Below are 72,089 nucleotides of genomic sequence, written 5' to 3'. Positions count from 1 at the left end.
CCAAGGTCTCCTAGATACATATCTCACCATCAAGGGGGATACGTACCCCGAATTGGTGAAAGAATTCTATCAACATCTTATAGCCACCAAACGGGGTGACAAACTAGAAATCACCACCAAAGTCCGCGGCAAGGAAATTGTGCTTTCCAAAGGCCGACTGGTAAAGCTCTTGAAATTGACCACCACGGGTGTGTCTAACTACGACCGAAAGGGGTGGATAGATACCCAAAACACGGGGTACAAGGACTATCTCGGGTACCTACTCGGGAGAGAAGACGGGTTCACCTCGGCCACGCGACCGAACCGAAAGTGGCTATCGGCGGAGCAAAAGATATTGGTTATGATTGTGGCCGATAGCCTCTTGCCCACCAATAACAAGAGCAAGGACGTGGAGAGCTTAGAATGCACTTTTGCCTATCTCCTGAAACATAAAATCAAGTTCAACCTGCCGGCACTCATGCTAAAACACATGGAGTTTTGCAAGATAAACAACCGGCTTAGCCTACCCTACGGGATGATCCTAAGTTGGATCATGGAGAAAAAGGGGGTGGACCTAAGCCACACCGAGGTCAAGACAGCAAATGGCATGGTCTTTAACGCCCAGAACCTACGCCGCAACGACATCTACTACACCGAGGGAGGACATTACCTCACCCTCGAAGAAATTTGCCAAAAACCCGAGGATGAACAAAGAGAATTGGTCGACCATTTAGACATCTCCAACAAGAAGCTCAAATGGGCAATGCAAGATTGTGGAATTCTGGAGGGAAATGCGGACCAGGAGGAGGATGACGAATCCAACCCGTCGGTGCAACCACAATCAGGAGGGAACCCAAGGGAGCAAAACGAGGGCTCAATCAATTAACGCATACTCGCGCAGCTCAACCGGCAAAGCCAAATCATGGAGGAATGATTCTCATCCCTGATTCGTACGACACGCGCACTAGATCAGAGGGTGGCGGCAATCGAGGCCACCTTGGGCACTCGCGGGGCGTCCAGCTCAGGAGCAGGAAACCGAGGTAGACCTAAAACCCTTCTGTCACAACACCACCAGAAATCCAGTCTACCCCAGCTAAGGCAAAACGTGGGGCCACATTCCTAACCGGGAGGCCAAGATACGGGATGCCTAGGGGTGAAAGAATGGATTAGCACACCGGGCTTCGGGGACGAAGCCCCTCGTAAGGGGGGGAGAGTGTAACACCCCGTGTTACGATCCCTAAAATCAATTAAATCATTTAATCAATTACCCAAAAGAAAGAATTAAATCACAATAATTAATTAGGAAAGGCCCACCATAGTCCACGGGCCCTTATCCCTAAACCGAATCCTTAGTCCCAAAAGAAATAGAATTAGCAAGCCTATAATATTAGTTCCTAACTAGGACTCCTAAATATATAAATAAGGGACTTAAGAGGCATCTAGAACCCCCCCCCCCCCCCACCACAATAAACGTCCAACCACCCCAAAGAGCTCCAAGAATTCCCTTAGAAGAAATCAAGAAAGCAAGAAAGCAAGAAAGCTTAAAGAAAGACCCTTCATAGCCAAGGAGTTAATTAACGCTAAGAGGTAACCCATGTCTCAACAAAACCTATTTTCTTAGTTATGATTCCCCTCTTAGGATTTCCCCATATTATCGTGTATTGATGATTTGTGATATTATTATTGATGATTGGTGGGATGATTTCCATGGGTGATCTTGATGATGAAAGGTTCTTGATAATTATGGTGTTCTTGATGACTATATGACGTTCTTGATAATTACATGGTGTTCTTGATGTTCTTAATGATTATATGAAGTTCTTTTATGATATTCCTACCGAATCTTGATTTTGAAAGATGAATTGTGTTCTTGTTAATTTAAAAATAATTAGAACCCTAGGTTATATCGTGGAATTTGTATGGTATTATTCTTGGTATAGGGCGGGATTTCGCATGATTGGGTGTTTATTATGTTTAGAAAAGCATGATAGGTTATGTGCCGTTTGTTTCTTGATTTCGATCCGTTAATTGTCTACGTGTGTTATCAATTGCGTTTGAAAGTGTCTAAGTAGGGTTTCGGGTTCCACAAAGGTTCCTGGGGTGTTTTTGGTGAAAAGAGTCAGTGGGGGGGGGGGGGTAGGGGACCCGCCACCTACCCGCGGCCAAAAAGAGGAGCTCCGGCAGCGGGCAGCCGGCGGGCGGGCAGCTGCCCGCCGGGCACCCGCTGCCCGGAATAGTAAATACCGGCGGGCAGCCGGCGGGTGAACCCCCACCCAACGGCTACCCGCTGGAAATTCCCACCCTTCGGGACCCTGGCTTCCCCGTTTGATGTTCCCCCGACCCCCGTGGTGTCCCAACGGACTCCGTCTATCGTGCCTATGTCTAGTTTAATTTTCGGGTACCGTTCGTAGGTCGTATGAGTCTTATATATTGCATTCTAGTTGAATTGGTATCCCGTTGGCCTAGGTGAAAGAAGTATGAACCCCTTAGGACTATTCTTAGTATGTGAAGGATCACGCATAGGTTTTGTTATACGTTTTCTCCCCCCTTCCCAATGTGTTAATGTGGGTTGCATGTGCTTGCTATGTGTTATGTGTGCATGTTACCCCGATTTGGTTGAGATCAATCGGGCTATACGGGCAGTCGGGTGGGCTGAGAACCATACCGGCTGTTAACCAGGCTGGTAAAGACCGGACATGTATATAAATATTATATAGGACTAAGGTCCACTATACGGGCAGTTGAATGGGTTGAGAACCATCCCAACTGTTAACCAGGGTGGTAGAGACCGGTTAGGTATATAAATATTATATAGGACAAAGGTCCACTATACGGGCAGTTGAATGGGTTGAGAACCATCCCAACTGTTAACCAGGCTGGTAAAGACCGGTCAGGTATATAAATATTATATAGAGCTGCGGCTCATCGGTCGGTTGCGATCGACCCCTCCGTAGTGTGAGACGGGGCAGGGTGCTGCGGGGCCGTGTCAGAGTTATATGCACTGACCCTCATTTATGGGCATGCGATTGGTCTTGTGGCGCCAACAAAGTGTACTATATGATGAGATAAGAAGGATTGATGTTGTGACTGTTATAGGGCTCTTGCTAGTAATGCTTAATTGTTATTATTGGTTGTGCTTATCTATGACTGTTCCCTATGTGAGAATTGTATATGCTGGTCATGACTGTAGATTGTGTGTTCCCTTATTTGTCGAGTCGGTCCCCTGATTTGAAAGCTAGAGTCTCTTAGGATATATCTTCATGCTTCAAAATGACTTTTCGTATATCTATGTGTGTGTATATATATATATATATATATATATATATATATATATATATATATATATATATATATATATATATATGTATTGTATTTCAACGCGTTGGAGTAGGTTACCAGCATCTCTCGCTGAACAGATATATTTGGCTTTCAGGAACAGACGAGTAGATCATTGGAGCGCGCTTGAAGCTTGGGGCATAGCTTAGATAGTTTTCCCTTTCGGCCTGCGTGCCATGATTTAGTATTGATACTGATTGAGGTTTTAGAATTTAGCCTGTGCACCCGAGTTCTCTAGCTTGGGTGTGGCATAGCACCCCGTACTCTTTGTATCGTATTTTGGGATTTAATGAGATACTATCTTTATTATATAAGTTTTAAAAGTCTTGAAAATCTGGGGTGTTACAGTGCGTCATCTATATAAACATTCAACTGCACTGAAGGTAGATGATAATCCAGAACCCGTGACAAAATTGAAGGAGGAAGTAACTAGAAGCTTGGGCGTTAATGTGCGTGAGTTTTCTGTTCTGTTTCCTTCTGAGCTCGTAATTCTGAACTACTCACGCACATTAAGCACAATACTCAGGCACATTAAGTACAAAACTCACGCATATTAACATTACGCACATTAAGTACAAATCTCAGGCACATTAACCACAACACTCACGCACATTAAGTATAAACCTCACGCACATTAATCCACCTCACAACCGCACGGGAAGTATATTTATTTATTTATTTATATTTATATTTGATGGTTTTATTGGGATAGGGTCCACCATAAACCGGGTACAGAGGGTATAGAACGGGGGTAGGGCGCTAGGCCCAAAATCATTCGTACAAAAGCCCAAGGTACAGATCTAGAATGGCGGCCCAAATACAAAGAACAAGGCCCACAAAATCATGCGTACAAAAGCCCGAGGTACAGATCTAGAATGGCGGCCCAAATACAAAGAACAAGGCCCACAGGATGAGCTAAGGCTGACTATGCTACCACATAGGAATCAAACCTAGGTGATTGGATTGAGAGTATGAAATCAAGACCACTAGACCGTAGTGTCTGAGTTGCCCCTTGCTAAGGATCCAGGACCCCTATTTATAGCATACCCCCCTCCTTCCTTGGCGCCCACGTGTCCCACGTTGTTACTCCCCCACTCTGCTTGTTTGTCGCCATGTACATCACGTTCTCCGCCCTCCCAGGATTCCCGCGCCTCCGACACCCTGCTCAAACCGCCCCCGGCCCACCATGCTCGGCGCAGCTGCCCGCCCCGTGCGTGCTGGTGCTGCTCGATACCTTGGCGCGCCGGAGCGTCGCGGCCGCGCTGGGTGCGCCGCGATCGGCCATGGCCAGCGCCCCGGCCGGCACCCCTTTCGGCCATCAGCGCCGGCCGCCCGCCCGGGGCCGGCCATGGCCACCCCAGCGCGCCGGGGCGCTAGGGCCACATTGGGATGCGCTCTTGCCGCGCTGGGGTCGCGATCCCCGGCCGGTATCATTGTCCGGCTGCCGACGCTGGCGGCCCCTCCTGACCACCCGGCCTAGTCTCCCTGCTTCCCCCTGTCGGCCCAATAACGTAGGCTCTCTATGCCCATGGCCCACCTCCAATATCCCCATCAATATTTATATTGTAATTATAATAATTATTCGACTAGGGGTAACCCCGTCCCTGACGAGAAATTATATTACATACATTCTCGTCCCGTTCGCGTTCTTCGAAAATTTTCTTCATCCTTGTCTTGTTGGGACGGGAATTGGGTTTCCCGTTAGAGACGTAGCAAATTGCTATCCCTAGGCGTACTAAAGATTATTTATTAGCTTTAAAATGAATATGAAAAAATGAATTAAATTAATTTAAAGACTTATCTATCTATATATATATATATATATATATATATATATATATATATATATATATATATATATATATATATATATATATATATATAAAAGTAAAATCCTCCTAGCCAAGTTTCCCTCCCCAAACTTAGGGGCATTTCTGTAATCTAATAATAATAACAATAATAATAATAATAATAATAATAATAATAATAATAATAATAATAATAACAATAACAATAATAATAATAATAATGTTATTACCTTAAATAAATAAGTTATTATACTTTTCTTTGAATTAGTATTTTCTACCTATAAATACAAATTTATAAATCTTTTAATCCCTAGCCTCCCCCATCATTTCCTTCTCCACATCGGTAGGGCTGCTCCACCTCGTATCTTCTCCATCATTTCATTGACTTTGGTTAATCATCCCGTGATCTTCCACAGTTGAGGCTGATACGTGATTTGCACGGGTGAGGTTTTCATTATCTTAGTTTTTTTTTTTGAGTTTTATTTTGTTTTTTTGTTTTGTTTTTTGTTTTGTTTTGTTTTGTTTTTTTTTTTTTTTGGATTTTCCGATATTTAAATAAGACAAGTGGTTAGTAATAAAAATGTTGATATATTCTTTTTTTTTTTTGTTTATTTTTTGTGGAGAAGATACGGATCTAGAAAGATTGATCGGGAAGAAATAGAGTTCGTTGCTCATCAAGTGGATAATGTTTGGAGAGGGACGGATTCTGCGTATATGAAAAGAGATATAGAGGGAAACATGATAAGAATACAGTAAAACCAAAATGAAATAATGTTAATATATCAAAGCGTTGAGCTTTGTTTCGATTCAATCTCTTCGTTTTAAAGTGTGCATTTTCTGTAATAAGAGAATCGTTTGTCTCTCCCTTCAAGAGGTTTTTCTTGCCATTTAAACATTTTGTTTTGGACAAAAAAATTATGAAGTACTGTAGCTTAGCTTGAATAGAGTATGTTAGTCCCGAATGGGTGGCGAGAAGTCTAGAGGGGGGGGGGGGGGTGAATAGACTTCTCTAACTTTTCAAACTTTTCTTAAGAACACAACACTTTGGTAACTTCAACTCTAAGTAACAAGCATAACCAAGTTAAACAACTTAAAGTGTGCACAACGGAATAGGTAACAGTAAAGTGTTATGCTTGATTGTGTGGTGCTCAAAGAGAGATTCTAAACATGCAACATGATAGAAACACTTGATATAGATTAAGGATGATGCTTGTAAAATTTCACTTGCATGCAAACGTGGGAACTATCAAACCCAGACTGATAAAGATATGCGATAAATCGTAACGGGTTAGTTTGCAGTTGATAATAGCATGCACGAAATATAATGAGCAGTAAGTAAAGAGAGAGAGAGAGAGATTTATAGTTGTTCGGAGATTGTGTAATTCTCCTACTCCACTCTTCTCCTTTCACTCCAAGGAGGAAATTCAGAATTCTTCGATCAGCCAGATATAATAGTGAATAAGTGTTCACCGACACTTCTCCGAGTGCTTCGCACAAAGCTACACTCCACCAAGGTTTTTCGCAAGCTCCTCTTGTTACTCCGCCTTCCCGAGTACTTCGCACCAAGCTGTACTCCTACACCATGAGAACTACGCACAAAGCTACGCTCTCACAGGGTTTTCACAAGCTCCTCTTGTTACTCTTCCCTTTACAACCGAGTGTTGCACACAAAGCTACACTCAAACTGGGTTTTTTTCACTCTCTCTAGTTACCCTACCCCCTTTCTACACTCAGTAGAAGTGTTTACAATGAAATACAATGATTTCTCTCTTAGACTTGAATTTTTATAATGAAGATCTATTTCCCCATTTACAGGCTAATAAAAAATATATCTTGCTTTTCTTGAATAGTCGTGCTTGCTTGCTCATTCATTGTTCAATCTCTGCTTGTCATCAAGTCTGCTTGGACAATTTATAGCCAATGAAAGCTATTTGTCTGTTGATCAACTTTCGATCTCGATCATTCATTTTGAATTGTAGTTGATGTGACACCCCGTAATCCAAATTCAATTACGGGATTAATTAAGTAATTAATCCTAAACCAATTGGTATTTTAATTCCTAAAACTCCTAAAAATTCAATAGTCGGGGACTAGTAATTGACTAGTAAACCCCAAAGTCAATGTTGTACCTTGAGCTTTGAGAGGAGTTCCCTTGTCCCCTTACACCTCTTCATTTTAGTAAGGGTATTCATGACTTTTCACCTTGTGTTAGTAAGGCAAGCTAGCCTAGTAAACAATTCTCATTTCTCTCCTTACACTTTCCAAACTTTAGCTCTATCTTCACTCTAAAAAGGTAGATAGCTTTTCTTCCAAGCCAAGTTGAAGCTTTGTCAAATCTCCAAGAGTTGTCTCCAAGATTCTACCTTTCATACATTTGGGCATCTAGGAGGGTAAGATCTATGTTCATCTTGTGTTTTTAGTGTTTTCTTAGGTGTCTTTTCTTAAAGATAGAATCTTTATGATCTTTTGGTGTGTTCTTGAAGTGGGTTTGGAAGGTGAGCCTTATTAGGAGCTTGGTCAAGTGTTAAGTGAAGGTTTTTGTCTACAAGAGGTAACCCATGCTCTACAAAATCTGTTTTGTCTACCTATATGATGATTTCTTGGATTCTACATGTGTTTTGCTATGAAATGTGAGTGTTTATGCATTGTCTTGTGAAAATGCATATCTAGAGCTTGTGTTTAGGGTTCTTGTATGCCATTGCTTGGCTATTCCTTTGATTCAAGTCATTTTGTTGTATTTGGTGAGATTTGGCATGTTTTGGACTTGAATTTGAGTTTGGTGTTGAAAATCCCCGAAGGGATTATTTTGGGCACAGGTGTGTACCCGCGGGCAGAACGACGGGTAGGCGTCCACCCGCCGCCCACCCGCGAGGAACATTGGCCAGTGGGTGTTGTACCCGCGGGCGGAACCACGGGTAGGGGCCTACCCGTGGGTCCACCCGCGGGGAACAATATGTGGATTGGCGGGGATTTGTTCCCCGTGATTCTTTTGACTCGGTATTTGGTCTTTTGACTTCCCGATGTTCTTTTGTGGATCTATTTGAGTGTCTTCTTGATGTTTCGTATATCTAGAACTATATGGTAGGATTCCATGTAGGTTTTAGTGTCGTGAATCGTGCTAAGTGCTCAACATTGTGTTTCGTTGAACCGTGATGAGTCCTGTGTGTTCTTCGGAACTACATTTGGTTTGCCCGTTTGTTAAGCATGCTAGTTCGGTGTTTAAATGCTAGCGTGTGTGTTGTTTGTAACTTCTTATTGGTTGATGATAACTTGTGTTATTCATCGTTGTTGTTGGATTGTGATCCATTTCTTGATTGAGTATGGTTTCATATCTTCGTTGTGATCCGTTGATTGATTCCTGTTGTGGTGTGATGTGTGTGTGGCTTTACCTGGATTGCACAATTAGTGGTATGGGACACTAGTCACCAAGGTATTGGAGTGGTCCTCGTGGTGGCCATGATGTGATTATGGAGTTTGTGGCCTTTGTGTAAGGTTCACGTATTTATTTCTGGGATAACATGTGTTATCCAGGGCATGTGTTGCCATGTGTGATTGGTACCCTCGTGTACTATGAAATTGGTGGTTTTGTTGGCGGTCGTTGGCGGATGGTGACGACGGTCCTCGGAGGTAAAAGGTTGGACTTGGTTGTACAGGGGTCCTGGAGGTAATGGTTGGAACTAGACATAAGGTTGGGGGTAGCCATAAGTTTGGAACCGGGCATAAGGAAGGCATATCAACTCGTGATGGGTGATGTCACGAGGGCTTGTGTAGCCGTTTTTGTGAGTTCTCTTCTTGTGACGTGTGTCGTCACAAAGGCATGTGTTGCCATTGGTTGTGTCCTTATTCTTTTGAGTTGTGTATGTCGGGTGTTAATCTATTGTGTGATGATAGATTATACCTTGAGCCGTCCTTGTGAGTTGTTGTTGTCCTTTGTGGTCTTGGGATGTGTTCCCTTATCTTGTTGTGAGTGCTTTGAGTCTCATGTTGACCTTTGCTCTTGGTTTTGAACTTATATATATGTATTCCGTTTGGCAAATGACTTTACAAACGTATATTTTATCTATGTATGATATTTCACATGTATTGGTGGGTTACCAACAGTATTCGCTGACCGGGCGTCGTCCCATCTTTGATGTGTTTCTTTCAGGTGATGTTTAGACGAGAGCGCGGTTTAGTGCCAGCTAGTGTAGCTCCTTTCAGTTGTTTTGTGGCCTGTGAGCCAGTATAGACATAGTACTTGAACATGTATGGTTTAGATGTTGAATTATGCAGATGTTAGCCTGTGCGTTCATCTCTAGATGAGCGTGGCATAGCACCCCTTTTACTTCCAGTTTATATATTTTTCTTTCAGTCTTCCGCTGTGTTTGATGTTCTGCTTAGATATCTGCATATTTAAGGCTTTAATTTGCTTGGAAAATTAGGGGGTGTTACAGTTGATCAAATAATTGTGTCAACTTGATCTGCAAAGTCATTTTGCCGTCTGTCAGAAAATTTGAATAATCTTGTCGTTGTTGCTCTTCATTAATCTGACAAAACTTTTCTTGGAATGTGTAGCCTCCAAATTTGAATTAATCTCAGGCTTGAATTTTGTTGAATTATTGATATGATATGCCATGCTGATTCTTGCTGGAGTATTAAAAAGATTTCCTAAAGTTGTAGCATGTCTAATGATGATGTCATATCCCCATCAAAATTGCTTCAAGTGAAAGTTAAACCAATGTATCAATCGGTTACTTGGCAAGGCTCCTTCCAACTAAGCTAGTTAACCCTTTGATATATATTATGACTTTAATTCCTTTTGTCTCTTCTCTTCACATGGGTTCCATAACCCGTCTAGAAACATATCATGTAGTGACGTCATCACCCGTCTAAAAGTGATGTCATAAAAAAAACTTTGGCTTGATAGCACTTCATGTCTTGGCTTGGCTTGATATCACTTCCCGTCTAATACGTCTAAAAATGCTCTCAATAGGAATCAAACCATAAATCAGCCAAGTATCAAGTATGCATCAACAAGTCTCTTTCAGTATCGTTTATCTTAACCTTTGATAACTGTACTCCAACGCTTCATAAATGTGTTAAGATATGATCCCGCTTACATTTATTATTCCATCAATAAGGTGTTCATATAGGCTTCATGGCAAGGGTGCACCATACTTTGTGAACCTGAACTGACTCAAATAAAATAAAATTGGGGACTACAAAAATACATTTTGGCTCATCAAAACTTATACAATATATTCCTAACAATTTCCCCCTTTTTGATGATGCCGAAACTTATACCCAAGTCATTTGGCTATGTCAAATTTTGAAAAATAATCTTTTTGTCCAATTTTATTGCGACTAGCCATTTGACGGGTTTAACACAAAAATGACTTAGAGATTTTAATTTTGGACGGTCCTAAACGTATATTGAGACTAAGACGCGGGGTTTGCGTATTGATTTTTATCTTTTAATTTTTCTTCCCCCTTTAATTTTTATTTTCTCAATTATACGCATTACATGTAGAGCTAGGTCCAATTTTAAAATCTTGAGACTTAAAGCAAATAAACAAACACACTAGACAATTAGCATAAGTAAGTCGTGAGCTAGCAACTCTATATTACGTACCAAAAGATATAGTTCGAACATGCTAGCTAAGTTTATACAAACCAAAAGAGAATAGGAGACTATATTTTACCTCTTGCCAATCAAAGCATTCACGTGTGCCCTTAGCTTCTTGAAGTCATTTTCACCTTCTTTGAGTTGGTATGGTGCGGTGACTTGCTCGGTTACATAATTCCCATATGCTTCTTGAATATTGTCATCCCGCAACACTCCATCTTGGTACCAAGCAACACATTCCTCGAATGATCTTCCATCTACCATCTCGTTGCTTGTGTGTCCGAAAAATGTCTCCAACTCACGTACCGACTTCATCTTGGTTTCATCATAAATTGATCTTGAAGGTGATGATCTTGGGCATTCTTGTGGACTTGGTCCTTCTTGACGTAAATCCGAACTTTGAGTAGTCATGAGGTACTTCTTGATCTTTCCTCCTCGACCTCGACCTTGACTCTTTGGCATAGAAGAGACTCCTCGTGGTACTCCTGGAGGTCGAATAAGTTCAACGAGTGGATGTTGTGATGACGGTCCAATTAAATGATTTACCAAATGACTTGGAGCTCCTCTAGCCCTTTCCCCCTTTTCGGCAGCAGCAACATAATTTTGAAAGCTTGTCGATGCATTGTTTTGGCTATCGCGAACTCCGAAAAGTAAATCGTTGTTCACACCGGTTTGATGAAGTAAGGCCTTCAATTGGTTTTCAACTAACCGTAGTCTTGACTCGCAATCGGTACCTTTCTATCCCAATTCAAGGAACATTTTCAAGACTTCACGGTTGTGTTCTTCTTGCTTGTTAGTCATCATAGCCATATCTCCTTTCATTGAGCCTTGGCCAAGAAGCAATGATTCGGCCCTTTCATACAAGCCTTTGTAAAAATCATCTAATTTGGCGTCAAGATTACCAATTCAGTGATGAACATTTCCAAACTCTTGAGAAACATCTCCCTTCAATTCTTGTATTTCCCTCCGTACATCCGCGACAATATTTTGCCTTAAAGCTTCAACATCAATAGGATGGGAATATACCTCGGTGTGTGCCATAGGTAGTGGTCTAGGCAGTGTGGAATCTATCGGCTCCGGTGCATCCACTTGAGGTGTGTTCTCAAGGTGTAGTGGCTCGGCCATGGTAGGATCAACTGGCTCATAACATAAAAGCAGTGGAGTGGATGACACAACTTGTGTTACTTCTTCATTCACACGGGCTTCACGTACATTCATACCACCAATCATTTCTTCATTTACCAAAGAAGTAGGATTACTCAAATTGAGTGTGACTTGATTGCTATTCAAACTGCCTCCATGCATTGATTTTGTCACCTCTGTAGCCGTGTGTGGAGAAAGAACATCAAAGCTAAGATTATCTCCTCCAAAATTCGAACGAAATGCATCTATCTCATTCAAACTGTCAACATTAGTCTCTCTCAAATTTGATGCTTCTCCCGGTGGTCTGTGTGCTTCCATTTTTGAAATATGCATAGCATGAGCAATATCATCACGAGCAAAGCCATCAACTGTCTCAACGGCAAAATCGGTAGAATCTTGTACAACTTCCTTTCCTCGGCTATTGGCAACTTTCCTCATAAAACATTCATTAATCTTCGATAGCCTTGTAGCAATAGAAAGGTCTCGTGTACCTAACCATGCAAGAGCAAACTCCTCCAACTCAAGTGTATTCGGTCTTATGGTCGTAGCAACCGAATGATGAACACCTAATCTCCAAGATCTCCAAAACTTGACACGGTCAAGCTCCTCCAACAAAGTATTGTCCGCCCCATAAGTAGGGATATCATCAACACTTCCAATCTTATTTAGAACTCCCACTTCGGTTATATTCGGGTTCAAGGAGTTGATGATGGGTGCGGGTAGGTTAACAAATGGATGGCTACAAGCATCATCACTAGCTCTCCCGAGGGTGTTGGATTCTCCAAGACTGGGTTCTCGGGTGACAAGGGATTTCTTGGTTAAGGATACTTTGGGTGAGTTTGCTGGTTTTCGCTTTCGGGTGGCTTTTTGTATAAGTTCGGCTGGGGTGGGTGTTCTGAAGATGTAGTTTTGGTTTTGGATGGGTCTTGGTTTAGACAGGGCAACATTCTTGGTTTTCAATAACTCTCCAACAAAAAACCATATCCAAGATCATTAGGAAACCAACCATTAATCAACGGTTTCGCACTTCCAACCTGTTCAATCAATCGTCCAAACAGAAAACTCCCCAATCCACGGCAACATTATTCAAGATAATATGCATCAAATTCAACTTCTCCTTAGTAAAATAATTTCTACTAGCATACTTGCATTCAATGATCTTATGCACAATATCTAGCAACATCCCGTACTCATGTTTTGACAACACTTTCTTGCCGTGATTACAAGTCCCGATTGGTGCGTCATCATGCCGTATTTCACTCCAAAAAGCATTTAAATCAAATCCATGATTTTCAATTCTTAAACCTTTCTCCACCAAGTTAAACTTGCTCCTCAAATCACCTAATCCAATTGATAGTTCTACACCTCCAACAATAGATTTTATAAAGCCATTTTCGACATATGCATGCTTATAAAAATCTACTATTTCAATTTTGTAGAAACCATCATACTTGAAAGAGCAAAAATCCAATAAACCACTAGATTCAAGAGAGTTTATGATTTTTACCCCCAAGTCCTTGGATTGAACATGCTTGTTGTAGTCTTCAAAGTCTAAGATCATCCCTCAAATAACCCGTGTAGTTTCCTTGATCCTTCGGCTTCAATTTGATTTGGAACAACTTCCATCTTGTATTTGAACACAAATTAGGGATTTTTTTGAGGTGGGTTTTTCGGCAGTCCGAAATTTGGGTTGAGAGGGATGGGTTTTTGCTTGTGAGGGATTTTAAGGTTAATGGAGAGGGTGGGTGATGGGTATTTATGTGTAGAATGGATTTTTGTGGAAGATTTGGGATGGGTTGGATAGGTTTAGAAGATTTAAAAAAATTTCTTTCTCCTTCTTGATTTCGGCCGGCGGTAAGAATGAGGAAGATGGAGGTTGAGCTTCTTTCTTCCTCTTCTACTCACTGGAGGCCAAATAAATGCCTAGAAAAATTACCATCTTGCCCTTTAGTGGATAGAAAGAGATTGTAGAACAATTGAGGGCAACTTCAAACTTTCACTGATTTAAATTTGCCAACTCAGATTTTAATACTCCATTTGTAGGTACATGGCGCCAAATATTAAGCTTCAAATAACTGCCACCTGTAGATGTTCATGGAGCAAAAATTTCTACGACACATAATTGTTAGTGAAATAAATATATTCACGTCAACTATTTTAGATTAAGATCTGATAAATTTTGGCAAATTTTTCTGAGCGACAGATAAATAAAATCAGATAGATAGGTGCAAGTTCCAAAATTAATAAGATGGATGCCAGATATATTTTTTAAAAAAAAAAAATCACATCAATTTGACTTCTGAGCAGGTCAGAATTAAATAAAGCTGTTAAGCATATAATTTATCTTTATCCTCAAATTGCATACAGTGCATCATTTTCAACTTGCATACATGTACTGTTAGGCTAGTTCCCCCTAGATCATATGCATAATTATCCACTATCATGAAAATTCCCCCTAAGTTATATATCCCTTACATAACACATGCAACAACTAAAATTATAAAATTAATTTCTATGTACCTAAATTCGTAAGATAAAATTACAAACATGTACACAAATAAATTGTAACACATTACTCAAATTAAATCACGTAGAACACATAGGTAACAAATTTCATGCAAAACATGCACACCCATTTAAAGAGTTTCGAAATACTTAGCTCATTTCGATCATTCCCATTTCGTGCCTTAGAGTTGCAAAACGAGATTCACACAACGGTTTTGTGAGAATGTCGGCAATTTGATTTTTCGTGGGAACATGATCGATTTTTAAATCTTTCTTCTCGACGTGGTCTCGTATGAAGTGATGTCGGACGTCGATATGTTTGGTTCGCGAGTGAAGTATTGGATTTTGGGTTATTGCAATCGCGCTAGTATTATCACATAAAATACTAACATTTTCGCATTTAATCCCATAGTCCAACAATTGTTGCTTCATCCACAAAATTTGTGCACAACAACTCCTAGCTGCAATATATTCGGCTTCGGCAGTGCTTGTAGCTATGGAGTTTTGCTTCTTGCTGAACCAAGAGACCAATCTTCCCCCTAAGAACTGGCATGTCCCTAAGGTACTTTTACGATCTATTTTACACCCTGCAAAATCTGCATCTGAATAACCAGTTAGTGTAAAATCTCCTTCTTTGGGATACCATAATCCAACGTTGATTGTTCCCTTTAAATATCGAATTATCTTCTTGGTTGCAATCAGATGACTCTCTTTCGGCTTCGATTGAAATCTCGCGCATACTCCAGCTGAGTAGGATATGTCTGGTCTACTCGCGGTTAGATATAGTAATGATCCAATCATTCCTCGATACATCGTTTGATCAACGTCTTTGCCTTCGTCATCTTTGTCCAATTTTTGAGAAGTACTCATGGGGATTTTGAGTGAGGATTTTCCATCTAGCCCAAATTTCTTTATAAGATCTTTTGTATATTTGGCTTGATTCACGAAAATTCCATCGTTGAGCTGTTTGACTTGTAGTCCCAAAAAGTAGTTCAATTCTCCCATCATGCTCATTTCGAATCTGCATAAGCTTAGAGAATTTCTCACACAAAGATATATCAGTGCTTCCAAAAATAATATCATCAACATAAATTTGCACTAATAAAATATGACCATTTTCTTGAATTCTAAAGAGGGTTTTATCGACTAGGCCCTTGGTGAATCCACAACCAATTAGGAATGTTGACAAGGTATCGTACCAAGCTCGCGGAGCTTGTTTCAACCCATACAATGTCTTCTTGAGTTTATAGACTTGATCACCAGTGCCTTTTACCTCAAATCCAGGTGGTTGCTCGACGTAAACTTCTTCTTCAAGTAAGCCATTTAAGAATGCGCTTTTTACGTCCATTTGATATACTGTGAAGTTCTTGTAGGCTGCATATGCTAGGAAAATTCTTATTGCTTCGAGTCGTGCGACGGGGGCAAATGTCTCATCAAAATCTATGACTTCTTCTTGCGAGTAACCCTTTGCGACTAATCTTGCTTTATTCCTAACAATGACGCCATCTTCGTTTGCTTTGTTCCTAAAGACCCATTTGGTGCCGATTACATTTTGATGCTTTTGTCTTGGAACAAGTTCCCATACGTCGTTGCGCTTGAATTGATCCAATTCTTCTTGCATTGCATCTATCCAACTGGGATCGGCTAGTGCTTCATCAATTTCTTTTGGTTCCAATTGCGATAGAAAACATGAGAACATTGCATCCCTTGTTGATACATCTTGTTGGTCTTGTTGGTCCCTTGTAGATGATTGTGTTCTAACTCCGTCTCTTGGATTTCCAATGACTAAGTCATGTGGATGACTTCTTAGCCACTTTCGATTTGGTTGAAATATCATTTGTTGGATTTCCTCTTGTTGCAAATTGTTGACGGGTATTTCTTCGGGTTCATCTACTGGGATTTCTTCCATTCGAATTTCGGGTGCAATTACAGTTGGTACTTCACTTGTCACGTTGGGTATTGACTCAAATTGACGAATACCCATGTCATTTGTTTCTTCTAAATCCTGCAACACATTTTCCTCAAAGATATTGTTAGAATTATTTAAATTAGAGTTACCTCCTTTATCTTTGACTTCTTTGCTGTTGCTTTCGTCGAACACAACATGAATTGATTCTTCTACTACCATCGTTGATTTGTTGAAAATTCTATACGCCTTGCTAGTAGATGAATATCCTAAGACTTTCCATTAACAAGTACAAAACATTTACACCCAAATGTATGAAAATAAGTGAGGTTGGGTTTCGTTCCTCCCTTTCCACAATTCGTATGGTGTTTTCTTATATGACTTGTGGATTAGACTGCGATTTTTAGTATAGCACGTCGTATTGATAGCTTCTGCCCAAAATCTCTTTGGTAGATTGGCGGTGTAACACCCTCGATTTCCATACCAATTTAAAACTTAATCATGCAGATAATCTAATCAAAATAAGCATACACAGCGGAAGTCTAAGTATGAAATAGATGGAAAATGTAGAGTGTTATGCCACGTCCACACTACGGTGAACGCACAGGCGTAAACAACGTCAACATAATCTGTCTATAAAGGAACAAGGTTAACCACAACAAGTCTAAATCCAACATAGGGCACACAGGCCAAAACAACTACAAGGTCCGAGGGATCTACTCTAACCATCACTAGATCGCGCTCGCCTCTACTCAGCACCTGAAAGAAATACATAAATATATGGGATGACGCCCGGTCAGCGAATAATGCTGGTAACCCACCAATACATGTGAAATATCATACATAGGTAGGATATATATACAAAATCATTTCGAAACAGAGTACCGTATATATAAGTTCAAAGCCAAGAGTAGAAGTCAATCACAAGACTCAATACACTCACAACGAAGACAAGGAAACACATCCCAAGACCACAAGAAGTACAACAACACAAAAGAACGGCTCAAGATGTATTCTACCATCACTCAGTAAAATAACACCCGTAATGCACAACACAAGGGAATCAAGAGACACACATTGGCAACTCATGCCTTTGTGACAACACATGTCACAAATAGAGAAATACACAACAACGGCAACACATGCCTTCGTGACATCACCCATCACGAATTGATATGTCTTCCTTATGCCCGGTTCCAACCTTATGGCTACCCCCAACCTTTTAGCTAGTTCCAACCATTACCTCCAGAACCCCTGTACATACAAGTCCAACCTTTTCCCTCCGAGGACCGTCGTCCCCATCCGCCGACAAACCGCCAACAAATCCACCAATTCATAGTACACGAGGGTACCGATCACACACATGGCAACACATGCCTCCCAAGAAATACGTGAACCTGACACACTGGTCACAAACTCTATAATCACGTCATGGCCACCACGAGGACCACTGCTGTACCTTGGTGACTAATGTCCCATACCATTAATCGTGCAATCCAGGTACAACCACACACACAACACCATCATAGGAATCAATCAACGGATCACAATGAAGATATGAAACCATACTCAAAAGAGAAGGATCACAATCGGACAACAACGATGATCAACACAAGTCATCATTCACAATAGGAAAGGACAAACCACACACGCAAGCATTTAAACACCAAACTAGCATGCTTATCAAACGGGTAAACCAAACATAGTTCCGAAGAACACACAAGACTCAACATGGTTCAACGAATCACAATGTTGAACACTTAGCACGATTCGAGACACCAAAACCTTCATGGAATCCTACCATATAGTTCTAGACATACGAAACATTAAGAAGACACTCAAATAGTTCCACAAAGAACATCGGGAAGTCAAAAGACCAAATACCAAGTCAAAAGAATCACGGGGAACATATCCCCGCCCAACTCCATATATGTACCCGCGGGTGGGGCCACGGGTGGACCCCCACCCGTGGTTCAGCCCCCGGGAACCAAACTCCCACGCCTTGTTCCCCGCGGGTGGGGTGGCGGGTGGACACCTACCCGCCGTTCCGCCCGCGGGTACACCTCTGTACCACAAATTATCCCTTCGGGGATTTTCAACACCAAGCTCAAATTCAAGTCCAAAACATCCCAAATCTCACCAAATACAACAAAATGACTTGAATCAAAGGAATAGCCAAGCAATGGCATACAAGAACCCTAATAACAAGCTCTAGATATGCATTTTCACAAGACAATGCATCAACACTCACATTTCATAGCAAAATCACATGTAGAATCCAAGAAATCATCATATAGGTAAGTAAAATAGATTTTGTAGAGCAAGGGTTACCTCTTGTAGACAAAAACCTTCACTTAACACTTCTCAAAGCTCCTAACAAGGTTCACCTTCCACACCCACTTCAAGAACACACCAAAAGATCAAAAAGATTTTACCTTTAGAAAAATACACCTTAGAAAACACTAAAAACACAAAAGGAGCTTAGATTTTACCCTCCTAGATGCTCAAGAGTAGGAAAGGTGGAATCTTGGAGACAAACTTTGAAGATCTTGGAAAGTCTAAACATAGCTTGGAGAGAAAGCTAGCTAGGGTTTTAGAGAGAAGGGAGAGCTTTTTGCTTTGAAAGTGTTAGGATAGAAATGAGAGATGTCTCCTAGGTTAACTTGGAATATAATCATGAAGGAAATGTCTTCTTTATCCTTACTAAGATGAAAGAGTGTAAGGGAACAAGGGAACTATTCACAAAGCTTTAGGTACAATACCTTGACTTGGGTTGACTAGTCAATTACTAGTCCCCGACTATTGAATTTTCAGGAATTTAAAGGATTAAATTACCAATTTGATTAGGATTAGTTACTTAATTAATCCCTAAATAGAATCCGGATTTACGGGGTGTCACAGGCGGCTGATATCATGACACGTCCAGCTTCTTTGAGTGTCCTGTTTCTTCTTTCAGCTACTCCATTTTGTTGCGGCGTTTGTGCGGCAGATAGTTGGTGTAGAATTCCTTGTGAATTGCAATAGGATTGAATCACGTCATTCACAAATTCGGTTCCTCGATCGGTTCAAATTGTTGTAATCTTCATATCTTTTTTGACTTGTAGTTGTTTTAGCAGCTCCGGCAACTTCGATTCAACTTTGTTCTTTTTCTTTATGAATAACGTCCATGTGTACCTGGAAAAATAATCAACAACAACCAAAGTATATTTCTTACCACTTATACTTACTGGGTCTACTGGACCAAATAGATCCATGTGCAGTAGACTAAGAGGTCTTGATGTTGACTCTTGAGCTTTGGATTTGAATGGTGCTTTGATTTGTTTTCCCTTCTGGCATGCATCACAAATTTGATCATTTTTGAACGTAATGTTGGGCAATCCATCGACTAGCTTATTTCTTGCAAGCTTATTGATGGTTTTGAAATTTAGATGATTTAGCCTTCTATGCCATTCCCAACTTGCTTCATTTGAATTGCTTGCCATCAAACACACAGAGTCCTTTGTTGTACTCCAATCAACAACATACATATTTTTCTTTCTCGATCCGACTAGTACAACTTCCTTCGTAGATTCGTTTTTGACTTGACATTTATCTTTGAAAAATTCTACGAGATAGTCTTTGTCGCAAAATTGACTTGTGCTAAACAAATTGAACTTTAGTCCTTCGACAATGATACATCTTCAATCCGTAAGCCATTCTTCACAATTGTTCCGGTGGCTTTTGTTGTTTCGTATCGATAGTTTCCTCCAAAAACCACTTTTAGTCCTTCGATACTTTTGAACTCAACTAGACTAGCTTTATTGCTGGTCATGTGTCGAGAGCATCCGCTATCGAAATGCCAAGTTTCCTGCAATAAAATTAATTATTTTTAGGTACCCATATTTGTTTGGGTCATTTTGCGTTAGTAATTTTTGGCATCCAAATCTACCTAGATCCCACTGATCCAAGAGTAGGTGATTTGTAACCATTAAAGACTCTATAATCATAACGCACTTGCGAATAATGCTTTGGTGCGGGTTGGGAAGCAGATAGTTGCTTGATCCTATGTAAAAGAGCAAATCTGGACTTGGTCCATGGTTTGTCTTCAAGCAACCAATCTTTTTCTGAGGGATATAATCTCCCAGCCCCAATTCTCGGAATTCTTCCCATATTCCTATGAGGTTTTATTGCACTAGACTCGTTGGCTCTCTTTTGAGATACAAATTTTTGCCTTTTAAAATTTTGTTGCCTATCCGAGATATTAATTTTTGGATTCGGCTTTGCAACATTTTTCTGGGCATTTATTTGATTACCAACTCCTTGTCTCATTGTGCTGTACTGACTTTTTACAAATTTTACCACCGGAACTTTATTAATTAAAGTAGTAGTAGAATTAGTCAGTTTCACAGGGGTTTGAGAACATGATGGATCGTAGCCTAGTCCGGCTTCATCTCCAGCGGGTTTTTGCATGCTTACCATTTTATCCATTATTTTGGATGAATTTGTAAATGATGCGATTACTTCCCGAAGGTTATGTTCTCGAACCTCTCTAGCTTTGCACTCTTCTTGAAGTCGAACATTTTCGGCTTTCAAGTTACTCATTTCATTTAGAGCATTTTGCAATTTTTGTGCCATTTCTTCCTTTCCAAGGATTAACGTATTAGTGCGCTCTTTGATTTGAGTATGAGTGGCCATGACCTTTTGACAATCTTCTATGAGACTTTGAAATGATTCTTGAGTCTCAAAGGAAGTGTCAACGGAACTAAAAGAGCTAAAAGTTTATAATCATAACGCACTTGCGAATAATGCTTTGGTGTAGGTTGGGAAGCTGATAGTTGCTTGATTCTATGAAATATAGCAAATCTGGACTTGGTCCATTGTTTGTCTTCAAACGACCAATCTTCTTCTGAGGGATATAATCTCCCAGCCCCAATTCTCAGAATTCTTCCCATATTCCTATGAGGTTTTATTGCACTTGACTCGTTGGTTCTCCTTTGAGAGACAAATGTTTGCCTTTTAAGATTTTGTTGCCTTACCGAGATATTATTATTTTGATTCGGCCTTGCAACATTTTTCTGGGCATTAATTTTGTTTCCAACTCCTTGTCTCACTGTGCTATGCTGACTTTTCACAAATTTTACCACTGGAACTTTATTAATTAAAGTAGTAGTAGAATTAGTCAGCTTTTGAGGGGTTTGAGAATATGATGGATCGTAGCCTAGTCCGGCTTTATCTCCAGCGGGTTTTTGCATGTTTACCATTTTATACAGTATTTTGGATGAATTTGTAAATGATGCGATTACTTCCCGAAGGTTATGTTCTCGAACCTCTCTTACATTGCACTCTTCTTGAAGTCGAACGTTTTCGGCTTTCAAATTACTCATTTCATTTAGAACATTTTGCAATTTACGTGTTATTTCTTCCATTTCAAGGATTAACGTATTATTGCGCTCTTTGATTTGAGTATGAGTGGCCATGACTTCTTGACAATCTTCCATAAGACTTAGAAATGATTCTTGAGTCTCGAAAGTGGTGTCAACAGAACTAAATGAACTAAAGGAACTAGAAGATACCTCTTCTTCATTTTCGTGCGCCATTAGGCATTCTTCATGCTCGGATGTTTCATTTACTAAACATATCAATGTCGTGTCTTCTTGTGATGAATCACTCTCGTCACTGGATGATTCTTCGGATTCGTTTGTCTCTAGCGAATCACTTATCAACGCCTTTCGTTTATCCTTCTTGAATCTCTTTTCCTTCGACTTGTATTCTTCATGCGAAGGGTTAGAAGCATTCGAATTTTTGCTTACCTTGGGGTGTGGACATTCGGTCATAAAGTGTCCAGGCTTTCTACAATTATAACACACATTTGTGTTATCTTCGACCGGTTCTTTCCTTGGTCTTCTAAACGAGCTTCCTTGTGGTGAATTCTTGGATTTGTTCTTTCGCATGAACATTTTGAATTTCCTAACAAATAAAGAAAATTGTTTGTCAGATAAAAAATCATTATTTCCTACTGACCTTGATGTAGACGGTTGATCAGCCATTAGTGCGAATGTTCGTTCATCACATTCTTCTTCCATTCGTGTCTTCATCTCGAACTCGTACGCCTTGAGATCACTAAAGAGTTTATCCGTAGATAATGTCCATAGATCTCTATGATCTCGCATCGCGGTTACTTTCATATCCCAATTAGAAGGTAGTCCACGCAATACTTTGAGTGATATTTCCTTCTGGGAAATGGTTTTACCAAGATCACTTATTTCACCAAGAATTTTGACTAAGCAAGCTTCCATGTCGGTAATACTTTCGTTAGAATTCATTTTGAAATCTTCAAATCTTTTCATGGCGATGGTTAGCTTGTTGTCCTTTTCTTGTTCATCGCCTTCGCCGATACCGATAAGTGTATCCCATATTTCTTTTGCTGTGGTGCACTTTCGGATCTTTGGAAATATGGTGTCATCGACCGCTTTGAACAAAATGTCTTTGGCAATGTTGTCCAAATTATTTCTTCCTCTATCTTCACTTGTCCACTCCATTTTTGGCTTTGGAATATATTGTGGAGCATTTGGATCTCGTGCAACAGCAGTATTAACTTCCATGATTTTGATAGGACCATTAGTGATGACTTCCCACATTTCATCATTTAGAGCAGATAAGTGCACCTGCATTTGAATTTTCCAATCATCAAATTTGTCAAGTGAGAAAAGCAAATTTTGAGCAAGAACCATATCTCTCTTCATCTTGACGTTTCGAGATCTGCCTAGTAGTCAAGAAATGACTCAAATAGACAACTGCTCTGATACCACTTGTTGGTCCCGAATGGGTGGCGAGAAGTCTAGAGGGGGGGGGGGGTGAATAGACTTCTCTAACTTTTCAAACTTTTCTTAAGCACACAACACTTTGGTAACTTCAACTCTAAGTAACAAGCATAATCAAGTTAAACAACTTAAAGTGTGCACAACGGAATATGTAACGGTAAAGTGTTATGCTTGATTGTGTGGTGCTCAAAGAGAGATTCTAAACATGCAACATGATAGAAACACTTGATATAGATTAAGGATGATGCTTGTAAAATTTCACTTGCATGCAAACGTGGGAACTATCAACCCAGACTGATAAAGATATGCGATAAATCGTAACGGGTTAGTTTGCAGTTGATAATAGCATGCACGAAATATAATGAGCAGTAAGTAAAGAGAGAGAGAGAGAGATTTATAGTTGTTCGGAGATTGTGTAATTCTCCTACTCCACTCTTCTCCTTTCACTCCAAGGAGGAAATTCAGAATTCTTCGATCAGCCAGATATAATAGTGAATAAGTGTTCACCGACACTTCTCCGAGTGCTTCGCACAAAGCTACACTCCACCAAGGTTTTTCGCAAGCTCCTCTTGTTACTCCGCCTTCCCGAGTACTTCGCACCAAGCTGTACTCCTACACCATGAGAACTACGCACAAAGCTACGCTCTCACAGGGTTTTCACAAGCTCCTCTTGTTACTCTTCCCTTTACAACCGAGTGTTGCGCACAAAGCTACACTCAAACTGGGTTTTTTTCACTCTCTCTAGTTACCCTACCCCCTTTCTACACTCAGTAGAAGTGTTTACAATGAAATACAATGATTTCTCTCTTAGACTTGAATTTTTATAATGAAGATCTATTTCCCCATTTACAGGCTAATAAAAAATATATCTTGCTTTTCTCGATTAGTCGTGCTTGCTTGCTCATTCGTTGTTCGATCTCTGCTTGTCTTCAAGTCTGCTTAGACAATTTATAGCCAATGAAAGCTATTTGTCCGTTGATCAACTTTCGATCTCGATCGTTCATTTTGAATTATAGTTGATCAAATAATTGTGTCAACTTGATCTGCAAAGTCATTTCGCCGTCTGTCAGAAGATTTGAATAATCTTGTCGTTGCTCTTCATTAATCTGACAACTTTTCTTGGAATGTGTAGCCTCCAAATTTGAATTAATCTCAGGCTTGAATTTTTTTTGAATTATTGATCTGATATGCCAAGTTGATCAAATAATTTATCTGCTGATTCTTGCTTGAGTATTAAAAAGATTTCCTTCGTGAATCAGCTTTCTTCGACTCCTTCGTCTTCCTTTGGAAAAATGCAGGTTCCCAAAAAGACATCATGTCTAAAGTTGTAGCATGTCTAATGATGATGTCATATCCGTCTGATGATGATGTCATATCCCGTCTAAAGCTTTGTGTATCATGTCTTAAAACTTTAACCCGTCTAACTTGTATCATGTCTAAGCATCATCTTGTCTAACATTAAAATTGCTTCAAGTGAGAGTTGAACCTTCCAACTCAGCTAGTTAACCCTCTAATACATATCATGACTTTAATTCCTTTATCTCTTCTCTTCCATAACCCGTCTAGAAACATATCATATAGTAACGTCATCACCCGTCTAAAAAAAACTTTGGCTTGATATCACTTCCCGTCTAACACTTCATGATAGCACCTATCACCATAGCTTGATATCACTTCATGTATAACCATAGCTTGTCTAAGCCTTTCTAGACAAAAAAGCTCTTAACAAGAACCGAACCATAAACCATCAAGTATCAAGTGTGCTTCAACAAGTCTTCTTCCTTCTCGTCCATCTCAACCTCTAATAACTCTAATGCTTCATAAATGTGTTAAGCTATGATCCCTCTTACATTTATTCTTCCATCAATAAGGTGTTCACGTAGGCTTCATGGCAATGGTACACCATACTTTGTGAATCAGAACTGACTCAAATAAAATAAAATTGGAGACTACAAAAATACATTTTGGCTCATCAAAACTTATACAATATATTCCTAACAGAGTATTATTTTGATTTTATTCTTTAGCTGACTTCCCTTGATTAAAATCACTTTTATGATGTGAAATAATGTTATTGACTTACCATGTTTGCTTCGATATGCTAAGCTATTTAAAATATAATAAAATTTATAATTATAATACTTTCGTAATAATATTGAATAAATATTAACCATATGTTTAGATTTATTAATATACTAGTATTTTATATGCGCGATGCGCAGAAAATATATGCCCAATATTAAAATTAAATATTAAAATCTTTGTTATATTAATTTTTTAAAAATAATAGTGTGTTTGTGTCTATATATATATATATATATATATATATATATATATATATATATATATATATATAATTGTATAATTCATATTAATATTATTGAGGTAAGAATTATAGAAATGATAAATTACTAAATATAACTATGGTAACATTTTAATTAAAACCTAAATGAATTCAAACTTACCATTGAAGAATGTAAGAAAAATTATTGTGTATGCATGTACATGCTAATAATAATATGGAAAGATAACAGAAGTTATAACGGCAGGGATATTTTTGTCCAAAAAATTATGGAGTACAACTTTTATAGCACAAAGTACACAAAAAATTAACGGAAAAAATGGACATAAATCAGGGGTATAACTTGGATTGAAGCTTATTATGTTTTTAGATTATATTAAAAGAATTATATATTAATCTAATATAGTGATGGCTAATACGGGTAAACCATATATAAGCATAATCTAATATAGAAAAATATTCATTATTAACCATATATAACTTAGGGAATAAATAAAGTTATTGAAACTTAATTATTTATAACTTCAATTTTAATCTAAATATATGACTTTAAATATATAGTTTTAATATCCGAAATTAATAAGGTTTTCTTAATGTGGATCTATATATTTTGAATAATTTTAATTTAATAATATTATACCTTAGTTATAAAAAATCTACCTAACAACTTTAGTATTACATGATATACAATAATTACCATAAATAATATTTAATAATTGACAATTTGTCTTAGGCAATAAAAATTAATAGTTAATTATTAAGTCAATTATAAAATCTTTTGTACTCTGAACAAATTATTTTTAATTATTTTGATTTAATAATATTTTATCTTATTTATAAAAATTAAAAGAAATGATTTTAGTAATATAGATGTGACTAATAATTAAATTAAGGCAGTTAATATGTATTTAACTTTAAAAAATCTTTAAATGTATGAATTATAGCAGCATGGAATCAATTAGTGAGACAATTGTATTAGGCAATCTAATTAATAATTAACTTTTTAAATTATATTCCATTTTTAATAATGAATATTTTCCTAAAGTATATACATACACAAATTATGCTTATCAAATATAGAATTAGAAGTGTGTGTGTGTGTATGTGTGTGTGTGTGAATGTGTGTATGTGTGTGTGTGTGTGTGTGTGTGTGTGTGTGTGTGTGTGTGTGTGTGTATATACATACACATATTAACTAAGCTATAATACTATTATAATTAAAGAATTAATTCTATGTACTAAATGGTGAAATTTAATGTACCAAAATATTAAGTATTTACTAAAATAATTGCCTAATATACTTATTTTATACTTAAGGTATATAATATTATTATTTATTAGGGCAAAATAAATTATCATTCTCTTTTCCGTGGAAATATTAAGTATTTACAAAAATAATTGTCCTATATATATATATATATATATATATATATATATATATATATATATATATATATATATATATACACATAATTTATAATAATATTATTACAAAATAAATTATACTTGCCTTAATAATTAATTATTAATATTATTGCCTAATAATTATTTATTGTAATTCTCTTCACATTTTACAGTGTAATTATTATGGTAATTTTATGGTAATATCTTTTAAAATTGAGGCCATTTCATTAATTATTAAGGTAATTTTATGATAATATATTTCAATATTGAAAGAGAAAAAATATTATAATTAATATAATTAATGAAATTTTTATGTTAATTTCCACAACATTCAGTAATTATAATAAATATAATTAATAAAATTGAGAAATATAATATTTTTACTGTGAAAATATTTTTGTCAATTTCATTAAATTATACGGAGTAATGAATAAAAAAAGAAATACAATTAAGAAAATGAAATTATAAAATTAAAAAAATATGTTAATAAATAGTTATAACTTTTTAAAAATGCATACATACATATACGTACGCATTATATTAATCATACAAAATTTAAAAACTAATTTTTAAATTTCTAAATGTTAGTTTTTTTAATTATAAATCTATTAATTTAAATTATGATTAATGAAATTATTTTATTATTATTTTAAAACCGTTGTCTATGTGCGTTTTTTTTTTTTTTTAAAGACAACGATTTTTTTAACCGTTGTCGTTGGTGTGTTGTGTTTAAGTGCACTAGAATACACAACACTAGAAAGACAACGGTTCTTTAAAACTGTTGTCTTTGTGCGCTCTTTTTTTTTTTTTTTTTTTTTTTTTTTTTTTTTTTTTTTTTAAAAAGACAACGATTTTATTTAACCGTTGTCGTTGGTGTGTTGTCTTTAAGCGCACTAGAATACACAACACTACAAAGACAACGCTTTTTTAAAACCGTTGTCTTTGCACGGTCTTTATTTGTTTAAGACAACGGTTTTATTTAACCGTTGTCTTTGGTATGTTGTCTTTAAGCGTATTTAAATACACAACACTACAAAGACAACAGTTATAAAAAACCGTTGTCTTTGCGCATCATTATTTTATAAAAGACAATAGTTGTATAAAATATAAACAAGGATGTTAACAACAAGAGCCAAACCTATGACCTCAAACATAGCAATTAAGGTTTAACCAACTAAGCAACACAAACTCTTTTATACTAAAGTGCAATATCTGGTATATAACTGGGTTGCTTCTGTGTTTTCTGTGAAAATCAAGACAACAATTTTATAAAATAGGTTAAGGATGCCTCTAGGGAAGAATAAAACTCAAAACTGCTAACATAACAAACTAAGCTAAACCCACCAAGCTGCGCAACAACTTTCTGTGTTGTCTCTGAGAACCAAGACAATGATTGTATAAAATATAGGTTAAAGATGCCACCAAAAAAGATAGAACCCATGACCTCTAACATAACAAACAAAGTTAAACCCACCAAGCCACACTAAAGTGTTACAACTTATCTTTTACCTATAATTTGGATCTTCAATATTTTTGTTACGAGATGAGATGTTTAGAAGATCTAGAACAAAAATAAAAATATAACTAATTTTTTTGTCCAAATATAATGCATAAAAATTTAACAAAGAAATAATACAATTCAAAAGTTAATTTAATAGTTCTATTTTCGTTCATATTTAAACGTAAAATTATTCACAAAAATTTCAATGTCAATTCATTAAATTACTACCGTGGAGGCTCACCAAAAAGAGTTGAACCTAAGACCTCCAACATAATACACAAAGGTCAACCCAATTAGCCATACCAACTCTTATATATTAAAGCATGACACTTAATATTTATCCTATTATAACCGTTGTTGTTTTTAAGAACACTACAAAAACAACGGTTTTATAAAATTAGTTAAAATATTAACAACAAAGGTTGAACTTGAGACCTCTAACATAACATGCAAGCCTCAACCCACCAAGCCACACCAATTCTTATATATTAAAGAAACGACAACGGTTTAAAACCGTTGTCTATGTGCGTGACTTTTAACAACACCGATTTCAACAACACTTAATAGACAACGGTTAAAAAACCATTGTTGTTTCTAGAAAAGACAACGATTTAAAACCGTTGTCTATGCGCTGGACTTACAACAACACCGGTTTCAACAACACTAAATAGACAACGGTTAAAAAACCGTTGTTGTTTCTAGAAAAGACAAATGTTTAAACCGTTGTCTATGTGCGGGACTTACAACAACACCGGTTTCAACAACACTTAATAGACAACGGTTAAAAAACCGTTGTTGTTTCTAGAAAAGACAACGGTTAAAAACCGTTGTCTATGCGCGGGACGTACAACAACACCGACTTCAACAACAGAAATTTTACCCCTACAACAACGGTGAAAAACCGTTGTCTATGTGCTTTTTTCTTGTAGTATGGCTTAATATATGTGAATTTCCATAGTACCCCCATTCTGCCTAACAGTTCTGCTTGATGCATAGTATGTCTAATTTGTCTGACTTCCGGTTTAACACTTTAACTATTCATTATATGAACTCATTCATTAACATTCATTAAGATTTTCAGAATCCGGGAAAGATTGCTTGACAAAGTAATCAAGAATTATCATTTTCCCAGTGCGAGTCCACTTTCAAGCTCTTTTCATCTGTTGACAATTTATTTGCCATAACCGTGCTTGTCTTTGTTAAAACTTAAAACATCATGTTTGGTGGTGGTGGTGGTGGGGCGATGGTGCTGGTGGCGGTGCTAGTGTGGCGGCGACAGTGGTGGCGTTTGTGGTGGTGAAATAGGAAATAAATTTAATTGGGGGTAAAATAGGAAAAAGCAACTTTAGGCTATTCCTGAGAACTCAGGAATAGCCTAATACCAAGGGGGCCCCTAGAAATCTCTATTCCCCTTGCAAGGAGAATAGGTCATTCTCAGGAATAATGTTCCTAAGAATAGATATTTTTACCAAACAAAGGAATATGTCTATTACTGGGAATGTTATTCTATTCCAGGCCTATTGAACCAAACGTGCCATGAATTCAAAAAGTATAGGAAACGAAACCTAGGAAAACACAAATATATATTTGTAATAGTATATTTTTAAATAATCACAGTATTATTAATCTATGTGTTATTTTCAGAAATGTCAGCCCACAAATTATTACTGTGTAAATTATTGTGTGGACCACAGTCAAAAGCGACGTCGTTAAAATTTATGAGTTAGAATAATATACATTATGAGTTAGAATAATGTATTTTATGTGTTAGAATAATACACATTATGTGTTAGAATAATGAAACTTATGCGGTAAGATAATGTATTTTATGAGTTAAAATAATGTACATTATGCTTTAAAATAATATACATTATGAGTTATAAAAATATACATTGCAGAGAGTCGCGTTAACAAAAATAAATTACGTGAAACGACATCATTTTTGAACCGTGATCCACACAGTTGCGTGTACCATGGTCCATGTAATAACTATTGTTATTACAAGAGTAATAAATACTTAAATAATAAATACCAATTACCACAAAGTCAATTGATAACAAAAATACAATATCTTAACTTCAAAATGTTATTATCATTCTCGAAATCTTTGATAGCTTGTAGTCGTTACCAGAAAGCTAAGTGTGCTCAAGGAAGTAAACTAATCTGTCAAATTAAGAATACCAATAGACAGTTCTCACAGAAAGTCTTATTGTCACTAAGCTAATTATCTAACCAATTTGACTAGGAGTTAACCCAATTAAGTACCCAACAGGGTAGTTCAAGTGGCAAATGAGTTCTCTATGATTTCAACAATTATGCTGTGGACCATGGTCCAAATCGGCAGACACTATAGTGTATCTAAACTAACATTGTCTCACGTATTATTTTTATTATATTATCAAATGAAACTGCGATTGAATTGAAATGAAACTGCAGTGTATACAAAATAAAACTGAATAACAATTTCACTTATTTGAGTGTATATTATCCAGCGAAATTGTAGTTATATCAAAATGATACTGTAGTTGTGTTGAAATGAAACTGTTGTGCATATTTGATGCAGATCACAATACATTGTAGACCGCGCTCCACAGTATAATTTGTCCTCTAATTTTTTTTGGCCCAGCTCCTGTGCGTCATTTCGTGGTTTGCACCCAAAAAAGAGAAATGGTATATTTATATTTATATTCAAAAAAATTTGGGGGTGTGGTTGAGTGGAAGAAACACATCCATCCTTAACTAAAGGTCAAGAGTTTGATTCATGGCTTTGGGAAACGAAAATTAAGAAAACACAAATATATATTTATAATGGTATATTTTTAATTAATCACACTATTATTAATCTGTGTTATTTTCAGAAATGTGAGCCCACAAATTATTACCGGGCAAATTATTGTGTGGACTACGGTCCAAAGCGACGTTGTTAACGTTTATGAGTTGGAATAATGTACATTATGAGTTGAGGTAATGTACTTTATGTGTTAGAATAATATACATTATGTGTTAGAATAATGAAACTTCTGCGACAAGATAATACACATTATAAGTTATAAAAATGTACGTCACAGTGAGTCGCATTAAAAAAATTACGTGAAACGACGTCGTTTTGGACCGTAATCCACACAGTTGTGTGGACCATAGTCCACGCAATAACTATTGTTATTATAGGAGTAATAAATACTTAAATAATAAATACTAATTACCACAAAGTCAAATGATAATAAAAAAAAAACAATATCTTAACTTCAAAATATTATTATCATTCTCGAAATCTTTGATAGGTGTAGTCGTTATCAGAAAGTGTGCTCCTTAGTTATTGCAGGAGTAATAAATACTTAAATAATAAATACTAATTACCACAAAGTCAAATGATAATAAAAATACAATATTTAACTTCAAAATATTATTATCATTCTCGAAATCTTTGATAGGTGTAGTCGTTATCAGAAAGTGTGCTCAAGGAGGTAAACTAACCTGTCAAATCAAGAATACCAATAGACAATTCTCACGGAAAGTCTTATTATTACTAAGCTATGTGTCTAACCAATTTGACTAGGAGTTAACCCAAATACCCAACAAAATAGCTCAAGTGACAAATGAGTTCTCTCTGATTTCAGCAATTATACTGTGGATCATGGTCCAACCTGACAGACACTATAGTGTATCTAAACTGACACTGTCTCACGTATTATTTTTGTTATATTATCAAATGAAACTGCAATTGAATTGAAATAAAACTGTAGTTAGGTTGTGTTAAAATGAAACTGCAATGTATACAAAATGAAACGGAATAAAAATTTTACTTATTTGAGTATATATTGTCCAGCGAAATTATAGTTATATCAAAATGATACTGTGATTGTGTTGAAATGAAACTACAATGCATATTTGATACAGACCACAATATATTGTGGACCGCGACCTACGGTATAATTTGCCCTTTAATTTCCTTTGGACCAGCTCATGTGCCTCATCACGTAGTTTACCCCAAAAAAGAAAAAAATTGACTGGGGTTGTCCCAACATTCTCAAATTTATCTTCCGAAATAATTTCTTATTTTGGCAACCAAAATGAAAATTTACTATTCTGAGAATATTGTTAATATATTATCCTTGCCACCGAATTTCCACGTTATATAACACAACGGAGCGCGGGCCCGAAATTACGATTTACGACTACGAATCTCTTCTCCTTAATCGATCGAAGGTAATTCTCCTTCTTCTTCTTTTTCTTCTTCTACTTCTACTTCTTCTTCTTGTCCCTCTCCTCCCATTGTTTTTCTTCAATGCCGATCATTTCTTAACCCTTTTATTTTGTTTAGAAATTCGGCAATTCATAAAGGTTTCTCTACATGTTCACCCAACGAAGTATGTATGTGTGGTTGTGTTTGTCTGTTGATATTCTCTGTCTCTGTGTGTTTATAGTTTATACTCGTTGTGTACGTATGTTCGACTGTATCTCGGTTGTCTCTGTGCGTTTATACCTCCTGTGCATGTATGTTTGAGTGTATCTACGTTGTAGAGGTTAGCGATTTTAAGGATTTTTGGTTTTTTAGTGTCGAGGAAATCCGGGACCACTACCCGAGGGAACAAAGTAAACTCTGTCTTGTAACCCTACCTATGGAAATATCTGAGCTAAACCAACCTAGTTGATTGGGTCAACCAAGAAGGCAACTCAAATTGGCTGTGGTTGCTCCGATTTTAAGGTTTTTTGGATTTTATGTTTGCATGTTGTGGCTGGTTGTGATTGGTGATTGGGGTTAGTAATCTCGCATTTCAATGAGGAAATGTGTGTTTATATCTCCTGTTTATGTATGTTAGAGTGTATCTATGTTGCCTCTCGCTCTCTGTGTGTTTATATCTCCTGTGTATGTATGTTTGAGTGTATCTACATTGTAAGGTTTTCTTGATTTTCTGTCTGCAGCTTGCGGCTGTTGGTGATTGCGTTAGTCAATGAGGAAAAGGGCTCGAGTTTGTGATCTTCGCACGGTTAGCAATGCCAAGTTTTTGTTTTTATGATAGAAAGAGTTATAAATTCAATTATTATTTTTGTATTAATTCTTGCTTGTGCTTGTCATTCGCAGATTTAATTTAAGTGTGTTTTAGGAGTAATTTAAATTTGAACTGAAGAATGATAGGTTTGTGTGGGTGTTTTGCATTGCTTCAATGTGATTTGTTTGTTTTTGGGCTCAAATATCAGTCGAGAATTGTTTTCCATTTTATGTGTTTCCTTTGTATCTACGCAGAATTGTTGACAGCTTAAGCGTTTATGTCTGATTTATGTTTTAGCTTTAGTAATGATGACCCGTAGTTCAGAATTCTCACCCGTGTTCATGTTCTTGCTTAAACTTTTGTGGTATAGGAAGTGTTGAATGCCGGTGATTTTATGAGTAGATTACCGGATGAAATTCTTATTTCTGTACTGTCTCGCCTGCCATTGAAGGAGGCTGCTGCCACTGCCATCTTATCAAGGCGGTGGAGGAACCAGTGGAAGTCCATTATTGGGTTAGACTTTAACGGCAAAACTACATTGGGTGGAAGAGATATATATTCAAGATCCCTGAACACTGAAAGAAACAAGTACATTAATTGGGTGAATCGAGTTATTAGGCAGCATAACGGCCCTGCCCTTGATGCATTCAAGATTAGCTTCGATCTGGACAAGGGTTCGAAATCTGCCATTGATAATTGGGTAAAAGTTGCGCTTTCGAAGAATGTAAAGAGGCTCGAGCTGGATTTGTTGGGATATGATGCCAATATTCGTGAAGCCATGTGTAACTATACATTCCCGTCTAAGCTTTTCACTAGTAGGCAGTCCAATACCGGCTTGAGGTTTCTAACAGTCCTTTCTTTGAGGTGCGTTAACGTGTGTGATCAAGTGCTGGAGTCTTTCCTTCTACACTGTCCGCTTCTCGAGTTTTTGTCATTGCAGTGCTCGAGGAGCTTGGTAAATGTGAAGGTCGTTGGCCCGGCTCTCAAGCTGAACTCCTTGGAGATTCTCTTCTGCTCGGGCTTAAAAACTATAGAGCTCCAAGACACAACTCTTTCTTCGTTCTGTTATTTGGGTCCTGCGGTTACTTTTATCTTCAAAAATGTCCCAAAACTTGAAGTGGTCTCCGTGGGTATGGGCCGTTCTGGAATCGAGAACAATGTCTTTGGACAGCTTGCCTGTTGCTTTAATCAGCTGGAGCTTCTAACTTTAGTTATCTATTGTCCACAGGTTAGTAGGCGATTTTTCTTTGTTGGAACCATTTTCTTTTGGGGTGTTTTGTTAACTCGTCTTTTTTGTTTTGTTTTTGTTTTTCTTTTCCATGCAGGCAAACGTTAATTTCTCAAGTATTCCCAAACTGCCCAAACTCAAGGAGTTAGTGCTGAAAATTGGAGCATTTAATGATGAATCTCTTCTTCAGTTCACATCATTGCTGCAACACTGTCCTCGTTTGGAAAGATTTGTGCTCCAGGTGCGTGTTTCAACTACATATATAACAAGTTATAATAGTGTATCTAATCCTTCGGTTTAAATTTAATGTGAAAGAAAAATTTTTCTGTCACATTGGTTGTTTCCAAGTATAGCCTACTCATCTTTGGATTTGCAAATTTAACATCTGGAATAAGTTGAATGTGCCTTGTTAAGAACTCGGTCTTTTTGCTTATATATTCCATAGAGCCCGTGAGAATAAGAAGCATTTGCACAGGGTAACTAACTGTAGTTACTTCTTAGGGAAGAACATACATTATATATATTCTCGAATCATTGTATTCATTAAATTGACATTTATTAACATCTTTGTGGAATGGATTCGTTTAAGTACATACTATGTTTATTGTCCCTGATCTTTTATGTGATAAATGTATGTAGTCTAAGCTCACCTTTTCTGCAATCCGTTACATAACTTGATCAGTTTTCCTTACTCGGATGCTGCTGTGCAGTTGATATGGCTGTGTCCGTTGAAGACCAATAGAAGGATGCTCAAGGGCGAGGCGTTTCTTCTCAAGTCGCTCAAGGTTGTGGAGATTCGCGGGTATTTTGGGCGCCCTAGCGACGATGAAATCGCGATGTACTTTTTCCAGAATGCTCCCGCTCTCCAGAAATTGGTGATCGATCCCCGGAACCAGATGCTCTGGCGCTTTCCTCTGCCAATTCATGCTGAGGAATCTGCTAGAAGATATGCCCACCAGCAGCTGATGTTAAGTGTTCCACAAGGTGTGGAATTAGTAATTTACTGACCCAATTTGTGGGTTTTTTTTATAGCTTTGTTTGTTGGTGTTAGTCTACAGACTGGTGGTGTTGTTAATTGGTAGAGGTTGTTTGTTTAAGGTCTGGTGTACCTTGTATAGAGGCACATAAAGACAGACACACATAGATACATTAACCTCCAATGACATTATTTGTAACATTATATTATTTACATTGCAGGTGGACAGACATTAGACAGATTCTAAAACTGTTTAATAAAAGAGAAAATCAACTATTTGGTCTCTCAATTGCTTATTCATCGATTTAATTGGTTTCCGAAAATAATTGTTTTTAATTGATTTAGTCCCTCCGGTCGTAGTCCTTCAATAACCTGGCAAGAGCTCGGATTTACCATAGGCAATTTAGTCATTTCTTGACTTTAGTCTTCTTCTTAATACCGTTGAATTTTGATTAAGTGTCCAAGAACCATTTACAATAATCTTTCTCCATCTCACCGAAAAGTTCCCTGTGGGGTTCCTCTCTAACCTCCAATTCTTGGATGCTTCAATCAATAATCTCACTGGTGATCTATCTGAAATCAGACACTTGAATAAACTAGTTAGTCTACAGCTTTTCTACGATCAATTTTCCGGCCAAGTCCCCTCGGGGTTGGGAGAGTTCAAGAATCTAATTGGGTTGTCACTATACGGTAACCAACTCACCGGACCACTGCCTTTAAAGCTTGGGTCGTGGGCGGAGTTTGACTTCATCGACGTGTCGGAGAATTTCTTCACGGGGCCAATTCCGCCGAAGATGTGCAAACAGGGGAAGATGAGAAGGTTCTTGGTTCTTCAGAACAACTTCACCAGAGAAATCCCGGAAAGCTATGGTAATTGCACAACTCTCCACCGTTTTCGAGTGAGCAAGAATTCACTTTCCGGCGTAATTCTTAGTGGGATTTGGGGTCTGCCTAATCTTGATATCATAGATATTTGCCGAGTATTCCACTTTTATATGTTGGATACGGAAATAAGTCGCACGGGAATTTGGTCACCAACAAGGGAAAACCGAACATGGGAAGACTGACTCTTTAAAAAGTGGAGTTGGTCTTCCCCAGACCGACTCTTTAAAATATGAAAAAAAAAAAGTTGGTCTTGCATAGTCCGACTCTGCTTTTTATATTATATTATATTATATTGATTTTGTTGACAGAAGAATGTGATCACTTATTCTGTTCTACAATAACAAAACACAGTTTAATAGTATTGGTTTAAAAACTTCTAATGATAAAGAATCACATTTTAAAGAATATATCATCTAGTATTTTTTTTGTTTTTCACACATGAAATATGCCATATGTTCTGGACATATATCTATAGTCAAGAATTGAAACCTTTTGAGGTTAATTAGTACTTCCTTTTCTTTCCCAGCCATGTTGCTTGTATTACACTTCATGTCTTTATTGCTTCTCCTCTGAGCGTAGAGTTTGAATTCATAAGTTTTTTTAAATTTACAACAAGAAGTTTTTTAATATATTTAAAAAGTTGAAAGTTTTTTTTTCTCCTTTAACTGTGATAATATTAATTTATTTTATTTTTTTGAATATAATTTTGCTAGGGTCTTTAGAATATCTTAGATGGAACATTTTTAGAATATGTGGTTCAATGGAATTTGTACGGTTATTGTTCAATTCACAAGTACCATTTCTTTTTGTTAAAAAAAAAAAATAAAAGAAAAGAAAAAATGTAAGTAGGTGATACGCAACAAAGGGAAAGAAATAATAGGTGGTTTAATTTGTGGATGGTCTACAAGGAATGAATATATGTAATTAGAGGATAATTGACTAAATATTAGTATAAGGAAATTATGTATATAAGAATATATTATTACCTTGTATAGTTAGAATAATTGGAGTAACTTAATTATTATATGTATTAGTAAATTAGTATAAATAGGTACATTGTATATGAAGATGGAGGAGAAGAGAAATATATTGTTATTCTACTATTCTAGTCATTTATATTGAAGAGTTCTTCATTCTCTTCCGTTATATTATTTTCCTTTTGGAGTTACCGTAACACGAATACGGATTGGAGCTAGAAGCCTGCTCGAAAGGTTTCTTCCGTTGCGTACTAAATTTCAGTAAGTAACATTGGTGCTTTCATTGAGAGGATTTGTGGATGCATCACGTACAATTGGTGTTTTCATTGATTTCATTGGTGAAAGTATCACGTATCCTTTTATTTTTATTATTATTGTTGTTTCTTTTGTTAGCCACATTCCTTAGAAAAAAAAAAAGAAGTGAAAATTTTGACAAAACGAAAAAAAAAAAAGACGAGGAAAGGACAAGAGTAAAAAAAAAAAATAAAGGAAAAACAATTGATAAAAGTTACAAATTTTTTTTTTTTATTATGAAAAACATTACTCAACAGTGCTTATTAGTTTCTGTACACCAAGTATGGAATCTAATTGATGATTTTGTATTGTATGAGATCTTTTCTACAAAAAGACCCGTACAATATATTCATATTTCGAAGGATGAGAATTACACCTTCCAAGCTTTGGTATATGGTTTGATTCTATCTTGGATGCATTCATGGCCAAACAAGCACTTCATGGCCAAAATATTTACGATGAGTGTTGCGTTTTAGACATTAAATATCCTGATTTAGAGTTGTTGATAGCTGTGTGTGGAGAATTACAGACGGACCAAGATGACACTTTGGAATGTCACACTTCTAATTATTCTAGTCCAACTTTTCAAGAAGAACCAAGTAGCCCAGGGTCCAAAGAATCATCAATAACTACAGTTAATCTCCCAACCACTCACATCGAAAGCAAAATTCAAGATTTCAACCACTTAGAGTCTTTTGAGGATTATCTTGAGACAAGACTTGTGAGTACTACCTTAGACTTGAAACTCAACATTGGAGAGCAAGAGATATTTTTAGACGGTGCAAGTCAAAAGGGGAGGAGGCCATTTATGTGTCATGATCAAGCTCGTGAACCATTTCAATTTGTTTTGCCAACTAGCCCCCATCCAAAGTTGCATGGACTGCTTCAACGAATATGTGTTTATTCTATTCCTCTCTACACCTTGAGGACAAAGTGTTTTTTGAAGGGGTGGAGAGTGATACGCAACAAAGGAAAGAAATAATTGGTGGTTTAATTTGTGGATGGTCTACAAGGAATGAATATATGTAATTAGAGGATAATTGACTAAATATTAGTATAAGGAAATTATGTATATAAGAATATATTATTACCTTGTATAGTTAGAATAATTGGAGTAACTTAATTATTATATGTATTAGTAAATTAGTATAAATAGGTACATTGTATATGAAGATGGAGGAGGAGAGAAATATATTGTTATTCTACTATTCTAGTAATTTATATTGAAGAGTTCTGACGTAGGATGGAAGCTCAAGAAACAATCACACAAATTATAAGAACTCAAAGGGAATAATATTCTTCTTCAATATCTCCAGGATTACAGAATATATGAATATATAGGCAACTCCCTATGAGAATCCGCAACAGAAATATAAATGCAATGTTTTGAGAATGGAAAAGACATCTAGAGCCACATGAAAAATAAATACTTGATATAAATAAAAGCAACTAATAAATGCATGGGACTTGGGACTTGTATTTCAGCTGCATGCATGTGTGAACGCCATCATTCTCCCCTTCCTGAAGAAAACTCACCATCGAGTTTAGCAATATCTGAATACAGAGGCTCCGCATCAGAATGAAATTGGAACAAGTCAACCACATTAAAAGTCTTGGAAATTTTCCACTCATCGAGAATGTCGACCACGTAGGCATTAGGATTGATTCTTCGCAGGATCTTGAAAGGACCATGCTTCTTTGGGCTAAGCTTATGATAAAAACCAGTTGGTAGTCTTTCTTTACGGAGGTAGACCATCACTTCATCACCAACATTGATGAGTTGTTGTCGCCTTTTTTTTTTTTTTTTTTTTTTTTTTTTTTTTCTGTAGCAGCCTTGTACTTAGCGTTGGAAGCTTCAAGTTTGGTACGTGCCTCTTGCTGAACATTCTGGACTTGTGAAGCCATGGTATCCGCTTGCTTGTGAATCTTTTCGGAGGAAGGCAACTGGAGAAGATCAATTGCATGCTTGGGAGGTTTTGTGTAAACAACGGAAAAAGGAGACCGACCAATGGAGGAGTGCATAGAACTGTTATATGCAAATTCAGCCTGAGCAAGAGCAAAGTCCCACTGTTTGAAGTTCTCATAGCAGATACAACGAACCAAATGTCCCAAGGTTCGATTTTTGACTTCAGTCTAACCATCAGTTTGCGGGTGAGCAGTGCTACTAAATTGTAAACTTGCATCAAAGCGCTTCCACAAGGTAGTCCAGAAATGAGATAAAAATTTTGTATCCCGATGTGATTGTGCGCGGGACACCATGGAGTCTGACCACTTCTTGGAAAAATAAACGAGCAATGTGGGCTGCATCACTAGTTTTCTTGCAGGGAACGAAATGCGCCATCTTTGAGAAGCGATCAACAACTACGAAAACAGAATCAAACCCTCTTTGTGTCCGTGGCAACCCCAAGACAAAATCCATGGATAAATCTTCCCAAATATTTTATGGGGTTGGCAATGGCATATAGAGGCCTGTATTTTGGGAGTGCCCTTCATTTGTTTGACAAACATAACACCGTTTGATAAAAGTTCCAACATCACGTTTTAGTTGAGGCCAAAAAAACCGTTCTTCAACAGAGACAATGGTTTTATCTCTACCAACATGACCACCCAACCCGCCAGCAAGCAAGTCCCGGATTAATTTTTCACGCAAAGAGGTTCAAGGAATGCAAAGGCGATTACCTTTAAAAAGATATCCATCAGAAATGTGATAATCTTGTACTGGAGTATTCTGCAAAACTTGTTTCCAAATAAGATTGAAATCTCCATCTTCGGCATATTACTCCTTTAGAACTTCAAACCCAATAATTTCACCTTGCATTACCACGAGTAAGGATCTGCGTCGGCTAAGTGCATCAGCTACGCGGTTGGTTGCTCCTGATTTATGCTTGAGAAGGAAGGTAAATTGTTCAAGATAAGCCGCCCAACGAGCATGCATTTTATTGAGATGCTTCTGGCTCCGAAAATATTTTAATGCTTCATGATCTGAGTAGATTATAAACTCTCCTGGTCTGAGGTAATGAGCCCAAACATGCAGTGCCTGTATAACTGCATAAAGCTCTTGTTCATATGTAGACCAATTTTCTCGTGCAGCACTCAATCGCTCACTAAAGAAAGCAATAGGTCGACGATTTTGAGATAGTACTGCCCCAATACCAAGTCCACTGGCATCACACTCCAATTCAAAAGGTTTTGAAAAATCTGGGAGAGCCAGGACAGGTGCTGTGGTGAGTTTTTTCTTGAGTTCAGTGAAACTCTGCTAAGCTTTCTCCCCCCAACGAAAACCACCCTTGCAAAGGCAATCAGAAATAGGAGCAGCAATAGTACTGCAATTTTGTATAAACCTTCTGTAGAACGAAGCTAGACCGAGGAAACTTCTGACTTCACTTACTGACCGAGGTCTAGGCCAGTCTCGTATCACTTGGACTTTCTCATCATCTACGTGAACTCCTTCTGCACTGATTACGAATCCAAGGAAAACCAACCTTTTTGTCATGAAAGAGCATTTTTTTAGGTTGATGTACAACTTATTTTCACGCAGGACTTGCAGGGTAATGCGTAGGTGCTCCTTATGCTCCACTTGATCTTGGCTATAAATTAAAATGTTATCAAAATAAACAACGATGAACTTTCCAATAAAAACTTTAAGGACTTGGTTCATGAGTCTCATGAATGTGCTTGGGGCGTTTGAAAGCCCAAATGGCATAACAAGCCATTCATAAAGTCCATCTCGAGTCTTAAAAGCCGTCTTCCATTCATCACCCGGCCTAATGCGCACTTGGTGATACCCACTCTTTAAATCAATTTTAGAAAATACCTTTGCACCATGGAGTTGGTCTAGCATGTCTTCAAGCCTTGGATTGGAAAACGATATTTCACTGTGATTTTGTTAATGGCTCGGCTATCCACGCACATCCTCAAACTTCCATCTTTTTTTGGGGTAAGCAAAGCGGGAACGGCACATGGACTGATACTTTCTTGAATTTGTCCCTTCCGTAACAATTCCTTCACTATGTTATTAAGAGCTTCACTTTCAGCCAGGTTCATGAGGTAATGAGGAAGGTTTGGTAAGCTAGCTCCAGGGATCAGATCAATCTGGTGTTGTATGTAGCGCAAAGGGGGCAAACCATCTGGGAACTCATCTGGCATTATATCTTCAAATTCCTTCAACAAAGATTGAAGCTCACCTGGTATACAATCAATAACTGGCCCACTGTCTTTTGTTATCAAGACCAAGACACTACATGTATCCTTGGCTTCCTCCACAAAATGTTTCCATTTATCCAGAATGGTTATAGCACAAGTTTTCTGTGTTGGTGAATTGGCCCAAACAACTGGAGGGATGACAATCTTTTTTTGATTCAAAAAAAATTCATAAGTATTTAATTTTCCTCGATGGGTAGCATCCACATCATATTGCCAAGGCCTACCCAGAAGGATATGGCAAGCATCCATATCAATGACTTCACACACCACATAATCTTCATAGCTTTTCCCGATTGAGATTGGGACTCTACACACTTTTGACACAGTAACAGAAGGGCCCTCCCTAATCCATCCCAACTTATATGGTTTTGGATGCGGTTGGGTTGGGAGGTTAAGATGTTCCACAAGGGTCTGAGATATGATATTATCACAACTCCCATTGTCGATGATGAGTTTGCAGACTTTACTAAGCACGGTACAATACGCCCGGAAAATGTTGTTTCGCTGAACATGAATCTTTTCTTCAGTAGTGTACAAGAGTCGGCGAACCACAAAGCTAACATGCTCTCCATCTTCTTCTGCAACTTCAACATTCTCCTCAATAAATTCCTCATCACCTCCTTCCTCTGTTCCACCATCTATCAAGTTTACAGTTTTTCGAGCTCTACACTCATTTGACCGATGATCGGGTTCGCCACACTTAAAACATTTACCGGTCATTGGTCTGGCGTATGGATATGAGATAGATTTTTATGCAGGAACATTATTACCTTGTTTTTGTTGCTGGTTCTTTGAGCTGCCTATTTCACTAGCCAACACAGGTCGAGGTGATGGGGTAGCAGCTTGAATAGGATTAACGTCATGTGATTGGGTCGTCATTGGCTTTGGTGTAGAATAAGTTCTTCTCTGATTGGATTGCGTGAGGAGGTCCTCTACTCGGACGGCCATATTATATGCCTCATCAACAGACCAAATAGGAGTGAGCGACATCTTTTCTCGAATATTAAATCTTAACCCGTTAATGTATCGGGCAGTCTGTTGCTCAGGTGTTTCAGACAAATTGCAGCGCGCCCCTAATCGATAAAATTCCTCTATGTATTCACTCACACTTCGAGATCCTTGAGAACACTTTTGATATTTTTGGAACAGCTGTTGTTGATAATCTGGTGGTAAAAATCTTGCAGTCATAAGCCTTTTCATTTTTCTCCATGAAGTAATGAGTCTCTTTTCTTGCGTTCTCCTATTGTTCTACGTGACCTCCCACCATGCTGCTGCTCCACCTCTTAGCTTATGTGCTACGTATTTGGCCTGACGTTCCTCTGGCATTTCCATCATATCGAAGCATTTTTCGACCTCATAACACTACTGAAGGAAAGATTCAACATCCAAGTTTCCATTAAAGGTAGGGAGATCCACCTTTGGTCGGTAATAATTCTGTCTGCGATCAAGATTGTTCATATTATGATCCTCATCTTCGGAGTCGCTACTGCTCACGCTGGGAGGTGGCAGATTAGCTTGCGGGAAGGTTCTTCGCACAGGTCCAGCAACAGGGTTATTTCCTTCGTCGTTGTTAGCCGGGATAGCCCCGCGACCAACAAGTTGCAGGCTAAGGTTGGCAAGAATATTACGGATGTCTTGAAATTCACGGTTCATGTTGTCACCTTGCGTTTGCAACGCTGCCCAGAGGGCGTCAACACCACGGTCATCGCCAGTGGGTGGAATGTTTACGGCCATTGTTATTGCCGTTGTGTGCCATAGTGGGTCGAAAACAATGGAGAGGACAAAGTCGCTATCTCGATTGTTTGCCTAGGATCTTACGGCTCTGGATACCAACTGACGTAGGATGGAAGCTCAAGAAACAATCACACAAATTATAAGAACTCAAAGGGAATAATATTCTTCTTCAATATCTCCAGGATTACAGAATATATGAATATATAGGCAACTCCCTATGAGAATCCGCAACAGAAATATAAATGCAATGTTTTGAGAATGGAAAAGACATCTAGAGCCACATGAAAAACAAATACTTGATATAAATAAAAGCAACTAATAAATGCATGGGACTTGGGACATGTATTTCTGCTGCCTGCATGTGTGAACGCCATCAAGTTCTTCATTTTCTTTCGCTATACTGTTTTCTTTTGGAGTTATCGTAACTCGAATAGCTATACTGTTTTCTTTTGGAGTTATCGTAACTCGAATACGGATTGGAGCCAGAAGGATGAGAACTGGTTGTATTATATTTTCTGAACTTGATTACAATGAGATCAAATGATGTGAATATATAGAAAGAGAGAGTTACAGTGTGACAATGATAAGAAGTAGAGAGTCACAGTGTGACAAGGAGAAGAAGTTCTAAACAGACTCATATACATAGAGTCCTAATACTCCCCCTCAAGCACAATGTATACTAGTAACCTGTAGCTTGTCCCTTAAGGAAGAAAATCTAGGTCCAGGCAGAGCTTTGGTGAAGATATCAGCAAGTTGATCCTTTGTGGAGATGAAGTTGACTTGGATATCGCCCGAAGCTACTCGATCACGAATAAAATGATAATCAATCTCCACATGCTTGGTGCGCGCATGAAAGATTGGATTGGCACTCATATATGTAGCTCCTAGATTATCGCACCATAATTTTGGAATGGAAATACCCGGAATCTGTATCTCACGCAATAATGACATAATCCATAGAACCTCAGCACAAACATCTGCAAGAGCTTTGTATTCAGCCTCAGTGGATGACCTAGCAACAGTTCTCTGTTTCTTGCAAACCCATGATATAAGATTACTCCCCAAGAAAACAGCAAAACCACTCGTGGATTTTCGATCGTCAGGACAACCAGCCCAATCAGAATCAGAGAAAGCATGAATGTCTCTAGATGAGCACCGTCGTATGCGTAAACCATGATCAACTGTTCCCTTAACATACCTGAGTACCCGTTTGAGTTGCTCCCAGTGTGATATGGTGGGAGCATGCATATGCTGGCATAACTGATTAACTGCAAAGGATAGGTCAGGTCGTGTGACAGTGAGATATTGCAGTGCTCCAGCTAGACTCCTGTACTGTGTGGGATCATCATATAGATCTGAATTGAAGGGGACAGTTTTCGAGACAGAGATAGGTGTAGAAAGGGGTTTGCATTCAGACATTCCAGCCCGTTTTAAAATATCATTCATATACCGTTGTTGAGATAAAATAATCCCATTGTCACTCTTAACTGTTTCAATACCCAGAAAAAAAATTTGGTTCACCAAGATCTCTGATTTTGAATGTAGCAGACAGTTTGGACAAGAGCTGAGACATAATACCCTAATCACTTCCGATTACAAGAATGTCATCCACGTACACCAATAGATAAACCAAAGCAGAGTCTTTAGAGTAATAGAACAGAGAGACATCTGTCTTGGATGCTTGAAAGCCAACTGGTAGTAAGAACGTATGTAGTCGATTAAACCAAGCTCTGGGAGCTTGTTTTAACCCATACAGAGATCTTTTTAACAAACAAACATGATTCGGGAAGTTATCATCAATATAACCAGGGGGTTGCTTCATATAAACTGTTTCAGCCAGATTACCATTCGGAAAAGCATTATGAACATCTAGCTGTTTGATAGACCACCCAGATGATAAAGCTAGAGATAGAAGGAGTCTTACAGTCGTAGGCTTTACCACTGGACTAAAAGTGTCGAAGAAGTCCTGACCTGGAACCTGATTAAAACCTTTCGCAACCAGCCTGGCTTTATGCCTTTCAATATCACCATCAGCCTTTCTCTTCGTATGAAACACCCATTTACAGCCAATAATATTCATACCTGCAGTGGGTGGAACTAGAGACCATGTGTGGTTATGCAGGAGAGCATTGAATTCTTGGTCCATGGCTTCACGCCACTCAGGATATTTGACAGCTTGAGAGTAACATGTGGGTTCCGTTGGATGCACTTGAGCTGCTAGAGCAAAAAGATGAGCATCTGCGTTGCTGCGAGTGGCCATGGAGTGAGTACGGACATTGGGCCTGATGGACCGCCCACGTGGACGGCCTCGCCGGGGAGCAACAGGCTCCACAGGATCACCCGACGAGGCAGCCTGTCTGGGATCCACGGCTGGTTCGAATGACGCAGGTAGCGGCGGTTCTGGCAGCTCATCATTGGACACAGCAGGAATAGGTGTGCTGTGACTGAGAACAGATTCCGCCCAAGGTCCAGAAAACGGAGTAGATAGATCCTGCAAAGAAGTTTTAGTAGCAAAGGGGAAAACTTCTTCATCAAATTTGACATGCCTGCATGTGTAAATCTTATTAGTATGTAAGTCCATGCATCTGTACCCCCTAAAGGACTCAAGATAACCTAGGAAGACACATGGAGAAGACCTGTATGACATCTTATGACGATTATATGGTCGAAGATGAGGGTAGCATAAACACCCAAAGACACGAAGAAAAAGATAGGAAGGAGGGGATTTATGTAACAGGAGATGAGGACTAGAGTTATTTAGTACAGAAGATGGCATTCTGTTAATTAAGTAGACAGCAGTCTCAAAGGCAAAATCCCAAAATTTCAAAGGAACAGAGGCATGAGCTAGAAGAGCCAGACCAGTTTCAACAATGTGACGATGTTTTCGTTCAACACGACCATTTTGTTCATGTGTATAGGCACAAGATTGTCTATGTTGAATTCCTAATTGAACAAACAAAGAATGCAATTTTTTGTACTCAGCACCTAAATCAGACTGAATGGCCTTTATTTTGCAATTAAAGGACTGTTCAACAAGAGTACGAAATTTATCAAAGATGACATAAAGATCAGACTTTAATTTCATAGGGAAGAACCATGTATAACGGGAATAGTCATCCACAAAGATCACAAAATAACGGAAGCCAGAAGTAGATAAAGTGGGCGCAGGACCCCAAATGTCTGTGTAAATAAGATCTAGGACTTGAGAAATAGAGGAAGCAACACGGGGGAGGGGAAAACCGGCAAATTTGCCTAATTGACACGCATTGCATAAATAATTATGACAACGAATATTATCACGAGACCCACTAACCAAACAAGAACGAAGTATATGGCTAAGAACACAGTTATGAGGATGACCCAGACGATTGTGCCAAGTGGAAGCCGAGGCACGAGCGGAAATAAACACTGACGGAGACGAACTAGGTAATGAAAGTGTGTATAGTCCCCCCGAACTATTGCTCCGAAGAAGTATTTCCTTGGTATTGATATCTTTCACAACAAAAAAGGAGGGGTGAAACTAAAAAAAAGACTTTATTATCGGATGCAAACTTCTGAACATATAATAAAGAATTAGACAAACGCGGAACGTGAAGTATATCAGACAATGTGCTTTTTACGTGCTTATTTGCTCTGGCGAAAAGAGAGAAAGAGGGCGATTTCTTTTCGCGCAAGTCTCCGGCCGGCGAGCCTCGCCCGGCCGATCTGATTCGGTGAGAAGCTTCGCCTCAGTGAGGCGATCAAGGTGATGGGTGATCGTCTCTCCTTCACCGTCCAGGAGACGCTCCAGGAGCTCCGAAGCCGTACGCAATACTTGCGTCGCGAAGGCCTAGTCTTCTCCGAGGAGGCGATCAGATGCTTCAAGACCGGCGATCCTCTCCCAAAGCTGTCTAAAGCATTCGTCAAGTCCAGGGCTACCCAGCGCAATCAGAATCGGCGAGAGAAGACCGATTGCGAACCTAGGGTTCCGGCTAGGGTTTCGGCCAGTGGCCCGTCGCCGGCGACCCATGGCTCTGATGGCCCTTCTGATCAGGGCGGAGACGTCCAGGGGTCTCGAGGGATTGATTGTGGGGCTCAGGTGGATGATCGGACGTCGATGGAGAAAACTGATCGCGAAGCTAGGGTTTCGGCCAGTGGCCATCCGCCGGCAGTCCGTGGCCCCGATGGCCCTTCTTTGGAGGTTCGAGATGTCCAGGGGGATGATCGAAGGGCTCAGACTCGTGATCGGACGCCGGTAGACGCTCCGGCGAGAATTGGACCCTCGACTATTGGTGCTGCGATTCCGACGGAGCAACGTCGTGGTGGACCTTCGAATGTTGGTGAAGACGGTTATGGAGCTCGTGGGGAGCCTCTTGGGACTCAGGTTGCGGCTCGGAGCTCGGCGGAGGACGTTGGCCTCGAACCTAGGGTTTCTGCCAATCCGCCATTGATGGTGGATCACGCGATTGAAGCTCTCGCAAAGGCTCGTGATTGCGCGTCAGGGGCTATGGTTTCTTGCCTTGGCTCTGCTGGGGTTGTGATCTCACAGAACGGAGGGGGAGGGCGGAGTGTAGGCGGAAGCTCGACGTCAGGCGCAATTGGCCGTGAGTTCACCTCTTGCGCTGTGTCCGTAGCTTCGCCTCTCGCCGGACGAACGGAGAAGATGGCCGCTGGGTCGATTGCTGCTGTCTCGGTGGTGGACTCCAGACCGGGAGGTGGTTTTAGTCGCCTTGCAGCTCAACGTTGCCTAGATGCCTTGGGTGTTTCATTGGTGGATGCAAAAAATCACTCCAAGCCCGAGGACCTATTGGCAGTTTTGGTTGCAGCCATGGATGAGGAAGAGAGTCGGGCTAAGCTTGATGGTTTTCAGCTTCGGCCTCAGGCCAAGGTCAACCGTTTCAAGAAGTCCAAGGCTAAGTGGAAAAGGCTTCATGTTGATGCCTTTGCTCATGGCACTGGTGGTGCGTCGGAGAAGAAGGGCGAAGTCGAGGGTGGGAGGCAGCATGGTGGCCTTTTGGCAGCCAAGTCCATGGAGCTTGGTGGTCCCATGGCCACTACCCACCTTCGGAATGCATGCACTGCCGGTAGAGGGGCGGCTGTGGCGCGGAAGAAGCGGGCAAAGGCTCGGGTTGAGCCATATGGGGTGGTGTCTAAGCAGCACCGCACTTCAGGTAAGCTCTCATCTCCGCTTGTCTCTTTGTTTGGAAAAACCGAGATTGGGCATGCATCTTCCATGGTGTCTAATCGGCAAGCTCAGTTAGAGCAAGCTGGTCATAGACAACACCCCCCTAATCGGCTTATTCAAATGGATGAGGCTGGTCATAGGGGTGGGATGGATGGTGCCAAGGTCTCGGCCTTAGCTTTTAATGGTAAGGGGAAGGATGGCCTTTTGTGCTTAAATGTCATTCCAAGCTTGGATGGCAGTGATGCTAATAAACCGGCTCCCTTTGCCGAAAACAAGGCTTTTGCACCTCATACAAATCAAGGTGGAGGGTTTGTGGGTGAGCCCTCTACTGGGGTGGCACGAGGCAGTGATTGCCGTGCGCCTCATGATGGTTTTGTGGTGGAGAAAAGCATTCTCAATGCCTCATGCTCCTTTGTTGAGGGAAGAGGCAGCTGGGAAGCTGAAAATAGGGTGGATGGGGATCAAGGCGTGGCTCTCGTTGGTGTGAGTGAATCCATAGCTCATGGCGATGGAGGGCATGCCTTGGTTGAGGGCATTGATGATGTCTCGGTGGGCACTCATGGGAGCATGCCCAATCCTAAGTGCTTAGCTCATAATCTTTGCTTGATATTTGGATGGAGCTGCCCATTTGTGATAGATGATAATGTGGGGTTGATCGCTAATGTTGATAGTATGTCAACATTAGACCATGCGCCCCTTTTGTCTACCAGCGGGGTTACTAAGCACGGGTGCAATCTCACACCTACTATGGTTCATAGCACGATCGTGCATTCCGAATCTGCGGGTAAGGGTGATAGGGGCGTGAGTGGGAGTCGCCGAAATCTTCAACAAGGGGGAGCACTTAAGGATGTTTTAAAGGCCTCTCTGCCGGAGGTTACCCGTACGGCAACAGGTAATGTTTTTACCCCTATCTCTTTCGTTTCTAATCTAAGTGTGGGAAGTGCACAAGAGACATCATTCTCTCACCCTAATCGGCAAGCTCATGATGGGCAAGCTGGTCATAGGACTCATGGGGGCAGTCCTAATCGGCTAGTCACTTTTGACAATGCTGGTCATAGGCCCCATGAAGATGTTAACTCGAGTGCAATGCCCACACTTGGAGGGCAAGACTTGCAATATACTGGTGGGGGTGATGTAGCTAATCCCTCTTATGCTTCCTGCCCAATGTTGCCAAGCTCGGGAACTGCCGCACTTCCTAATCGCCCTAAGTCCATGGTCCCGGCTGTGGGCAATGCCGGACTGATAGGGATGGGGCAGCTTTCGGACACGTCCACACTGAATACAGGCAACATGGCTAATAACCAGGGGTGGGGGGTAACTCCCCTCTCGTCTTTGGCCAATTTGGAAACACGTTGTCTGTACTTAGTATCTCAGGGGGCAACACGGGGGAGGATGGTTTGAAAGCTACGCAAACCTTGGTATCCACGGCCTCGAAAGTCCCGCATGGGGATGCTATTGGGAGCAAGCAAAATGCAATGCCAACCCCCAATAGCACCCCTAACCCGAGACATGGCACTCATGCAGGAGGTGTGCATGGTTCGGGTTCCACCGTGCCCAACGCTTGGGCACGACTTGCTACGCTTCATGCGCATAATGCAGCCCCAATGGGGGCGCCAAGCTTGGATAAAACGGCTCAGGTGGGTAGCTCAGCATTGGCCGTGAGCTCAGGTACGCGTCCTTCCTTTGCTAGTCTTTTTGCTTCCACGGGTCTGCCAGCTCAAGGTGGTAATGCGAGCCATGCCTCGGGGCTTAATATCCCGGAAAAAAGGGTTGAATCTTATGAGGGGGAGGCCTGCATTACCTTTGAGGATGCAGAGGTGCAACAGATGAACAAGATAGGGGAAACCGTACTTATTGGAAAGTTCACTCATGGCAGGCCCGTACTTTCCGTTATAAGGGAACACTTTGCCAAACGCTTGAAGTTGAAAGGGACGGTGAGTGTGGGCTTAGTGGACCCGCGACACGTGTCTCTTACATTTTCCAACCCGGAAGATTGCATTAACACGCTGGTCAAGGGTCAGATTCTCTTTGACGGGAAGTGCCCGATGAGGCTCTTTAGGTGGACAATGGACTTTGACACGAGATTCGAGACGTCGTTGGCCCCGGTTTGGGTCTTATTGCCCAACCTTAAGGCCAACTGTTTCTCGGAGCCTTGTCTCAAACAGATTGTCAAACCTATTGGAAGATTTTTACAGGTGGATACGCCTACGGCTAAGTTCACCCGGCCTAGCGTGGCTAGGGTGAAGGTTGAGATTGACTTGCTAAAACCCCGGTGCCGCAAGGTGTTCATCCGATTGGGGACTGCGCGCCCGGATCGGGAGGCCGTGGGGTTTTGGCAGGCGATAGAGTATGAGCGTATCCCCCCGTATTGTTTGAACTGCAGGAAACAAGGCCATTTGGCCAGTAACTGCCGTGTCCCTGGTGGGGGGTAAGCGTTCCACGCTCCTCGGCACCACATGTGGCGGCATCAATGGCTGATGCTGGCCCGCCCCCTACCAGGGGGTCGGCCAGGACCGGGGGTCAGCTATTGTGTTGGACCATCGGGACATGACGGCCAGTCAGAGGGAAAAACAAAGTAATAAAGAAAAGCAGGCAAAAGGTAAGGCCCCGATGGTTGACAATAGTCAGGGGCCGGGTGTTGGTACAGGTAATAGGGTATGGCGGGCCCTCTCAACTAGCCGGACCGCTCCGGTGCCGGTTAGTAATGGGTTTGCTGTGCTCCAGGATGAGGACTTAGCCCCTGAGGAGGCTATTGTGGGGTCGGGGGGTGGCGACTTGCCAACTGCCCCGATTGATAGCAGGGTATCTATTGGCACGACAGCCCCCGGGGTAGGGAATGGCCAGTCCACTATCCCGGAGGATACGGGAGGTTTTAGTCCCTCGGGAGGGCGGGCTGAGCAGCGCCCGCTTCAGGCATCTTTCTCCTTCACTCCTTTTTCTCCTAAGGCTCCCTGGGGGCCGAGAAGGGGGAGGGAAAGGGCTTGGTCAGATTCTGACGTGCCGGTGCCTGGTCATGAGCGTGAGGAGTGGGCCCCGGAGTCGGGGTCAGACTCTGAGGATCGAGGTGTAGGACCGGTAGGACGGCGGCATACCAGAAAAGGGGGGGGGGGGGCTCCCCTCACTCGGAGCCGGGTGGTCTATTGTCTATATGAAGATACTCGTGTGGAATGTGCGGGGGGTGTCCTCCCGGGGTTCGGCACGCAGGATCCAGGTTTTGTTAAGAATGCATTCTCCTGTTGTACTTTGCTTGCTCGAGCCTTTCAGCTCGTCTGATTGGCTTGAGTTTTTTAGAATTCGTTTTAATTTTGATAATGGTTTTGCTTCTAATAATAATAAAATTTGGCTATTTTTGGAATAATGACTTGGCAGTAACATTTGAGAGTCGGACTGAGCAGTGTGTTACGATATCTTGTGTACACTCTACGGTTCTCACGCCTTTCTGGCTCTCTTTTGTTTATGCCAAGACCAAGGTACGCCTCCGGGACCCCCTGTGGGTTGAGCTGAAAGCTATCTTTTCTATGATCCCTGGGGGTGTGCCTTGGGCGGTTGCGGGTGATTTTAACTGTCTGTTAAGTGTGGACGAGAAAAAAGGTGGTCTACCGTATTCACACCGGAAGACTACTGATTTTCAGGAGTGTGTCAGTGCGTGTGACTTGATCGACGCGGCCTATTACGGTTCCTATTTTACTTGGTGGAATGGGCGCCGTAGAGAGGCGGCTATATGGATGCGTTTGGATCGGCTCCTCTACACCACGGTGTGGGAGTCGGTTTTTACGTCATCCGTACGGCATTTGTCAAAGTCTACGTCTGACCACAGTCCGCTGCTAATATCCTTTGAGTTGATAAGTATGCAGGTAATTCCGAAGCACTTTGTGATCCTGAACGTGTGGATTAAGCACGAGGATTTTCTGAGGGTGGTGCGTGATAGCTGGCAGGTTCCTGTAGAGGGGGCCCCTATGTTTGTAATAGCCATCAAGTTGAATAGGTTGGGGAAAGTTCTGAGCACTTGGAGCAAGACTGTATTTGGGGATATCTTTGTGAAGCTCCGGGAGTATGAGGATAGTGTTCAGGCCCTTGAGGCTGCCTTACAGCAACACCCGGATGATAAGAATGCTTTAATTGAATATAAAAAGGGTGTTGCTTTGTTACAGTTGCTATTGAAGAAGAATTTTGGCAGCAGAAGGCGCGTATCACCGACGTTCAGGATGGGGATAGAAACTCCCGGTTCTTTCACTCAGTTGTTAAGGAACGTAGGCGAAAGCTATATATACACAGAGTGAAGGGTGGTGACGGTGTGTGGCTAGAGGATAGGCAAGGGATTGCTAATCAGGCGGTCTCTTTCTTTGAGCATATGTTCACGGCGGAGGTTGGGGGTTTTGATTTGACTAGGCTGGACTGTGTCCCACGGTTGGTTACAGAGGAGGATAATGAGGTTTTGACGGCGGTGCCTGAGGTGGAGGAGGTGAAGGCGGTGGTAATGCAGATGAACTCTACGAGTGCGGCAGGGCCGGATGGTTTCTCGGGGGCCTTCTATAAGGCTTGCTGGGATATTATTCAGGATGATGTTGTTAGCATGGTTCGGAGCTACTTTGCGGGACGGGAATTTACCAGGGCTATCACGCACACATCTATCGTCCTGTTGCCGAAGAAGCCGAGTCCGGAGACTTTTGCGGACTACAGACCCATCAGCCTATGCAACTTCAGTAGTAAGCTTATCACGAAGCTCATGGTGGTTCGGATGGCTACAGTCTTGCCTCGGGTGTTGTCACCGCAGCAGAGTGGGTTTGTGGCGGGCCGGTCTATTACAGATAATGTGCTTCTAGCGTCTGAGATGTGCCACGGGTTGAGCTTGCAGAACCGGGACATAGTCCTTAAGTTAGACATGGCTAAGGCTTATGACCGGGTATCATGGTTTTTCCTGACTTCGGTGATGCGCCGCCTGGGTTTCAGTGAGGTCTGGATAGATATGGTGTTCCGGGCCGTGTCTAACGTGTGGTATTCAGTGATTGTGAATGGAGTCAAGGAGGGTTTCTTCACGTCTACGCGAGGTCTCAGGCAAGGGGACCCGCTGTCCCCGACTCTGTTTGTGATTGCAGCTGAGGTCTTGTCGGTGTACATTGCGCGGGTCTATGATGGCACTACGGTGCCCCGGTTTACACAGCCGCCACGGACACCACATATTCACCACCTGGCCTATGCGGACGATGTTATTATTTTTAGTACGGCCAGGTTGGGAGCTATTGAGGTCGTGATTGGGGCGTTAAAGGAGTACGAGGAGATCTCGGGACAGTTGGTGAGCTTGCAGAAAAGTGCGTTTTACATGCACCCTCGTACTCCGGCGCACGAGATTGAGCAGATTTGCCGTGTAACGGGCTGTGTGCATAAACAGTTTCCTTTTACATACTTGGGCTGCCCGGTGTATATAGGCCGTAAAAAGTGTATCTACTTTGCCTCGGTGATTGATAAAGTTAAGGCTAGATGCTTGAGTTGGCAACGCCGGCTGCTCTCGAAGGGCGGGAAGGCAATCTTGATCTCTTCAGTCTTGCAAGCCAGACCGTTGCACATATTTTCGGCCTGCGCTCCGCCTAAGCAGGTCATACGGGATTTGGAGAGATGTTATGCGAGTTTTTTCTGGAAACAGTCAGGGGGCGCCCGGTACCACTGGAGTTCGTGGAAAACCCTCTCTCGTCCTAAGAAGGAAGGGGGGGTGGGGTTCATGGATTTAGACTTGATGGTAAGGGCGGCCAGTGCTAAATTGTGGTGGAATTTCCGGACAGATCATACTTTATGGTCGGACTTTATGAGGGCGAAATATTGCAGTCGGGTTCACCCGGTTGCTAAGTTGGTTCAGAATAGAGATTCGCACACCTGGAAGAGGATGCTGGCGGTACGTGATGAGGTCGAGGGGGTTCTCACTTGGCGGTTGTTCCAAGGCCGGGTTAGCTTCTGGTGGGACAACTGGTCGGGTCTGGGCCCACTTGGCAGGCTGTATCCACACCGGGGGGTTTCCTACTCCCGGGAGTTACTTCTGGACTATGTGCGAGATGGCCAGCTTGATTTGACAGACCACGATGACTTGGCATTTGCTGGGATTGGGGCGGACCTGTCCCGCTGGGGGCAGGGCCCGCGTGATATCCCACTCTGGACCGTGGCGTCCGACGGTATATTTTCTTATTCTTCTGCTAAGGCCTTTCTTAGGCCTGCTTTGCCCACTGCACCGGACCCGCTCTTAGCTAAGTGTTGGTGCAAGCACCTTCCTTTTAAGGTGTCCTTCCTGGCTTGGAGGGTGTTCCGAGGGCGGCTTCCCACGGATGACATCTTGGCCCGTTTCGGTCATGCGATCGTCTCGAGGTGTCGGTGTTGTCCAGCCCCGGTCCCCGAGTCTATTGATCACATCTTTTACTCTGGGGAAACAGCAAGAGCTGCTTGGAGATATGTTTTGGCGTCTCTCGGCTTCTACTTGCGACACCGGAGTCTTAGGACTTTGATTGTAGGATGGGGGCGGGCGGGGGCGCGTAACCCTCTTTTGTCTTTTGTTGTTTGCAGGGTGCCGTATCTGGTGTTATGGGAGTTGTGGAAGCACCGTAATGGGTGCATGTACGGCCGAGACACACCCAGCGTTGCACGGGTGATGCATGGGGTGGCGAAGGGGGTGGCGGAATGCCTGTTTAGGCGTTGGCCCATGCAGCATATCCTGCCCTCTAACTGGAGGACTATTGTGGCATACTTGGAGGCACATGTGCCGAGGCGTGTTATTAGGACGGTCAGGTGGTCTCCCCCGGCTGCCGGGGCGTTGAAGATCAATCTTTCTCGATCTTCGACGGCTGGGGGGGCTGCGGCCGTGGTGCGCAACTAGGAGGGTGGCTTCTGCTACAGGGTTGCGTGGTCTGGCCACGGGGACTACGCCCGGGGAATGCTCCGGGTCCTTTTCTCTTGCTTGGAATGGTGCCTGGCTGGGGGAACTACTTGGATTGATATAGAGTCCACTTGGGCGGAGTTGGCTAGCTACGTTGATATCTCTGTTCGTCCGCCGTGGATTCTAGATGATGCGGTGACCAGACTCCGGTTTCTGTGTTCCTGTGGTGTGGTCACTGCTTGTGTGTGCCCGTCCAGGGCCAATATGCCTGCACAGGCGCTAGCTAACTGGGCGGTGGATAAGCCGGGGGAGGCCATCTTTCGGAGCCTCAATGATCTGCCACGCAGGGTCCGTGCTTTACTGATACATGATGATGTGCCCTATGTGTTTTTTGATATTGATGATCCCCCGTGATTGTACTTGTACTTTGATTAGTTGGAAATTTGGAAAAAAGAAAAAACAGAAAAAAGAAAGAAGAAAAGAAAAAAGGAAAAAAGAAAACGGAAAGAGATGGAAAAAGAAAAGAAATGGCTGAGGGATAGAAAAGAATCGAGTGGAAAGAATGAGTGAAAGAAAAGAATAGAGTGAAAAGAAATTGGAGTGACAAAAAGGAGAGTTGGGAGGAAAAGAAAGAGTGGAAGAGAAGTAAAAACAGTGAGTGGTGAGGTTCGCTGGAGACCGGGAAGCCTTGCTTTGCAGGGCTGAGTCTCAACGTAAGGTGCTGGCGGTATAACAGGGCACCCTAGTCCGGGCTGAACGGTGCGCCGGGCAGGATTGTCAAATCCGTTGACCTGGTCAGGCTTGCTGCTGGCCAATAATAGCTGGGTTCCTTCTGGACTCCGGGGGGACGGGCTATTATTTGGGGGGTTGCTTTTTGTTCGCGTCAGCCTGTTATAAACTTGAACACTCACCCGAGATAGACGTGATAGTTGGGTCATGGGAACAGGATGCTTGTTTGTTCTATCTTGTTTTTATTTTGCAGGTGCTGTTTCTTTGTCATCGGAGGCGTGAACTGGTCTTGGGCTCATTTTGGTTCCGCCTTTGTAGGCATCTTTGGAAAAGACCAGGTCTCAACGCCGATGCAAGCGGTAAAAAAATGCATCGTAGCCCGGGCTGAACGGTGGCCGGGTAGGTGTTTCTCAAATCCGTTGGCGGTAGTCCAGGCTTGCTGCTGGCCCATAGTAGCTAATCCCGTTAGGGTTGGTTCTGGTTCGTGCTGGTGCTGATCGGGAGTTCTGCTATTGGCTGGCTTGTGCTGCGTTGATGATTTTGCTGGCCGGGATCTACCTTGTACTTTTGCCTTACGCCTGCGTGCCATTACTTGACTGAGGCCTGCGTGCCATTGTTAGCTGTATATGATTTGTCCTGCGTGCTATTATTATCTCTGCATTATCTGTTGTATGGCATGTTCTACAGGGCAGTCAATAGCGCTCCGGGAGGTGTTACAATTGTGGTGCAGCCCGGTTAGGCGGCATTATGGTGTGTAGCCGCTGTAGTGCAACTGGCTGGGAGGGGCCACGTGTGTAACACGCGAGGCATCTATCCTTGCTACTTGAGCCTTCGGAGTACATGATTGGAGCAGCACCTCAGTCTACTTGAGTTGGGTTATATTCGCATTCCTATTTCATCGGGCGTTTATTTTGTGACTTTCCTTTCATCATAGTCTTTGGTCTAGTGTTAGTCATCTAGCATGGGACTTGGGGCATGTATGGTAGCCTCGTTATGTAATCTCGTTTTTATTTTCTAGCTTAGTGTTAGTTAGTGGGTTTTGGTCGTCTGTGGCCTAACCCCTTGGACTTTGTATTGGCTTCGGCCTTTTATTAATAAAGCATGATTTACTTAAAAAAAAAAAAAAAAAAAAAAAAAAAGAGGCATGGCCAACATGACTAATAGATAAACCCATACCGTCACCGACACGTAAAGTGTCATTACCAGTGTACTTCTCCGATGTAGAAAGGGCAGCGATGTTCGGAGTTGCATGATTTGTGGCTCCAGTGTCCGGAACCCAAGTGTGAGAATTTGACGAGGTTTTAGCAACTAAACCATTCTGAAACACCAAATTAGCCTGAGAACCCGGAGCCCCTGAATATCGCCGAAAACAGTTGACTCCCGTGTGACTGAAACTTTTGCAAATTTGACACGGATCATTATAGCGCCAAAAACAATTGGCTCCCGCGGGACCAAAATGTTTACAAATTTGACACGGATCATCATAGCGCCAAAAACAATTGGCTCCCGTGTGACCAAAACGTTTACAAATTTGACACGGATCATCATAGAGCCAAAAACAATTGACTCCTGTGTGGCCGAAACCTTTACACATTTGACACGGATCATCGAAGCCACGTTGCTGACCTCCACGGTAATTAAGGTTGCCATCGCAGCTCTGCATCTTCTTGATTTTATGAATCACAAAACCCTAGCTAACTGATACCAGATGAGAACTGGTTGTATTATATTTTCTGAACTAGATTACAATGAGATCAGATGATGTGAATATATAGAAAGAGAGAGTCACAGTGTAACAATGATAAGAAGTAGAGAGTCACAGTGTGACAAGGATAAGAAGTTCTAAACAGACTCATATACATAGAGTCCTAATAAGAAGCCTACTCAAAAGGTTTCTTCCGTTGCGTACTAAATTTCAGTACGTAACATTGGTGCTTTCATTGATTCTATTGATGAGGTTTCTCCAATCCGTATTCGGGTTACGATAGCTCCAAAAGAAAACAGTATAGCTATTCGAGTTACGATAACTCCAAAAGAAAACAGTATAGCGAAAGAAAATGAAGAACTCTTCAATATAAATGATTTCTGCATGCCTTTAATATTACATACAATACCCTATATATACTATCTCACTTCCTAAAATAATGTAATTATAATAATGGAATGACTAATTATTCTCCTAATTATCAATTAAATATAAATGCTAATTATTCTCCTAATTACATAAATAAGGTAATATACATTATTCTTGCTACAGGATCATTGCCAATCAATGGCGTATCACTCCTTGCCCCTTCGAAAATCACCTTGTCCTCAAGGTGGAAGTATAAGTGGTTCGTCTCTTGAGTTCTACCCAACACAAATATTCCGCCAAAATTTTTGGTTGAAAAATGTTAGGAAGATTGTACATCAGGTACAAGGCTCGATCGAACTAATACCATTGCAATATATAGACAAATGAGAATTCCTCATTGTGAAGCCGGGTAACAAAATCCATTGTCTCTTGCCGTGTGTTCTCTTGGATATAAATTGAGTTTTTCATGAGGTAGATTTCTTCTATAGGATAAACTAGTGATACATAAATCTTTTTTGGCGCACTTTCATCCTCCTTATTAGAACTCAAACTTGTACAATTCTTCATAACCGTCATTGGTTCTTCAACTGTCAATGGGATATTAGGAGGGGGTGGTGGTGATATCAATGGTGGAGGCCTGTCGAAGATTTGAAAATTTTTGTCCATGCTTAACTCCGTGAGATCACGAACACTTTTATCATCAACCACATTCATTGACACCTCAAATTGTAGTTGATCTTTTGGCACTGTTTCATTGAGGATATCTACATGCTTTCTTGGGCCATTTAGTTGATGTTGATCTTTTTCCAATAATTGATGAAGATTGTTGTGAGACGAATAATTGCTAGTGCAATGGTTAATCTCCTCAATTGATACAATCAAACTTTGCAATGTTTGATTAATGGTTTGGAGTTGGAGATTCAAATTATTGGTGTGAATAATTTGATTATGGACGAAAACTGAGAGATTTGTTACTAACCGATTTGTCATGACAGTATGTAAAAATCAATAAGTTGATTTCAAGAATTGTGATGAAAGAAAAAAAAAAGATAATGATAACGAAAGGATACGAATAAGGAAAAATTTTGTGGTTTTTTTTTTTGAGAACTTTTTTTTATATGTGAATAAAAAAGAAAGGATCAAACAATGGAAGAAATGTAAATACTTATTGCTCTTTTATGCTTGTTTTGTTTTGTTTTGTTTTTTGTTTTTTGTTTTTTGTTTTTTGTTTTTTTTTTTGTTTTTTTTCTAAGGGATGCTATCAAAAATGAAATAAAAACAAAAAATAAAATAAAATAATAAAAAGATAGGAGATACTCTCACCAATAGAATCAATGAAAGCACCAATGTTACGTACTGAAATTTAGTACGCAACGGAAGAAACCTTTCGAGTAGGCTTCTGGCTCCAATCCGTATTCGAGTTACGATAACTTGAAAAGAAAACAGTATAGCTATTCGAGTTACGATAACTCCAAAAAAAAACAGTATAGCGAAAGAAAATGAAGAACTCTTCAATATAAATGATTTCTGCATGCCTTTAATATTACATACAATACCCTATATATACTATCTCACTTCCTAAAATAATGTAATTATAATAATGGAAGGACTAATTATTCTCCTAATTACCAATTACATATAAATGCTAATTATTCTCCTAATTACATACATATAGTTGGTCTTGGGGAGTCCGACTTTTATGAGAGAGAATCGGACTCTCTAGAGTCGGTTTTCCTGCTTATGTATCCACAATCTATCTTCCAAAAAGGCTGAACCCCAACCCTAAGGGCCCCCCACACCTCGGCCCGACAGAGCATTTGGGAGGATGATGTATCCACAATCCATACACGACATTTTGGTATCCATTTTTTTGAAGCACTATTCGTGTTTATGATTCAAATATCAGTAACAATGAGTTTGAAGGTTCTTTAAATTCCGGTTTCAGAAATGCAAAGGCCTTGGCGCAATTGTTTCTAGGTGATAACAAACTCTACGGTGATTTGCCGCCGGAAATTTCTGGAGCTTGGGCCTTGGTTTCAATCGACCTGAGCAACAATCAATTCTCAGGTGAAATTCCGGCGACTATTGGAGATCTTAAAAAGCTCGATAACCTTCATTTATCAAACAACAACTTCTCCGGTTCAATTCCAGATTCATTAGGCTCTTGCGTCTCCCTCAGCTACATAAACATAGCTCAGAATTCTCTCACCGGAAAAATCCCGGTGAATTCTCTTTTCGTCGAGGCGTATAATGACAGCTTCATGGGAAACAACGGTCTTTGCAGTGAAATCCTCATTTCAATAGCTTGTTTCCTCTACTTAAAGAAGAAGAGTGCTGAGAACGAATATCGCGAGCGGTCCTTGAAGGAAGACTCTTGGAAAATGAAATCTTTCCACTTACTGAGCTTCACGGAAGACGAAATCCTCGACGGGATCAAGCAAGAGAATCTGATCGGAAAAGGCGGCTCCGGCAGCGTGTACAGAGTGGTCCTCAGAACCGGCAAAGAATTGGAGGTGAAACATATCTGGAACTCCGGCGCCGCTGACGACAGCTACTTTACAGTCTACTGAATATTTTCTTCACCGTTTAAGGAATGTACATATACGCTGGGTATTAAGAAAAAGACTAAAGTCAAGAAATGAGTAAATTACCCATGACAAATTGGAGCTCTCGTCAGGTTATTGACGGACTACAGTCCAAGAGACTAAATCAACTAAAAACAGTTATTTTCGAAGACCAAATCAATGAATAAGCAATTGAGAGACTATATTGACATTTTACTAATAATTGAGGGACCAAATCGTTGATTTCCCTTAATAAAAACAATAAGTTGTATAGGAGATGATGGGTTTAGAAATGTGCAACTTCTGTGCACTTTCTCGACTATTATGAGGTGTTTGGTAGGATAGAATTGCAATTCCTTCCAATCATGGAATTGCAATTCCTAGGGTCCCCTAGGAATTGTGTGGAATTGTAATTCTATGATAAATTACAATTTTATCCTTATTATTATTATTATTATTATTATTATTATTATTATTATTATTATTATTATTATTATTATGACATTTTAGTCTTTATTTACTTTTCTTTTTCAATTTTCAATCATTCTATTCCTTTAAATTCCACTTTATTCTTTTCTTTTCCTACGGAATTACTATTCATCCCCCCCCCCCCCTTAATTCCCCCTTTTCAACCAAACGTCCTGTTAATCTTGAAATAGGAGTGAGACTTACTTAGTCCACACATTTGAGTAGTAACGGATATAGGTTTAAAAGTGTGCAACTTTTATGCACTTTCTCGACTATTAATCCTAAAATAGGAGTGGGGTTTACTAAAGACTTTTCTTCGAGAAAATGAGAGCTACAGTTCTTGCATTCTAAAGAAAAAGAGAGCCCCCACCCCCAATTGAGCTTGAGGTACATAATCCCAACAAACTTATAATATGATTAATCAGTTCACAAATTTGCAATACATAGAAAGTAACTTTGACGCATTTACATGTCATTTCATTACCTACGAACTTCTATTTCAATAACACCTACCTACTTACCCCTTGCCTAATATGAATCAAAATCATGCTATTATGGTATAAATATTATAACTAGCATAGCACCCGTGCAATGAATGAATAGTAACATATATTCAATAATTATATTGTTTATCAAATTTAAATAATGTAAATAAATAAATAAATATTCAAAATATTGTATAATTGATAAGGGCGATTTTCATGCATCCATCAAGTATCAAATTACAGTACAGTGTTAAGATATCGTTCCACTAGAGATGGCTCTTGTAATATTAGGAATTGATGCAAAGTGGAGTTAAGCACAAGCTAAAACTACCATTTTAGAAGCTAGGCCTATCGTTAACGAGATGGTTTGATACGAACAAGCTAATAACAAATAAGACAATTAAAACAAAGGACCGGGACTTGGTTTATACAAGTTGAGATGCCAAATAATACACTAAGATTAGAGAATTAAACAAGGCATAGGATAAGTGAGATGCACAAAAGTGTCCAAATACCACTCCCATAGCTATTTGGACTTGCAACCTATATCCTTAAACTCCACTCTCGTGGCAATTCAATCCAAGGTTGCCCAAGCAAGAACACAAGGCATAAATTCTCCTTAATACTCGAAATACTCTCGTATTGGCATTAAGTGTATGAATGTGTGGCTATTGTACAAGCTCTACTCTCGTAGCAACAAACACACTCCAAATCAAGCATATAATTGGGATCCCACAATTATACACAATTTCATAACAATCTAAATTAACACAACTAACCCTAGAACACCCAAATAATCCCCTTATGCAATACAACTCAAATAGGAATCAATAGCAAGAAATCAAACCAAATCCTAGTCCCAAAGCACTTAGCTACTCATAATATAACAATAGATACACAATATTAAAAGAGTAATTGAAAGCATAGATGAAAAGTAAAGAGAAAAGATAATAAGAAAAACTTATCTATTGAAACTTTGAAATCCAAGATTTGCAATGTTCTTGAGCATGGAAATGGAAAGGAACCACAAATCTACACTAATCTAAGCTATTCTAAACTAACCCTAACTAGAGAAATGAAAGGGAAATGAAAGACGTGTTTTTGGGGTAAAAAATCCACTTTTAAATGAGAAAAAACGGGCTGGTATGTGTTACAGAGGGCTGGCCATGGGTGTGGCTTCACCCGTGGCCAGAAATGCAGTTTACACTGCCTAGTAGCCACGGGTGTAGCCACGGGCGTGGCCACAAGGCAGTGTGCACTACCTGTGCACTGAGACCATCTTCTAGGTACTTTTTCCCCATCGAAACTTTTGAATTAGCCTTTGGTTCTTGAATCAAAGTTGTAGCCCTTCAAGATGGATTTCCCATGGCACAAGAATCACTTGATTTGGACACTCCTACACTAAGATATGACCAAAATACCGAGCAGTGGACGATTTGTGCGGAAATTTCAACTTCCTGCTCTTTTGCTCCACTTTTGTCTTTGTTTGTCCAAATGACCAAGACCACTAAATACACATTAATTTGGCTCTCTAAAAGGTGTTTCCTCCATCTTTATAGCTTCTCATTGGCTCCCATTGACTCTACATGCATTCAAAATACCCCAAAAATCATTCAATTCATCTAAATAATCAAGAATTACACATAAACGCACAAATGAATCAAATGAGGAGACTTTGGGCATAATTGTAACAAATAACAAGGAAAATAAGCTTAAATACAAGGTGAAAACATTAACATTTAGAATTTTATCAACTCCCCCACACTTAAACCTTTGCTTGTCCTCAAGCAAAAACAAGAACTAAATCACCAATATAGCACTGAAGTTGGTCATACTCCCACTTTGCACAACTTATCAAACCACAATCCAACTTGACACAACACAACTTGTTTCAAGAATCATTATCTTAGCAATCCACACAAGTTTCATTCTCAAACCAATAACCAAGCACAAAAAATTATTATAGAACGTGAGAATCAAATGTGCGCAAATACTAAGTTGAGATTATGCAAAACTTGGCTTTGAATGAGATTCCATAGGCTTGCCTTCATACTCCCACTAGTTCAACTCTAGGATTGAATGCTAAGATCAAGTAGGACATTTATTAGGCTTGTAATGGGGCTAATGGTGAATGGTTGACAAAGAAGGGGTAAGGAAATCAAACATAAGAGAGAACTTCACACTTATTCACAATTGAGATTGGAAGAGATATGGCATCAAAGAACTAAAGAGCAACTAATAACCAAACACAAAACAACACTCTAAAGTAGTGGAGGTTGAGAACAATTTTCAAAGCAAACTAACAAACTTTTATTGAACTTCTTCTTTTTCATTTCTTCATCTCTTTTCAGCATTTTCATGACTTTATTTTTTCAATTTTCTCATCATTTTTTTTTTAAATCAACAAAGAAACTTTTTCAATAAATCAAGACCATCACACTTAGATAACATTATAGAGAGTGTATGTTGCTAACAAAACAAGTTCCAAAAAGAAAAAGAATCACTTCCAAGAAAAAGAACAAGTGCACTATTCTCTCAAGGGTGGAGGGAAACATTTTGGCTAAGGTTTAAGGGTTAAATGAAAAGGGTTAACACAAGAAAAACGAACAAAAAGGGGATTAAATGCTTAGCACTTAATTGAACAAACATAAAAGGCTCAACGGGGACAACTAGGGGTAAACATATGTGTACAATGGTAAGCTTAAAGGCTTGGGCTAAACAAAAAGGGCTTAAATCATTTCAAAACATGCAAATCTTAGATTTCACTTGGAGAGTAATGAGGCAAGTTCTAGCAAAACAACCATTACCGGAATCTCACATAAGCCTTCACTAGCAATGCACAATACACAAGATCAAGAATTTATTCAATTACTAAGTGGTTAACAAGACTATTGACAAGAAAATAGATCAATCATGTGTTACACCTTGACTCATCAATCACAAGTTGCATTGTAACAAGTTCCACCAAGTCAAACCACAAACCAACAAAGGGGAGTAATCACAACTACAAGAGGCAACAATGTGAAATCCTAAATGATTTGAGAAAAAAGGGAAATTTCAACCACTACTATTAGAGAAAGCTAAATGCAAGGAGAAACAAACTAAAGTAAACTAAATGCTAAAATGAACAATTTTCTTCCTAGACTCAAGAGCAAGGATAAGCAAAAATAAAGCCCAAAGTGAACCACTCCCCCATACTTAGACAAAAACATCATCCCCGATGTTAGAGAAGTTAGAAACAATAACCAAAATGACAAGGAAAGCAAGACCATGACACAAAAGTATTCACAAACATGACAAAAATCCATCCTTCTAGCATGATCAATTCCAAAAATAGTCCAAATGCAAAAATAAAGAGTGATATGAACCTAATCCAAGATTCAAATAAGATGGAGTATTGTCCCAAGAGTGCTCTCAAAGTAAAGATAGAGATGGATCAAAATACCTTAAACCTCACGAGAAACCCTTTGTCTCGAATCCTCAAAGACTTGGAAGAATCCCATGTAGCTTCAAGTACCTTGATGTTGCAATCTTCAATCAACTAGAGTCGGATCTAGTTTCTTTCGATTCAAGAACGAGTCCACGAACCTAAATCTAAGGTTGAAGAAAGTAAGATTGATTCGAGTCCACGAATCAATTTGCTAGTCGAGTCCACGACTAGCCACTAATTGAGTCCACAATTAGCCATAAGGTTTCTTACACAAGTGTAAAGAAAAACTTAAGAATTTTATTGAATTAAAGCCTGTTTCAAACTGATATGGATGTGCCCTATTTATAGGTATAGGGCAGCATTGTAATCTAAATACAATGGGAAAAAGAGTCCTAAACCTAATCTAGAAAACAAGTAAATAGAGTTTTATTTAGACAAGGATTTAAGGAATCCTTTCTAAATACAACTAGTGTTTTCTCTTTTATGCCAAACAATTTAAATTAATGATGACCAAAAATAATAGGGCTGATTTGGGCCTAATTTAATCACCAAAATCAGCACTTAAACAATTATAAAAAGCCTTGAAATCTTCTTCATCTTTTGCAAATGGGCTTGACTTGGATTTCCACCATCTTTGAATATAACCAATGAAGAGTTGTCTTAATCGTTTGGACTTGGGCCTTGTGATTGGCCCAATTGGTACTCTTGATGGATCTTCATTATGTTGGGCCGCATCATCCTCACCTTCTTGAAAATGATTCGACCTCGAATCTTGTAAGCGTTGTCTTCGATCCATGATATCACTTGAAATGGGCCACTATAATACTTTCCTCTATCGAATGGAATTATTATTGGGCCTTCTTGTTTCTTCCACCAATGATTCTTTAAGGATGTAGTTTTGAGCCTTGTGATGAGCCCACTATAGACCCTTATTGGATTCCATGTGTACTGGTTCTTATTTTTCTCCCCTTCTTGAAAAGGATTCGTCCTCGAATCCAAATCTTCAATGAAAGACAAAGTAGGAAGCTCACTTTCTGTTTTATCACGCTCATGGAACTCATTGAACTTCTTCTTGGGATGCTTGACACGAGTTGCTCCAATCTTCATCCTACAATAAACAAGTAAGGCGATTAAGTCTAATGACACAGCGTGGAATTTAAACATTCTGAATGGTAATAGTTCAACAAAATTAGACATATTAAATTTAGCCATTTTGTTTGAATTATCAACAAGCACAACATCTTTCCTCCTAGAGCTTAAGGCTAAACCAAACACAAAATCCATGGAAATATCAAGTAATGATTTAGATGCATTGTGGGGGTAAGTAGCACAATTATGAACATAAGATTCTACATCTTTTTTCTCCTTTGGCCAATGAAAATATCCATGCAAAACATCATCATTCTTTGGAAAACCAAATTGTCCCTTATGTGAATCAATAATTAAACCATTGCTCAAATCCAAGCAAAAAGTGTCAATCCCATTGACTTTGAACCAAAACTCCTTGAGCAAGTAGTATTTGCCATAAGAAGTTTTCAAATGTGCCTTATAACTTTCCAGTGATTCCTTATCTCTATCAAATAAAGTTTTAGTAAAATCAAAGTTCAGGAATCTCGAATGTATGGATGCAAACAAATTTCTAACACATCTAGCAAGTAGGTTATTAATAGAAACATGGCAAACAAATCTAGAGAATTTTAATGCATGCTTTTGAAATAAAAGTGAGTAAATAGTTACTCCCCTTCTTTTCTTTTGCTTAATATCCTTTGTAGTGACCAAGAGAGGTTGCACTTTGACACCTTGGGCTGGTCCTTTCCACTGTATCACTGATTGTGGTCCCTTTGTTTGGCTACAAACTGAGTTAGAGGATTGGAGTGGTGATTGCAATTCCAAACATGGAGGTTCCACTTTTCTCTCTTTGATTTCTTCCTTCTTTGAGGCTGGTTTGAGAGCTTGCATCAATGTCAATTGAATTTATTCTACTTGTTTAGGATACAAACGAGGCAAGACATATGTAACTCCATTCATGTGAAACACATAAGTGTTCCTCATTCCATCATAACTTATTTTTCTGTCAAATTGCCATGGTCTACCTAACAAGATATGAGCAGCCTGCATTGGGATATTATCACACAAGATTTCATCAGAGTAACTGTTAATAGATAAAGGAATAAGATCCTGTTTGGTTACTCTAGCTTCTCTTGCATCAGTTAACCATTGCAAACAATAAGCATTTGGATGATTAAGCAAAGGTAACTCGAGAAATTTACCCATAACTGCACTAGCCATATTTGTGCAACTTCTAGAATCTATTACCATAGCACAAGCATTCTCTCTAATTGACCCTTTAGTACAAAATATATTTTCTCTTTGAGACTCGTCTTCTTTTAAAGGGTGAACATTCAAAACCTCCTTAACAACAACAGTATGACTAGACTCACTAGCAACATATTTAGAATCAGAATCTAAAGGTATGAATGGTTCTCCCTCAACATGTTCATTGAGAGTTTCAAAATGGTCACATACCTCATCCTTAGACTTATATTCAAGACAAGAAGCAAAATTTTTAGATTGTTTTGTTATCTTAACTACCCTTTTGTTAGGGCAATCGCGAGCTATGTGGCCTCTCCCATTACATCTATAACAAATCAATTCTCTATCATGTTGAGGCCTCACTGCCTCACTTACCTTTTCCTTACCTTTGTCTCGTGAATCATCTCTTGGAAGGGGATGTTTATCACGCCTTTTAGGGGTGGAACTTGTGTTGTTCCATCTTGATGCACCATTGTTGGACTTGTACAATTTCATCTCTTTGATTTTTGCCTCAGATTCACGTGCAGCATACAAGGCATCATAAAGGGTGTCATATCTCTGAATACTCATTCCACATCGAATTTCTAAGTTCAATCCATGTACGAAACGAGCAACAGGTTTTGTCTCTTCTTCATGTATGTCTCCCTGTTTAAGCAAAATATTTGTAGTTTGGTAGTACTCATCAACTGAATTTTTTCCTTGCACCGTTCCCTGCAATTTTCTTTCAAGATCATAGAAAAAAGATGTAGGACGAAAGGTTAGGCGCATATCTTCCCTCACTTGAACCCAAGATTCATAGGGAATAACATTAGCAACTCTCTCTCTATTACTTTTTCGCCACCAAGACAAAGCATACCCCTTAAAAGATGTAGCAACTAGCCTAATTTTTGTAAGATCAGAATAGTGCTTTAAATAAAAAAGAGTTTCAATAGCATTCTCCCATTCTATGTATTCGGTATGTCCTTTCTCACCGGTGAAGTTAGGAATTTCATGTTTAATGTTTCCTAACTCCGCATTACGCTGCGGGATCCTTTGACATCTAGGATCCACTATTCCTGCTGGTGGCAGGTGTCGCTCACCATTGTGTGGTGGTTGCACTTGCTATGAGTGTTGCTCCAAATTAGTCACTCGTTTGAGTAACCTGTCTATTTTTTGTTCTAATCTCTTACGTGTGTTTGGAACCTCTTCAGCCATCTGTAGATGAGAATCAAAATCTAAAAACAAGAAGATATGTGAGTATTCATGTTAGTGAAACCAAAAAGTTGGCTCGCTCCCTCACTATTCTCAGCTCACGGGTAAGAGATGGATCATATGGCTCTTGGGGATCACTACACACTCTTACAAACACACACTCCTCTCGTGTATCACTCCAGGTGGCTAATACTCTCACAAGCCTTTTTCCGAAAAGGAAAATTTCTAGTCCGGAACTCAAGTTGATATGGATTCAACCTCAAAGTTCAAGAAAATGCACCTTGGAAAACTTCACAAGCCTTTGAGAGTAAGGGTGTATCCCGAGGTAGGTAATAAAATTGAGAGCAAGAAGCAAAGAAAAAGGACAATACAAGCAAAGAAACTAAGCAAGATTTGAAAGAAAAAGGGAAGCAAAGAAAGAAGTATGACAGAAAGATATGCAGGACCAATATCAGAAGATAGACACAAATAGAATGTAATAGGGGTTTAAGTGTACCACAACCAAATAGGAATATATCAAGAAATCCTTCCAACCTTATACTTTCCTCTTCCTTTCCTCCCAAAATTCTCCTTCCAACCAGATTCTTTCCCCAACCTTATTCTTCTTCTTTATTGCTTTCTCTTTTTTTTTTTTGTTTTTTTTTTCAACTTTCTATATTTTTTTAAAATTTTTTTTGATAAGTAACCCCCAAATAACTACTGTAAATATCAACAAAAATTTCGGACCAAGAAGGATCCACACAACCCCTTCAAAATAGAATCAAGAATTTCAAGAATCACCCAGAAAAACAGTAACGCTGCCTTGACTTTGAAGATCAATATCTCAATGACCAGAATGAATTAGATAGTACATAATATATCAAACGAAAGCCCCAGAAGATATATATAACATATCAAAATTTCATATAAATCGGACAAGTGGATCTCGAGATATAGTTCATTCTTTGAAACTGGTCACAAAACGCGGAAATCTGGACAGGGTATGATTGCGTCGTTATTTTGAGTAAATGTGCTTTGGAAATAGGTAAGGGTGAGATGGGGTTGTTTTCTTGACAGAATTTATGGTAATATGGTGCTTAGGAGGTGTGAGGTCTCGTTGATATAGGACGGGAAAAAGGGAAAATTGTTTCGGGATTGTTTTTCAAGAAACTAGAAAACATGTATCAAGATTCAAGAACACAATCAAGAATGCAAAGGAAATTTTTTTAGGGTTTTTTAATGAATAAGACAAGAAAAAAAAAAGAAGTATGTAAGATAAGAATGAGATAAACCTAGGCTCTGAATACCAAATTGATATGAGCCTAATCCAAGATTCAAATAAGATGGAGTATTGTCCCAAGAGTGCTCTCAAAGTAAAGATAGAGATGGATCAAAATACCTTAAACCTCAAGAGAAACCCTTTGTCTCGAATCCTCAAAGACTTGGAAGAATCCCATGTAGCTTCAAGTACCTTGATGTTGCAATCTTCAATCAACTAGAGTCGGATCTAGTTTCCTTCGATTCAAGAACGAGTCCACGAACCTAAATCTAAGGTTGAAGAAAGTAAGATTGATTCGAGTCCACGAATCAATTTGCTAGTCGAGTCCACGACTAGCCACTAATTGAGTCCACAATTAGCCATAAGGTTTCTTACACAAGTGTAAAGAAAAACTTAAGAATTTTATTGAATTAAAGCCTGTTTCAAACTGATATGGATGTGCCCTATTTATAGGTATAGGGCAGCATTGTAATCTAAATACAATGGGAAAAAGAGTCCTAAACCTAATCTAGAAAACAAGTAAATAGAGTTTTATTTAGACAAGGATTTAAGGAATCCTTTCTAAATACAACTAGTGTTTTCTCTTTTATGCCAAACAATTTAAATTAATGATGACCAAAAATAATAGGGCTGATTTGGGCCTAATTTAATCACCAAAATCAGCACTTAAACAATTATAAAAAACCTTGAAATCTTCTTCATCTTTTGCAAATGGGCTTGACTTGGATTTCCACCATCTTTGAATATAACCAATGAAGAGTTGTCTTAATCGTTTGGACTTGGGCCTTGTGATTGGCCCAATTGGTACTCTTGATGGATCTTCATTATGTTGGGCCGCATCATCCTCACCTTCTTGAAAATGATTCGACCTCGAATCTTGTAAGCATTGTCTTTGATCCATGATATCACTTGAAATGGGCCACTATAATACTTTCCTCTATCGAATGGAATTATTATTGGGCCTTCTTGTTTCTTCCACCAATGATTCTTTAAGGATGTAGTTTTGAGTCTTGTGATGAGCCCACTATAGACCCTTATTGGATTCCATGTGTACTGGTTCTTATTAAAGAGGATGGATAGTGATACTTTCCTTAAATGATTCTTGGGGAGATTGTGGGGGTGCTAGAAAATTACTTGGGCACAAAATACCAAAGAAAGATAAAATCACCCAAAATAGAACAATGATTAACCAAATAAAGGATATAAATATCATAAGGCAATATAACTTGGGTTGCCTCCCAAGAAGCGCTATTTTTAACGTCGTATGCTCGACATTACCTCAATCCTTCAAGGAGGGTTAAACAACTTTGGCCGCCAAACCTTCTGCATTGAAGATAACCTTGATTTTTTTCTTTCACCTTGGGTTGCTAGGCGGCTTTAGAGAGCTCCAATTATGCATTTTGATTATCATCGAGGGGTTTACCTCCTTTGCTTGAATCCATCTTTCAAAATCCCTTGACTCTCAACTTTTTCTTCTTAAGCTTAGTGGATTTAGAAAGTGTGTCATCTCCCATTTCATGTACTTCATCAATGTCAAACAAGTTCGACAAAGTTCCCTTAACAATTGATTCCTCACTTGCATCCACTACTACATAGCAGGCTTTTAACGTCGGCTAAATTCCGAAGTTGTTCTGGGCTACGTTGTATATATTATATATAACGTCGGCTATTTAAATACCCGACGTTATATATATTTTTTAATTTAATTAATAAATACCTACAACGTCGGCAAATTGGTATTAGCCGACGTTGTAATATTTTTTTTTAAAATACTATATAACGTTGGCTAATACCAATTAGCCGACGTTGTAGGTATTTTATTTTTTTCAAAAAATTATATACAACATTGGCTAATACTAATTGGCCGACGTTGTAAGGTTTTAATTTTTTTTGTAAACATATTACAACGTCGGTTAATACTAATTACCCGACGTTGTAAAGTGTTTATTTTATTTTTAATATATATACAACGTCGGCTAA

At 39.6% G+C, this 72,089-nt stretch overlaps 2 protein-coding genes across 2 annotated transcripts; both read left to right on the top strand.

The window, feature by feature from the left end:
* Window positions 1-32,478: 32,478 nt before the first annotated feature.
* Window positions 32,479-34,513, top strand: LOC109154884 (putative FBD-associated F-box protein At1g61330). The gene is made up of 3 exons (XM_019302622.1): window positions 32,479-32,495; window positions 33,651-34,410; window positions 34,509-34,513. The coding sequence occupies exons 2-3, from the start codon at window positions 33,675-33,677 to the stop codon at window positions 34,511-34,513; spliced, it is 741 nt and encodes a 246-aa protein (XP_019158167.1). The 5' UTR covers window positions 32,479-32,495; window positions 33,651-33,674.
* Window positions 34,514-35,404: 891 nt separating this feature from the next.
* Window positions 35,405-60,970, top strand: LOC109154883 (receptor-like protein kinase HAIKU2). Its single transcript, XM_019302621.1, has 4 exons — window positions 35,405-35,492; window positions 35,541-35,586; window positions 35,942-36,453; window positions 60,300-60,970. Exons 1-4 carry the CDS (start codon window positions 35,405-35,407, stop codon window positions 60,968-60,970), a joined length of 1,317 nt encoding a protein of 438 aa, XP_019158166.1.
* Window positions 60,971-72,089: the final 11,119 nt, after the last annotated feature.

This window comes from Ipomoea nil, unplaced genomic scaffold (assembly GCF_001879475.1).
Source record: "Ipomoea nil cultivar Tokyo-kokei standard unplaced genomic scaffold, Asagao_1.1 scaffold2662, whole genome shotgun sequence".
Lineage (NCBI taxonomy): Eukaryota > Viridiplantae > Streptophyta > Magnoliopsida > Solanales > Convolvulaceae > Ipomoea > Ipomoea nil.
The sequence above is the reverse complement of the archived record's forward strand: the minus strand, read 5'-3'. Positions and strand labels throughout refer to the sequence as shown.

Bases quoted from the DNA above. Each gene is read 5' to 3' on its own strand.
- LOC109154883 (XM_019302621.1), top strand. From the start codon at position 35,405: ATGCTCTGGCGCTTTCCTCTGCCAATTCATGCTGAGGAATCTGCTAGA. The intron at 35,493-35,540 runs GTGTGGAATTAG...TTTTTTTTATAG, and splicing joins GATGTTAAGTGTTCCACAAG to CTTTGTTTGTTGGTGTTAGT. The intron at 35,587-35,941 runs GTAGAGGTTGTT...ATTTTGATTAAG, and splicing joins ACTGGTGGTGTTGTTAATTG to TGTCCAAGAACCATTTACAA.
- LOC109154884 (XM_019302622.1), top strand. From the start codon at position 33,675: ATGAGTAGATTACCGGATGAAATTCTTATTTCTGTACTGTCTCGCCTG.